This window comes from Lithobates pipiens, unplaced genomic scaffold (assembly GCF_037356315.1).
Source record: "Lithobates pipiens isolate NorthernLeopardFrog02 unplaced genomic scaffold, aLitPip1_a1.2 Scaffold_3, whole genome shotgun sequence".
Taxonomy (NCBI): Eukaryota; Metazoa; Chordata; class Amphibia; order Anura; family Ranidae; genus Lithobates; species Lithobates pipiens.
The window spans coordinates 196,458,698-196,530,786 of NW_027507790.1; positions in this window are offsets into that span (position 1 = coordinate 196,458,698).

Sequence of the window (72,089 nt, forward strand, 5' to 3'; positions counted from 1 at the left end):
AAGTGATTGTAAAGTCTCATGGTTTTTCACCTTAATGCATTTTATGCATTAATGTTGTTGTAAACCCTTATAGACCACTTTTACCTACAGGTAAGCCTAGATTAAGGCTTACCTGTAGGTGCAAGAAATATCTCCTAAACCTACACGGTTTAGGAGATATTTGCAAAAGACAGGCATCACAATGCGACAGTGACACGCAGGTGCACTGAGCGCGCCGCTGCTAATGGCGATGATACCATTAGTGGCGGCACCCGCACGCATGTGTGGGAGTGACGTCATCGCTGCTCCAGCCAATCACACTGGACGCTTCGTGGAAGAGGTGACAGCGGTGACATCTCTGGCTCCTGTGTCAGCTAAGTGATACATAATGGGCTACTATGTGATGCATAGTAGCCCATTATGCTTTACCTTTGCACAGAAACAAAGAGGAAGTAAAACCCATCGGAAATTTACTTCCTCTTTAAGGTGAAAAGCTTTCTTTGCTACAGCTGCCCCAAGAGCCCCCCTTTTTCTTACCTGTACCCATCCGTTCCAGCTATGTGCACAACCCCGGCAACTCCAGCCGCTGTCTCTGTCCTCATTGGATAGATTGATGGCAGCAGAAGCCATTGTCTTCTGCTGCTGTCAATCAAATCCAGTGACACTAGAGCAGGGGGTGGGGCCAAGTCCAGCTGTCTGTGTTAATAGACACAGCAGTGGGACTTTGGAGAGTGCCCGCACGGGTGCCCTTATGGAAAGCGACTCTCCATGGGGGCACCCAATGAAGAGGAGGAGCCAGGAGTGCCAAGGGGCACCCCAGAAGAGAGGATCAGGGCCACTCTGTGCAAAACCCTTGCACAGAGCAGGTAAGTATAACATGTTTGTTATTTAATTTTTTTTAAATGCGAACCTTTACAACCATTTTAAGAGAGCTTTATTCCTTTTTTTTTTTCGACACTACATTGTGACGCACACAAGGAAAAAAACGGATTGTGTAAATTGTTAATGTAACATTGATATAAGATTAAGTCGAAATGACAAGTACACAAATTAGCACAATGGTCACTCTTTGGTCTGCGATTGCAAAAAAAATTGAATGATATTTTGTTCAGTAGAAAACATGTATTTAGCTATAGGCTTAGTGGTTGGCACTTCTACCTAGCAGCACTAGGATCATTAATTCAAATCCCAACCATGACACTACCTGCCTGGAGTTTGCACATTCTCCCTGTGCCTGCCTGGGTTTCCTCTAGGTACTCCAGTTTCTTCTCACATTCCAAAGGTATGCTGCTAGGTTAGTTGGCTCAAAATTGGCCCTAGTATGGATATGAGTTGGGGACCTTATATTGTAAGCTCCTTGAGGGCAGGGACTGATGAGAAAGTACAATATATATGTAAAGCACTGCATAAATTGATGGTGCCATGTAAGTACCTGTAATAAATAAATCTTTAGGATATATAATATGAGGTCTATTTATAAAAAAAAAAAAAAAAAGAATGTGCTGTGTAAACGCCTCAAGCTTTCACACAGCCCAAGTGTCACAAATATTCATCAATTATTTCCTATGATCATCAGCTCCATCTATTGGTCATAATGCAGTATGTTCCTGCAATGCCTCAAACAGGAAAATACCACATTATAACCACTTGCTGATGATCATGGAAAATAAATATATTATACACAATACAGTGATTAATTGTGATGGCTTTGCAAATGCTTGAGGCATTCTAACAGCATTTTAATAGATCCTTATGTAATTTTTTTATTTATTTTTTCATATTTTTACCCTTTTATCATTTTGTGTTTTTCACTTTATTCAGTTGTGGGATCTGGATGTGGGCAGTGGAGACCATTTCCAGATCCCCCATTCAGTTATATATCAACGGGTTTCTTCTAATAGTGGGCTATAGCTGGATGTAGTAAGATAGCTGTAGATCACTATAGCAGTGATCTGTTACTGCAGTGAGATGCTGGACGGAGCTGAGACAGATTGTTCTGAGCTTCTGTACTCAGAGGAAGTGATGTGACCTCACTAAGACCTCACATCGTTTCCAATGTAAATACAATACGGAAGCATTGTTTGAACGGGAGCTGTGGATCATGTGACTATATTGGACTAGATTAAAAATAGGTAGGTATGCAGATAATTTTTATGCTGGGCATTTAGAATAGTTAGGGTTAGCCTTTTTCCCAGTTTAAGCAAATTACTTTAGGCAGGGCTTGCACCACTCAGTCCACGCAAAAGCTGTGTGTTATTAGCCCACAACAAGACTTAAAGTGATGGCGATCAGAGATGGTGACAGCAGAGTTCCTCCTTAATGAAGGCAACAAGCTGGGAATTTACAAGTGAACTTGTGGCATGTGGTGGTGTGGTATGTGTTAAGAATCCTCTCACCCGGTCCTTCATTGTAGCAATGCAAAGCAATTGCCTTGCTGCTGGGGTGGGCCCTTTCTAGCTGTCCTCCCATGGATGTAGTGTTGCTGATGGCAATAACCTGGTCTGTCTGCCTGCAGAATCTACTATTCTGCCTCTCAGTATGATTAACGATCTGAAAATCCCCTTCTCCCTGTCCGGCCTAATCCGTTCCAGCCTGTGGTCTCCTGGATAAACACTCAGCTTTCCACATGTCCTGCCTTTCTCCCTCTCAGTATTCTTCCCCCCCAAGTGTTCCCAAGCTTTTCTTTTTATTATCTCCCGCCCCTTTGCTCGCTCACTTGGGATCTGTAGTTCTATTCCAGCTAAGCTGAATGATGAAGTCCTGCTTTCAGCCTACAAGTCCCAATATTCTTAGCATTGCTTAACTGATTCCTATGCCAACAAACTGCAGCGCAATGCCTTGTGCCCATTTAACAACCTTCAATCGGTGACAATGCAGTGTGTTACATCTAAAAGCAGAGGTTGAGTATTCCCCCATGGCGGCCTCAGTCTTGTCTTAGGACATTGATGGAGATGGGGGGTAGGGGAATTCTTTTTGGGGCTCTCACTCGATCCTTCCATAGAGATAGCAGGATTAGGTCTCGCTGGGTACACTGGACGCATCAGAAAGAGAGGAAATTAATCAACTCTTAGTAATTAATGTAGTTACCTATAATGTCAGGGGTTTAAATACAAAAAAGAAAAGATACAGTATTAATGGTGAACTACAACATATGGAAGCAAATATAGTATGCCTCCAGGAGACACAGATAACATATACTTCAGGTATTAGATTAAACTCAGCGGATTTCCCTGTGTGGATACATGGGGATTCCCCTTCCTCTTATTCTAGAGGAGTGGCGATTGGCTTCGGTAAAGCAATGAGATTTGAATTAGAAGAGCGTCTAGTGGACCCAGAGGGGAGGTATCTGTGTGTAAAAGGGATATTATTAAATATGAAATGTACAATTGTAAATGTTTATGCTCCGAATAAGAATGCTGATAAATTCCTAATGAATGTGTTAAAAAAGATAGAAGATTTTAAGGAAGGGAAATTGATACTAGCAGGAGATTTCAATTGGAATATGGATGCTAAAAAAGAAAATGTCAGGGAGGGAGGAAGTAGACCCCCTAATGATAAACAGAGAACGTTTCTAAAAGCCTTAGCTATTTTTCAGCTACAAGACACTTGGAGGGCACTCCATCCAAGGGACAGGGACTATACCTGCTTTTCCCCGGTTCACGGCTCTTTCTCCAGAATTGATTATATTTTTTTAGAGCACTAGTTTTTTTCGGCATTGAGGACAGCCGAAATAAAATCAATAACGGTCTCAGACCATGCGCCAGTAAAAATCCAGCTGGAGATGAGGGGAGTCTGTAGACCGGGGACAAGCTGGAGGCTCAATGAATCATTACTACAAGATAAGGAATCAATAAGTAAGATCGAACAGGAGATGGAACAATTCTTTAGACTGAATGATACCCCAGGAATCCCCATCCCAATACTGTGGGAATCACATAAAGTAGTAATGAGAGGTATATTAATTGGGATTGGAGCTGGGAAAAAGAAGGAGAGGGAAAAAAGGAAGTCGCTATTGTATGGGGAAATACAGAAAGGGGAACAGAGTAGGAGATTAAAGGGGATCCCGGAGAGTCAGGAGCTAATAAGGAAGAAGAGAGAGTTGGAGGAGTGTTTAGAGCAAGAGAGGAAGGCTGCTTACTATATCCTAGATAATGAAAGATATCTATGGGGAAATAAATCAGGTAAATGGTTGGCCAGGAGGGTGAAGGAAAAAAAGAATAGAACTTTCATCCCAAAGGTGAGAGATAAAAAAGGGGAAGTACAAAATCTGCCGGAAAAGATAGTGGATATGTTTTTTGCATATTATAGTGCCCTCTATAATATAGGACACAGTGGGGAGAGCGCGACCCGAGAGGAAATAAGGGAATATCTGAGGGGGTTAGACCTACATAGGCTTACGCAAGAGGAAATAGACTCACTGGAAACCCCAATTTCGATCGAGGAAGTGGAAAGAGCAATCAAAAGTACAGCAGTGGGAGGATGCCCTGGCCCCAATGGGTTTCCGATTCTATATTATAAGAAATTCCAAAAACAACTTGCTCCAAAATTGTGTGAGTACTTTAATGAGGTGGGGAGGGGGGGGGGGGGGGGTAAATTTAGAGAAGAAACAATGCTGGCACATGTAGCATTAATCTTGAAGGAGGCAAAGGATCCTATGGAAGTTGAAAGCTATAGACCAATCTCCCTTTTGAATTCAGATATAAAATTGTTTTCAAAAATTATTGCGGAACGATTGAGGCCCTATGTGCCAGATTGGATACAGAAGGATCAGGTAGGTTTTATGCAAGGGAGAGAGGGGAGAGATAATGTTTTAAAAACCATTATGTTAATGCAGGAAGCAATCAGACAGGGAGCCCCCACTGTACTCGTGTCGATAGATGCTGAAAAAGCATTCGACAGGGTCAGTTGGGGGTTCCTTTTTGAAGCATTAATACACTATGGAATGGGAGAAAGAATGAGAGGATGGATAGAAGCTCTTTACGATCACCCCAAAGCCAGAATAAGAATTAATGGGTCCCTGTCTCGCCCCCTTGAGCTGTTCAATGGGACGAGACAGGGATGCCCACTCTCCCCGCTTTTGTTTATAATGGTATTAGAACCCCTCCTGGCAGCCATTAGGAAAAACCAAGACATCCAGGGAATAAAGGTGTTGGGCAAGGAGTATAAGACTGCAGCTTTTGCAGACGACCTCCTACTATACATGTCTAATCCGAGGATCTCTATCCCGGGAGTAATGAAGGAACTTTTAAAATTTGGGAAGTTCTCGAATTTTAAAGTGAACATGGCAAAGTCTGAGATATTAAATTTGAATCTGCCGGCAATTGAACAGAATGCACTGCAGGTTAAGTTGCCGTTCAGATGGTGCCCGAAAGAACTAGGGTATTTGGGAATAAAACTGACAGTAAAAATGGGAGGTCTGTTTGAGGCTAACTATATCCCTCTCCTGAACAAAATTAAGCAGCATCTTGGTAAGATCCAATATAGAGCCCTTTCATGGATGGGGAGAATAAACGTAATAAAGATGTTTATCTTACCGATATTTACGTATACATGCCAAATGGTCCCTATTTTATTACCCCAAGTGTATCTAAACAAACTTAAAACTATGATCAGAAGATTTATATGGAGGGGAAAATTAGCGAGGGTAGCGTTTAATACTCTGACTAGACGTAAAGAGAGAGGAGGTTTGGCACTACCCGATTTTAAAAAGTATTACGAGGCTATCATGATATCATGAGTCACGGATTGGATTTATAATGAAGAAGGCAAGGACTGGGCGGAATTAGAAATTAACTTAAGCACAAAGAATGTAGGAGAAATAATATGGATACCAGCAAAATATAGAGAATTAGCGGTTAACACAAGTATATTGACGAAAAATGCACTTCGGATTTGGGACACAATAAATAAGAGGTATGATTGGGCACATAATTCACCACTAATCCCGCTGTTGGATAATTTGTTTTTCAGACTGGGACATGAGGAATATATATATTTTAGTAGGTGGGCTAAGAAACATAGTATCAGATTACACAAGGTTATGGTAGGTGATAGATTATGCACATATGAAGAAATTATTGGGAAATGGGGACATAAGCCATTAGATAAATGGAGACACTCACAACTATACTATTTCACCCAGTCCTTGCCACAGCCACTGAGGGGAAAGGATCAGCTTAGACCTCTAGAAAAATTATTAGCGAACCGGCAAAGCCTTGAAAAAAGGATAGCAAAAATATATAAAATTCTAATAGAGGCAGTAGAATATAAATACCCTGAGTATTTAGGGAAGTGGGAAAGAGAAATAGGCTTTTTAAGTAATGATGAACAGAGAAATAAGATATTGAGACGTACTTATTCGGTAGCGATGGACTCACAAACAAGAGAGATGTCATACAAACTCTTGACTAGGTGGCACATAACCCCACAGCAAGGCAATAAGATTAGCAAAGAGAACCCCTTAAAGTGCTGGAGAGGATGCTCGGTGGTGGAATCTTTTGCACACCTGTGGTTGGAGTGCCCTAAAATACAAGTATACTGGGGGAAAATAATAGAAGCAAGCTTCAACATAACAGGTGAAAGGATCAGGAGTAATCCATGGGTGTGCTTATTCCATAACACAGAAGAGGGAGAGAGAGAGTATGGACAGTCCCTGATCCCTTGTTTATTGAACTCTGCTAAAGCTTTGATCCCGCGGAGATGGAAAACCCAGGATCCCCCCACAATGAAGGAATGGGTAGTAAGACTGGAAAAGATAAGAAGTATTGAAGATACGATCTCCAAGCCAGAGTATTTAGAGGAGAGACACCAGAATAAGTGGAGGCAATGGCTACAATTTAGAAAATCTGAAAATTACCTGAAGTTGCTTGAATGTTAGTGAGTCCCAATAATGGAAGGATCGAGTGAGAGAGGGATGGGAGGAGGAAGGGAGAGGGTGGGGTAAAGAGGATATTTATTGGAGATTATGTTAAGTAGATGGAATTTTGTAAAGAAGAGAGAATGTTTGATAAATTTGAAAATAAAGAATAAAAAAAACAAAAACACTCAGCTTTCCACATGTCCTGCCTTTCTCCCTCTCAGTCTCCCCCCCCCCCCCCAAGTGTTCCCAAGCTTTTCTTTTTATTAGCTCCCGCCCCTTTGCTCGCTCACTTGGGATCTGTAGTTCTATTCCAGCTAAGCTGAATGATGAAGTCCTGCTTTCAGCCTACAAGTCCCAATATTCTTAGCATTGCTTAACTGATTCCTATGCCAACAAACTGCAGCGCAATGCCTTGTGGCCATTTAACAACCTTCAATCGGTGTCAATGCAGTGTGTTACATCTAAAAGCAGAGGTTGAGTATTCCCCCATGGCGGCCTCTGTCTTGTCTTAGGACATTGATGGAGATGGCACAGAGCAAAAGTATTTTATGTGTATGGTATATGGCAGTGATCCTGTTCAAGTCCTATCATAGTCCAGAAGAACCCACCTCGGGGGTTAGTCCTCTCATGTAACCCAGACCTGGCACGAACAAGTTAATGGATAAAACTCTGAGAAAAGGTCAATTTTTACCCCTACCCCATCTACATGCATGTCTACTGAAACATACTGCTTCCCTTAGAAGGGACAACCTGATTAATTAGATAGGGCTAGTGTGTCATGAATGATAGCTTCCGCCTCATAATTATTATACAAACTGCAGACATTAAAGCGTATCTATATTCAAAAAAATATATTTTACATTTTGGATAGAGTAAGCAATGGAATAAACTTATATCATCTTTTTTTGTTGCCTGTAAAAAAAAAAAAAAACACAGAGAAGAAATCCTCTTGGACAGTTGTCACTGGAACAGGTGCCAAACTAAGGCCCCTTTCACACATGCGGACGATATGTCCGTATTTCATCCATCCGTTTGCGGATGAAATACGGGCATACATTCATCCCTATGGGATAGCGGGTGTCTGCGGATGAACATCCGCAGACACCCGATTTCGTCCGCCTCCGCTACTGTCCGATTCTGCAGACGGAGGAAAATCCTATTTTTCTATCCGTCTGCAGAGCGGATCGGATGAACACGGACACACGGTCCGTGCGCATCCGATCCCCATAGAGGAGAGCGGAGAGCTGACAGGGCGGTCCCCGCACAGTGTGCGGAGACCGCCCTGTCCGCAGCCAGCTCAGCGGGGACAACGGAGCTATCCCCGCTGAGCGAGGGGATCATCACGGGGCGGATCATTACTGATCCGTCCCGTGTGAAAGGGGCCTAAAAGATTTCCCCTCCACTCCTGTTCTGGTAACAACTGTAGAATTTTGGATTTCCAAATACTTTCAGCCCCGTGACAAATAGCCAATTTGGATCTCTCCACTCTACTTTAAAAATAATGTTTCGGCTATGGATGCGCAATAGTAAAGCAAGCTGAGCAAGGACAACCATGTTCTGTGTTAGACGTGCCATTGTGTTATGTAGCACCCTCCAGTTAGGCAGGTGCTAGAAGACAACTGGTGGCAGCCTGGAGGGCTAGTGAGTGAAGCACAGTCAGGGGGAATAGGGAGGCACGCCTGAGAGAAGTGGGAGTTTGCAGTTTGAGATGGGTGCAGAACCAGAGGAGTGGACTGTGGGGAGGGCAGTGGGGACAGGTCATTATAGCAAAGACGGCTGGCAGGGCTGAAGAAAGCTATCTGGAATCAGTAGCTGGGAAGAGGACAGCTAGCACCAAGGACTTTCTATTTGCTACACTTTAGGGGCCCACGACCCCTGCCTGCAAAAAGCAATTTGCTGAGGCCTGGCTGAGTTAGTGTCAGGCCTAACCACGTGGTGCTAGCTAGTCTGGAGGAGTAACGGTCTGTAGCAAGTGAAGTGCTGGAGGAGTAATGGTCTGCAACAACTGAAGTGCTGGAGGAGTAAGGGAAAGAGGTCTTAAAGCGGGAGTCCGCCGGGACTCCGCGTTTTTTTTTTTTTTTTTTTAAAGCCAGCAGCTACAAATACTGCAGCTGCTGACTTTTAAAATAGTGACACTTACCTGTCCAGCGTGCCCGCGATGTCGGCACCCGAAGCCGATCTCTAGATCGTCTCTTGGGTGCTGCCGCCGCCATCTTGGGTATGGGAATCAGGAAATGGAGCCTTTCGGCTTCATTTCCCGGTTCCCTACTGCGCATGCGCGAGTCGCGCTGCGCAATAAGGACGGTCCCCGCTGCCTTTGGGATCTGTGTGTTTCCCAGCAGGCAGCGGGGCACTTGCGGAAAGGGGCGGGCACTTGCGGAAAGGGGCGTAATCTACGCCCCTTTCCGCAGAGAGCTATCCCGGAAGTGGGTGCAGATACCTGTACTGTACAGGTATCTGCACCCCCCTCCCCCCTGAAAGGTGCCAATTGTGGCGCTGGAGGGGGGGAGGGTTCCGATGAGCGGAAGGTCCACTTTAGGGTGCACCTCCGCTTTAAGCAAGAGTTGTGCTGGAAAGAAGACTGGAGTGTATATACAGGAGTGTATATAGAAGTCCCAAGCAAGTTGTATTGAATCTTTCTGGACATCCCATAATTTCCTATTCCCATCCAAATTCCCCCCCCCCGTGTCTCTGAGTGCATGAGAGATGTATGCAGGCCTGAGCAGGGTGACAGGTGAACCACAACATTCAGCAACCCCTACGGGGGTATGGCTACAGTTGCATAAAACCCTTTAGTAGCCTACACATGGCAGGTGCATGCACTTGGAGCTGAACTCCAGCCTTACCTTTACCTTTACCTTTGCACAGTTGTACGGGCTCTATTACTGTACGGAAATTGTTTACTTTGATTTCACTGCACACTGTAAGCTTCTTACAGTGTGCATTAGAAGCAAATCTGATACAACCCACCTAATTTCCTGTCTGGTGGACATTCAGCATCATCTATTCATTGAATTTCAATTCTTTCAATCATGAAGGGTCAACATTTATTTTAGCATTACTTAGAGCAGTCTGCATGATTAGACAGTCTTATTAGGAATGCCCCCCCTCCCCCACACTGGCATACACCCATCAAGTAATTTTGATATTTGGATAACTTCCCCATAAGCCAGTTCGCTGATTGAATTGGGCCTGGGAGAAGTAGGAGGCGGGGTGCTGTCATGTTTTAAGGAAGCTATGTATAGCACCCTACTGGCCCCTCTCACCAGCCATTATCTGCCTGCATTGCAAAGAGAAGCACATGTAGCACTATCCCCATAGGAGTTGCTGCTGTCAGGGTTCCCCACTGCTGCACAGCCAGTTACACAGCATTTCCTTCTTACATCAGACACAGAAATCAGTCCTTTGGCTTGTTATTGTTATTATATTAGGGGATGATAACTTGGATAGGGTAGGGCAGTGATGGCGAACCTTGGCACCCCAGATGTTTTAGAACTACATTCCCCATGATGTTCAACTACACTGCATTGGGAGCTTCCATGGTTCTCCTGCCTCATTGCCAGGAGTGACTGTTGTTCTCCCTCATTCTCAGCACTGTAACGATCCTCACTCTGCCTCATCTCTGTCTCTTATCTGTGCAGTTATAAATCTGTCTCCTGTAGCCTGTGCCATGCCCACTGTGTGCTTCTACACTGCACACGGAGGAATGCCACCCTAGCTGAGCTCTCCTGGAGTCCTGAGCAGTGAATAGTGATTACAGAGAACCAATCTTTTAGCAGCAGCCAACAGAGACAAGAAAAGCTGAAAGATCCATTCCCTGTAATCACTACTGCACTGCCTAAGATAGGGCTCTGAAATTCTGAACACCTCTGTGCTCCCCCTTCTCCCTCCAGTTATTGGATACTAAGTCCACTGTGGGGTCCTAACCCCCAGCTCCCAGAGGAGGACAGAACTTCCCATGTTACACACTTGCTCCTCATCCAATCTCCTACTGTGAGCTACAGCCATGCTGCTTAAGGTAGAGGGCATACTAATGTAAAGGGGAAGGAGGGGGGCAAACTAATGTAAGGAGGGGGCGCTCTTATGTAAGGAGGGGGCACACTAATGTAAGAAGCAAGGCACACTAATATAAGGAGGGGGCGCTCTTATGTAAGGACGGGGCACACTAATGCAAGGAGGGGGTGCTTTTATGTAAGGAGGGGGCACACTAATGTAAGCAGGGGGCGCTCTTATGTAAGGACAGGGCACACTAATGTAAGGACAGGGCACACTAATGTAAGGAGGGGGTGCTTTAATGTAAGAAGGGGGCACACTAATGTAAGGAGGGGGCGCTCTTATGTAAGGAGGGGGTGCTCTTATGTAAGGAGGGGGAGCTCTTATGTAAGAAAGGGGCACACTAATGTAAGGAGGGGGCGCTCTTATGTAAGGAGGGGGAGCTCTTATGTAAGAAAGGGGCACACTAATGTAAGGAGGGGGCGCTCTTATGTATGGAGAGGGCGCTCTTATGTAAGGAGGGGCACTTTTATGTAAGGAGGGGGTGCTTTTATGTAAGAAAGGGGCACACTAATGTAAGAAGCGGGGCACACTAATGTAAGGAGGGGGCGCTCTTATGTAAGAAAGGGGGCACACTAATGTAAGGTGGGGGTGCTTTTATGTAAGGAGGGGGCACACTAATGTAAGAAGCGGGGCACACTAATGTGCCCCCTTACATCCTCCAGAGAGTCCCCTTACAACCCTGGAAGGGCCACTTAGTACAGTAGTACTAAGGGGGCACCCTGGAGGAGAATGTAAGGGGGGGATAGACCTGCTGTACTCCCTGCAGTAGTCCCTATGAAAAGTGATCCTAGCACCCACTTATGATCTTGCACACAGGCCCACTGATTTAATAATATGCCACTGCCCCAGCCTCCAAAATTGGCCCCAAAAAAAAGTATCAAAAATTATCTTTTTTGGGGGGGGGGGGGGTTGTCCCTGAATAGAAGTCTGGAAATGTGGTCACCCTAAGTACTAACCGGTTTTCACCAGAGCTCCAGATGGTGGAGATGGATTTAGCTGTGTGTTAGTACCAGGTCGCGGTCCTCAGGATCGCCTCACCAGGAGGTGAGCAAGCCGGGGCTCAGTAGCGGATGAGCCAGTAAGGATCAAACAGAAGCGTGGTCAGTAAGCAAGCCAAAAGGTCGGTAACAAGTTGTTGCAGGTTGGGATCAGGCAGAAGCGTAGTCGTGGAACAAGCCAAGGGTCGATAACGAACAGTAGCAAATATAAACGGCAGCAGAGAAAACAGGAGCGAGATACAGGCTAGAGTTAGCACAATATTCTGGCAAGGAGGAAGTGCAGAGACATGGCTTATATCAGGAAGTTCATGGGGGGAACAAAGAGTTCAAGGTTCTGCTGAAATCAAGTTACAAGGCAGGGTTGTCTAAAGAATCTGACAATGCAATGTCCAGCATTTCAGATAGCTCAGAGAGAAGATTCATTGCCAGACACAGCTCAGGACCCGGGTTCAAGTCCAGGTCCTGACATGGAGATTCCCCAGGACAAGGTTAGATGAAGACTTGGCACACCACAGTCTTCAAGAGAGCACAGTTACAGCTGACAGTCCCTGCTCAGTGCCTCTCCAGCATGATTCCCTCCAACTGCCTCCTGTGGTGGGATCCTTCCAGGCCAGCCTCCCGAGTTGCAGCCGGAGGTAAACCCCCCCAATAAGGGATCCCTCCAGGGCCACTGGCAGCCTCTCAGCACTGCTTCTACATCTTCCACCCGACTCCTCTGCTGGCATGGCCAATGTCTAATTAAGGGCTCCTTTAGCTCCCTACCAGACCTCCAACATGGGGATTGGCTAAATGTCCCTATATATTCAAGGCAGCTCCTCCTCACCTCTGCCCACTAGTTCCAGAACATTCTCCAACATTCTAGAAACAGGAGGAGGCACTAAAGAGCTGCCAGGAGTAATCCAGCCCTGGCCTCTAATAATCCTGACCCAATTCAGTGACTCAGGTTTATGCCTGGACCAGATATGCTTTTACCTACTCTCAAAACAAGTAGCACACACTAGAGGGTTCTACACACAGAGACCGTTATATTGTTGCTGTGTCTAAAATATGATATGCAATGAAAACAGAAAGGTTTCATTTAATAATTTCATTAGCAATTTGTTGTCAGAGCTTCTAGGACCCTTCCACAGCACAGTATCCTGTTTTATTGTGATGCGTTACCACAAACAAAATACAACACACATGACTGCAACGAAAACTGGACCTGCAGCTTTTTTTTTGTATGTAGCACTAATCCCCGAGGGAGCTGCTGGTTTGATTGGGCTCACCTTTACCTTCTTCTCCTCGATTTGTGTCTAGGGGTTTCCCATGGTAGATGGCCCATTAACTTTAGAGACTGATGACAGATCCGCAAAAAGGGATTTTTATTTACAAAAAAGTAGACAACGAACAGTCTCTTAAAATAGGATCAGAGGGTTAGGAAGGAAGTTCAGGTACTCTTAATGTCAAAGTCAGTAATGAAGAACTTGCTTACTTTGACTAAATCCAGAGAATAGCCATTCACAACTGGATGATCACTCAAGTTGGACAGTCCCTCTCTCACAAGGCTTAGCAGCCAACAGGGTGCTTTACTCAGGAACAACTCTCTGCCACAGACGTTGTTGCAGAACATACAGGAATAAGTCTCTGCCACAGACGTTGTTGTAGAACATTCAGGAAACTAAAACTTGTAGAACACTCATGTGATACCTGGATCTTTCAGCCAGCTTGGCAATACCCACGAGACTGGATTCACTTTGGTACTTCAGCCCTTCCAGGCTTGTGCTAAGAAGCCAACCCGTACGTGGCCTTCTTCTGAAGAGTCCTCCTCTGGATAGCTACGAAGTTACTGGGCCTCTCCAACTACCGAAGATGGCACTGGACCACCTCAGATTACTTCTTTAGTTTACTTTCCTTGGGCGGATCCGCACCCCAGGCCATAGCCTTCCTAGGGGTTGGTCAGGAGGACCAGGACCATGGAGTCAAAACATCCTTCTGGACCGGAACCCCCGAACCCCGTGATATCCACATCTTAAGTACCCTCCCCCAGGAAGCACAGCAAGAGTGACACTCCCACTGGGTGGGCCCTGAGAGAAGGTAACCTTAAAGCACCCAACCAGACTGTGGTACCATGCCTGCCAGAAGAGACAGTGCCCCCTGTGGCCAGGCTGAACATCCTATAGTCCAGTCAGACTGATGCTGAGGTCCAAATTTAGAACAATTGTACCCAAACCAAACTGCAGTTTAGGCATAACATTAACTTTCAAAAACATAGCGTGTGCTCTGCAGGTGCCGGCGCTACATGTAATTGCAATTTATCACAATAAACAGTATGGGTGTTATGGTGTGCTGCAGTGTAGGCCTAATGGCACCTAAATTTACGGAAACACAATGCACGGCAAAGACTAGTGGACAAAACATGTGCGTTACTGCACATTACTGCAATGCATAAGTGTAAAGTCAGCCTTTGAATCTTTTCTTATTTCTAGTGCTGTTTTCCCTTCCATCTTCATCCAAATATTGTTTTCTCCAAAACAACGGTGCATTATAACTGATATGTTGATCGCTCCAACTAGGAACTAGACTTCATTATATGTTTCATGACTCCCATCATATTTATAACACCATTCTTTATTATAATTTAGAATGTCATTAATTCTTTTTTTTACCTGAGGCAAGCACATTAAGCTGTAAGCTCTTGGGTCAGGACACATATATTTATAGTGCACTTATATTGCAACATAGGACAAAATCTTTATTTTATTGTTATAGAGATGAATGAATCTTTTGTGTACTCTGCTTTACTGCAGACATCACCGACCTGCATTACTACACAACAGGAAACTGCTTTGCGCCTTTGAATTTTTTTAATGGTAATTTTATATTTGGGTCCAAAATCAGGTATCAATAATCTGGATGGCATTTTAGATTAGATTTTTATGGGCTGTAAAAAATAAACCATTTCAGTTTTATGATTCCATTGGAATTCATAATTAGATACTGTTGGTAGCAAATGATAAAATAAATACATATCTGGAGCAGATGGCTAATGTCAGTGAAGCTTTTTTCCACTCTTTCGACAGCAAACACATTTTAAGGAGATATGTTTTAATAAAGTTTAATTTACCCAGACTTGCTATAAGCCATTTGCATACAAAGTCTATTTTACCATTTTCCAGCTATGTATTACTAAATCACGTAAAAAATAAAATAAAATAAAAAAAAGAACAAAAGAAAGAACCTTGCACTAAATAGGATGTATAAACCAGACCCATACACACACACACACACACACACACACACACACACACACACACACACACACACACACACACACACACACGTATAGACGGGGTACTTACACATGCACAGCAATAAAGGCAGAAGACAGAGGGGTATAGCAAGAGGGATATCAGAAGTGGCATCCATTACAGGTCCGTGCCTCTAGGCAGGCCAGATGATTCAGAATGGGGGGCTCTTTCTCTTATTGCACTAATAACATCAATGTGATTTGTTACAAGAGACTTTCATGCCTGGAAGTGTGAGAAATCTATGTGTATGGTAATGTAGGTATTATTAATTAGAGGGTGAAAATGTGGGGCCCTGGAGCACATTTTGCATAGAGGCAAAGAGGAATTTAGCTAGATATAAATGTCAAGCAGTCAAGTATCTGCAGTGTGGAATTATAGTACACTGATTGTACACTGACTAGTGCAAGGGTGATCTTTCTTTGTAGACGTGGAGGGCATTTAAGGGCTCATTTAAACTTGTGGTTGGAGAATGGTGTAAAAACATGCAGTTGAGCCACATTTTTACAGCCCCAATGGCTCCCCTTAAGCTGCAAAGACAGCAGACAGTGGTGTACAAATGCAACGGTGGCAGTAGTTTGCTTTGAGGCCGTGGCAAGCATGAAACCCCTCTCTTGCATTCAGCAGGCAGTGATTCCTGCTGAATACAACCTTTTTAAAGTGATTGGGGACACGTCATATCCACCTTACATGCAGTGATAGTACATCGCTGATGAGGCAACATATCACCTCCTCACCATCTGTCAAGCGCCTCTGAATAGAGCATTTGCAATAATGTGAATGTTATGTAAAATATACTTCTGAGTTTGTCCTCCTCCACCCAGGGGCGGATCCAGAGCCTAGTCTAAGGAGGGGCGCTGCTAGAAAATATGTTTTTTTGGGTGCAATTTATCAGGGAAATGGCTGGTATTGTCGCTTCAATCATCACGGCACCATGGTTGTTATGGTGTCAGGATGATTAAAGCGTATTATTTCTATTATTACATTGTAATATAAAAATAAATGGTTCAACTCACCATAATGCAGAATCAGTGGGAGCCCTGAGGGTTTAACTTTCCACGTCACTTGCCACACACTGCACATTGTCACTTGTCACCAAATGCGTATTGTCACTTGCCACGTCACCTGCCACACATTGCGGATTGTCCCTTGCCACGTCACCTGCCACACATTACGGATTGTCACTTGCCACGTCACCTGCCACACATTGCGGATTGTCACTTGCCACGTAGCCTGCCACATATTGCGGATTGTCACTTGCCACGTGGCCTGCCACACATTGTGGAATGTCACTTGCCACGTAGCCTGCCTGTCAGGTCACCTTGAGGCGAGGTGACAGATGCACACTGTAGGGGTCAAGAGTGCACCGAAAGGTTGTGGACCCTAAGGCTGACTGCTGCGGACGGAGACAGATCCCACCGAGGTTAGAGCGTAAGATTCCCTGGGGCGCGGAGTCTAAGAGCCAGCAGGTGTTCACCAGAGCCTCTAGTGGTGAGGATGGACTTGGCTGCAACTGGCTCCAGGTCGTGACCCCCAGCGTCCCCCAGCTCGCACCCACAGTAGGCAACAGGAGGATAGGGATAGTGAGGGATAAAGCCAAGGTCGGGGCCACAAGCAGACAGGAATAGTCAGGGACATGCCAATAGCTCAAGATCACAGGCAAACAGGGATAGTCAAGGACACGCCAAAGTCGGTAACGGAACAACAGAATCGCACACGGCAGGTAACGGGACGCTAAACACACAAAGGAATACACAATGGTTGATCAGCAGGGTTGGCCTGCAGTGCACAGGTTAATATAGGGTTCTCTGATAGGAGCTAGGGTGGAGTCATGCCAGAGGATGGATTACAAAAGCAGTCAGGTGAGGGTCGGCTGGTCTCTAGAGATGAACACATGGAAACAGGTAAGCAGACAAACTCTATTGCATAACCATGACACTGCCACACATTGCGGATTGTCACTTGCCACATAGCCTGCCACACATTGCGGATTGTCACTTGCCACTAAGCCTGCCACACATTGCAGATTGTCACTTGCCATGTCGCCTGCCACACGCTGCGGATTGTCACTTGCCATGATGCCTGCCACACATTGCGGATTGCCACTTGCCATCATAATCCTTACTTCGCAAGATTGCCACCATCTCCACCATCTCTTGAAATGCCATATTTGAGGCCTTAAATCTCCTCTTTCCGGATCGGGACGTTTGTGGCTCCGGGGATTCGTGACTACTGGAGTCGTTAAGATCAACCACCTGTTGTGTTTCCGCCATGTTTCTCCTACTGCGCACCGTAGAGAAAAGGGGGCGGGAAATATTCTTGGAAAAGAACGTCATGGGCGGGCAAAGCAGGCGTAGTTCTACACGTACGCACTGGATCTTACGCCAAAATGCACATGTCGTACGTACGTTAAGTGCGCAGAAAGGGCGGGAAAACATGAACTTGACTAAAAGAACGTCAGGGGCGGGCAACGCAGGCGTAGTTCTACGCGTACGCACTGGATCTTACGCCAAAATGCACATGTCGTACGTACGTTAAGTGCGCAGAAAGGGCGGGAAAACATGAACTTGACTAAAAGAACGTCAGGGGCGGGCAACGCAGGCGTAGTTCTACGCGTACGCACTGGATCTTACGCCAAAATGCACATGTCGTACGTACGTTAAGTGCGCAGAAAGGGCGGGAAAACATGAACTTGACTAAAAGAACGTCAGGGGCGGGCAACGCAGGCGTAGTTCTACGCGTACGCACTGTATATAACGACAAAAATCAAAAAGGGCAAAAAAAAATTCGCTAGCACAGGAGGAATCCCTGCGCCTAATTCGAGAGGCTACTAATGTCTTAAACAGCCCCCCTGACGCTGAAGAGGCCTATGGCTGCTACATCGCCAGCCGTCTCCACCAATTAGAGATGGGCCAACGTCTGCAGTGTGAAAGGCTAATTTTCTTGGCGTTACAGAAGGGGCTGAGTGGCGAATTATCTGCCAACAGCAATATTGTGGAGCAAGTTCCTCCTGTTCCTCTTCCTCCTCCTCCTCCTCCTCCTGCCACGAGTACACCACCGGAGACACAGCCTCCCAGGAAGGCTACAGGGAAGTCTGCAGGGAAGGGTGCAGTGAAGGGTGGAGCGAAGAGAAGAAGGTGCTGACCTGGCTTCACTCTGGTCCGACCAAAAAGACGCAGCCTGTTGTACCACAGCCTGGGGACATATATACCATCTGATGCTGCTCTTGATGTCTGGGATTCTGGGACCATATTGGATTTCGTAATATTTGAATTTTCTTTTCCACAGAGTTTCACGTTTGCCCTGGGGCCAAAAGGCTACACAAATGTCACAAGTTTCTCCAGTGTTGCCTTCATTTTTTTGTTTGTTGAACCAGAATAAATGGATATTTTTGTTTGAAAATATAATTGCCTATGTGTTTTTTGGTCAAATACATTTCTATAAAAGACAATGTGAAATTAACAAGGGACACTAACCTCCTTGAGGTTACAAACAAAATAAAAATGTTATTGTGGTCACCAGAAAAAAAATAAAAAGGTTATTGTGGTAATGAAAAAATAAAAAATAAAAAAAAAGTTTTTGGTGTTAACTTGACGGAATAATTAAATATGGAGATCACAATAAAAAAAATGGTAAAGAATTCTACCAAAAATATGGAGGAAAAAAATTAGTCAACAACATTTTTATTTTTTTTATTTTTTTTGGAGTAATTTTTTCATCCATATTTTTTTGGAATTCTTGAACATTTTTTTTCTTGTGATCTCCATATTTAATTATTCTGTCAAGTTAACAACTTTATTTTTTTTTTATTTTTTTTTTACTTGACAGAATAATTAAATATGGAGATCACAAGAAAAACATAGTAAAGAATTCTACCAAAAATATGGAGGAAAAAAATTAGTCAACAACATTTTTATTTTTTTTATTTTTTTGGAGTAATTTTTTCATCCATATTTTTTTTGGAATTCTTGAACATTTTTTTTCTTGTGATCTCCATATTTAATTATTCTGTCAAGTTAACAACTTTTTTTTTTTTTTTTTTTTTTTTTTACTTGACAGAATAATTAAATATGGAGATCACAAGAAAAACATAGTAAAGAATTCTACCAAAAATATGGAGGAAAAAAATTACTCCAAAAAAAAATAAAAATATATTGAGATGGGGCTTTAAAATAAAAACAAGATCATTCATGAGATGAGGAGAAATAAGACAGAAATGTGTTTGGTGAGAACTCTGTGAGTGAATATGAGCAGCAAAGCAACTTCGTTCTTCTAGCATTATAAATAAAGACTTCGTTCTTCTAGCATTATAAAGAAGATGCGCTATACATTTAAACGAGCACAGAATTTGCAGCATGACGAATGTGCTACTTCCAATACGAACTGGAGTTTTACAAGACCGAGCACTTCCGTCCCGTACTTGCTTCAGAGCATGCGTCGTTTTAGGACTGTCGGAACAGCATACAGACGAGCGGACTTCTACATCGGAACTGGGTCCGGTGGAGTTCCGTCGGGAAAATTTGAAGCATGCTTCATTTCTAAAGTCCGTCAGACTTTGGCGAATCAAAAGTCCGTTGCAGCCCACACACGATCGGATAGTCTGGCGGACTCGGTCCTTCGGACTTTGGATTTTGAAAAGTCCGCTCGTGTGTACGGGGCATAAGAGTACCTGAACTTCCTTTCCAACCCTCTGATCCCAATTTAAGAGACTGTTCATTGTCTACGTTTTGCAAATAAAATCCATTCAATGGATCTGTTGTCAGTCTCTCGAGTTACTGGGCCATTTACCACGGGACACCCCTAGACTTGAAACGAGGAGAACAGAAGGTAACGGTAAGCCCAAATCTAACCAGAAGCTCCTTCGGGGGTAGTGCTACATATATATATATATATATATATATATATCTATATACGCACACGCACATGCACAGTCACATATTTCAACGGGAAAACATTACACCTTCATTCAAACAGTGCCCACTAATAAAGAGGATACACTTAAACAGTTGGCACTTAGAGAATGAATACATCATGTCAATTTTAAGTAAGTGGAAATTAAGATCTGCCATGTGGAAAAATAAAGTACACCTCTAAATTTACCACCACTTCAAATCCTCCATATTAGAATTAGATGATTCATATTAGACTTCAGCCTCTGTGGGACTGGCCAAGCATGTTTCCAGACCTAAACCCTATTGAGCATCTGTGGGGCATCTTCAAATGGAAGGTGGAGAAGTGCAAGGTCTCTAACTTCCACCAGCTCCCTGACCACAATGTCGTGTGGGCTGATGAGACCAAGATAAACTTATTTGGCTAAAGAAGCTGAGGGTAAAGATGATGGACTGGCCAAGCATATCTCCAGACCTAAACCCTATTGAGTATCTGTGGGACATCCTCAAACGGAAGATGGAGAAGCGCAAGGTCTCTAACATCTACCAGCTCCGTGATGTCGTCATGGAGGAGTGGAAGAGAACTCCAGTGGCAACCTGTGAAGCTCTGGAGAACTCCAAGTCAGTGCTGGAAAATAATTGTGGCCACAAAAAATATTGACACTTTGGGCCCAATTTGGACATTTTCACTTAGGGGTGTACTCACTTTTGTTGCCAGCGGTTTAGATATTAATGGCTGAGTGTTGAGTTACTTTGAGGAGACAGCAAATTGACACCATTATACAAGCTGTACATTCACTACTTTACATTGTAGCAAAGTGTAATTTCTTCAGTGTTGTCACAGGAAAACGTATAATAAAATATTTACAAAAATGTGAGGGGTGTACTTACTTTTTTGAGATACTATCTATATTACATTACCAGCTCAATCATTTTGTTAATACCCTGATGTTTCTGTTCCTAAACAACATTAGTTATAATTTAGTGAATGGAATATGCTGAAAAACTGTAGCATGGAAAATTCAATTCACTGCGGAAATCATGGCTAACTACTGGGACTGGAGGGGGGAATGTGCCAGTAACCAATGACTAATTTACTTGTGAATGCCGGACAGATTCTTTAAATGCCACAGCTCACAACTCTGTTATTGATTACAAGATGTGGACGCTTTATCAAACGGAGGGGAAACATTTTCCACTGTGATTATTTGTACACCATGAAGCAGCTCCCCAACAGATATAGCTGAGTATTAGCTCCTTTTCCCTTTACATAAACATAAATGATGCTTCCTAAATTACAGCGTATACCATGTTCATTTCAAGCCACACTCAAAGATTAAAACTAGCATTAACATACAGATGTTTCTGAATAAAGACAGGTATAAGTAAAGCAAGACATACATTGAATTACACATTTCTTTGTTTGCCATTCCATAGTTATTCAAAAACCATGAACATTTCTTGTTGCTCCATCTCTGTGGCACATTGAAGCACAGCATGGGATTCGGTTGCCTCCTGTTCTCTTGGTCACAAACCAGCTCATGAACTGGCACAGACATTGCCATGCTAAGAACTTTCTTGTGGTTAGATGATTCCCAACAGACAGAGCCATCTTTGTTCAGGCATTATCCAACGTCAGTGTCTATTTCTTAGACTGAGATGCTGGCACAGCAATAGCACAGTCTTGTACATCCTGGTGCCTGTGCAGTTCCTGGGTGTTTTTAAAATTGTATTTGTTTATTACAATTACTTATATAGCGCCATCAATTTAAACGGTGCTTTACATATACTGTATATTGTACATTCACATCAGTCCCTGCCTTCAAGGAGCTTGCAGTCTAAGGTCCCTAACTCACATTCAAACATACACATGCTAGGGCCAATTGTTCTGAAAATTTTATGGATAGGCAACTCCTGCAAATGTACTTTTATGGTAACAAGGGGCGTAACATAGGCAGGCTAATTCTAATCAGAACGCAAAAGAATGCAAACATGTAATGAAAACATTATTAGTGCTGTGTGCCCAATCAGTGCAGTGTGCAATACATAGACAAACATATAATATAGAATACAATTATATACAGATTTTACAATTTCCTTAACACATTTAACCTACCAGCATGTCTGTGTCGGAGCAAACCAACGCAGGCACAGGGAGAACATGCAAACTCCAGGCAGGTAGTGTCATATTCACAAATTTTTAAAACTGCTCTGCCACTGCTGCAGCTTCTCATCTTGTGATTTTTTAGAAAGTTATGATATTGCAGGCTGACCAATAGGGGAAAAGAGACTAATGCCATGTACACATGACCGGACTTTTCGACAGCAAAGGTCCGACAGAGCGAATCCGTCAGACAATTAGATCGTGTGTGGGCTCCATCGGACCTTTGCTGTCCAAAAATCTGACTGACTTTAGAAATAGAACATGTTTCAAATTTTTTCGCCGGAACTCCGCCGGACCCAGTTCCTATCGAGAAATCTGCTCGTGTGTATGCTAGTCCGACGGATGAAAACCGACACGAGGGCAGCTATTGGCTTCTGGCTATGAACTTCCTAATTCTAGTCAGGTTGTACGTCATCAAGTTCAAATCCGTCGGACTTTGGTGTGATTGTGTGTGGCCAAGTCCGTTCATTCGGAAAGTCCGTTGGAACACAGCCGAAAGTCAGTTGGAAAGACCGTCTAACCTAGTCTGTCGAAAAGTCCGCTCCTGTGTACGCGGCATAAGACCAACCAAACAGAGCAATTTTGTCACATCATACACCGGTCAGCCATAACATTATGACCACCCACCTAATACTGAGTATGGCCCCCTTTTGCTAAAACAGCCCTGACCCATTGAGGCATGGACACCAAAGAAACATCCACAGGAATGACAGGACCCAAGGTTTCCTAGAAGAACATTGCCCAAAGCATCACACTGCCTCTGCTGTCTTGCCTTCTTATACCGTATCCTGGTGCCATCTCTTCCCCAGGTATGTGACACAGACACACCCGCCATCCACATGATGTAAAAGAAAATGTAATTCATCAGACTAGGCCACCTTTTTCAATTGCTCCATAGTTCAGTTCTGATTTCCATGTGACCATTGTAGAAGCTTTTGGCTGTGGACACGGGTCACCATGGGCTTCACAGCCCCATACACAACAAACTGAGTTGCCCTTTTTTTTCTACTTTCACCACATCAACTTCATGGGCAACATGTTCACATGCTGCCTAATATATCCCACCGATTTTCAGATGCAATTATAACAAGATATTCCCTTTACCTGTCAGTGGCCATAATGTTATGGCTGATCGGTGTATGTCTGAACAGAAGCTAGCTGTGGATAAACTTGATTTCAGACAACTTAAATTCTGCTGCTGGTGAAAATCTTTCCAAAAGTCCTTAGAATACAAGGAAAAAAAATGCATACCTTCATTACTATGTATGTGCTTGCAAAGCATGGTGTTTAACAGGACAGCATACACTCCTGTAGAAAAATAAATGGGGGGGGGGGGGGGGGGGTTTGCTTAGAAAATTTACTTAGTAAAGTGAATATTAGGAAATAAGGTGCTATGTGGTAACATTACATACCCAATCATGTATAAAGGAGATCAAATAAAATAGGGCATTGTTAGGATTGGTTGTTTGAACACAGCTACACTTAACCTGATGGGTTTACTTCCTCTTTGCCTCCCTGCAAAAGTAAAGCATAATGGGCTACTATGCATCAGACCGCTAGACAGCGGTGTCTGTCTTTTTGCAAATATCTCCTAAACTGTGTTTCATGGACCTACAGGTAAGCCTTAATCTAGGCTTACCTGTAGGTCAAAGTGGTCTGTAAAGCCCCCCACACAGTCTTTTTCCTTCAGATTTACCAAAACCATATAATATGAGGTCAAACCTTAGGAGTTTCCAGTTGTATGTAATCAGGCAGGCCCTTGTACTACATTGTTTTGGTAAATCTGATGGAAAAACTCAGCAGAAAAACTGATAGTGTGTATGGGGCATTAGGGTTTACAACCTCTTTAACCACTTGCTTACTGGGCACTTAAACCCCCCTCAGTACCAGACCAATTCTCAGCTTTCAGCGCTGATGCACTTTGAATGACAATTGCGCGGGCATACAACACTGTACCCAAATGAAATTTCTATCATTTTTTTCCCACAAATAGAGCTTTCTTTTGGTGGTATTTAGTTACAGCTCGGAGTTTTATTTTTTGCTACACAAACAAAAAAAGATGCAAAAAAAAAAAAAAAAAATCATGTTTTAATAGTTTGTTATAAAATTTTGCAAACGGGTCATTTTTCTCCTTCATTGAAGTGCGCTGATAAGGCGGCACTGATAGGCTGCATTGGTGGGCACTGATGGGCTGCATTGGTGGGCACTGATAGGCTGCATTGGTGGGCACTGATAGGCTGCACTTGTGGGCACTGATAGGCATAGTTAAGGCGGCACTAATAGGCACAGATAAGGCGGCACCGATGGGCACAGATAAGGCGGCACTGATGGGCAAAGATGGGCACAGATAAGATGGCACGGATGGGTGGCACGGATAAGTGGCACGGATGGGTGGCACGGATGGGCACTGATAGGTACCACAGATAGATGGGACTGATGGGCACTGATAGGTGGCACTGATAGGTGGCTCTGATAGGTGGCACTGCTGGGCACTGATGGGTGGCACTGCTGGGCACTGATGGGCGGCACTGCTGGGCACTGATGGGCGGCACTGGGGTGCAGCACCTTTGAGGCAGATTGGGTGGCACTGTGGGTGGCACTGTGGGGTGGCACTGTGGGGTGGCACTGTGGGTGGCACTGTGGGGTGGCACTGTGGGCATTATGGGCACAGACGGGGGACACTTACTTTTACTTTGTTATATTTCAGGATGGCACTGCGGGAGGCAGGTGGGCACTGGCAGGTGGCATGTGGTGCCTTTCATTGCTGGCCGTGATCGGGACTGATGTCCCGATCACGGCCGCCGGTGATCGGCTTTTTTTTTTTCTCCTCGCGCTGTCAGCGCGAGGAGGAATAATAGCCGATTACCGGCTCCGTTCTATCACATGATCAGCTGTCATTGGCTGACAGCTGATCACGTGATAAGGGGTCGGGATCGACCCCTTACACGGATCGGTGATCAGGCGAGTCTCACGGACTCGCCGATCACAGAGCGCGCCGCGCGCGCCCCTCAGGGGGCGCGCAGGCCGCTCGTAACCAGGACGACGTCAATAGACGTAGTCCTGGAAATCTAGGTCCGCGCTAATGCCGTCATTCGGCAATAGCGCGGTACCCAAGTGGTTAATTAACTAAGTTCAATGATCAGTAACTGCTAATGGCCTGGTCACACTGAAGAGACAGCTGCTGCAGATTAGGAGCCCTTTCACACTGAGCCGCGAGCAGCTTTAGCTGTAAAGTGCTGCTAGTTTCAGTGGCGTTTTACCGCTGCTTTAGCGGTGCTATTCGCCCACTAGCGGGAAGCGGCCAAAGAAAGAGTTAAATGTGTCCATATAGTGCTGCTACGGCAGCGGTGCCCATTCATTTTAAAGGGCAGGGGAGGTGGAGGAGCAGTGCCCCAAAGATGCAGCTTGCAGGACTTTTTTTTAATGTTCTGCCAGCGCATCGCCCCAGTGTGAAAGCACTCAGGCTTTCACATTGGGGTGGCAGGGGAGGCATTTTTGCAGGCATTCTACAGGCGCTATTTTTAGCCCTTTAGCACCTGGAAAATGCCTCGTTGTGGTGCACAAATTCAGCGCATAACAAGCTCCCTTTTTCTAACCCTAAACGTTATTTGAAGTATACAAAAGTACACTTCATTCCTCTCACTGTACAGCAGATGAACAGTTACATGCGATTCTGTACAGCAGTAAAATGCAGCTTGTCTCCAGACTGTGTTGCAATGTGAATAGGACACACAGAAAACAATTGTTTTACAATGCAGTAAAATGTTGGTCACTGCACATAGTGTGAATCAGCCCTAAGTGAAGCAATTCATTGCCTGCCCCCCAGTCAGTGAAGTATTTACCAAGTTTAGTTCAATGAGCAAACAAAAGGATGTTAACCTCCTGCCGACCAGCCGCCACAGTTATACTTCGGTTCAGCTGCGCAAATCACTGTACCGGTACGGCGGTCCCTTTAAAGCCAATAGCAGGTGTGCACGTGGCCGGAGCCAATGCACGTGGCTGGCGGCTGCGATGTCCGTTGGCCACCCGCGGTCGTTCCACAGAGAGCCAGAACGGGGATCTGTCAGTGTAAACAAACAGATCCCTGTTTGCACAGGGAAGTAGCGAGAGATCTGCTGTTCCTAGTGATCTACTTCCAGTCAGTACACTCCCCCCACAGTTAGAAAAACCCCACAGGGAACAAATTAAGCACCTTAATCACCCCCTAGAGTTAACCCCTTCCCTTCCAGTGACATTTATACAGTAATCAGTGGCTATTTTTAGCTCTAATCACTGTATAAAAATGTCAATGGTTCCAAAAAAGTGTCAAAAGTGAACAATCTGTCTGCCGCAATGTCGCAGTCCCGCTAAAAATTGAAGATCACCAACATTATTAGTAAAAAATAAATAAATAATAAAAATGCCATAAATCTGTTCCCTATTTTGTAGACGCTATAACTTTTGCACAAAGCAATCAATATACCAAAAATATGTACAAGAATACATATTGGCCTAAACTGATGAAGAAATTCGTTTTTTACTTTTTTGGGGGATATTTATTATAGCAAAAAGTAAAAAATATTGTTTTTTTTTTCAAAATTTTATTTTTTTGCTTATAGCGCTAAAAAAAACCCGCAGAGGTGAACAAATACCACCAAAAGAAAGCACTATTTGTGGGAAAAAGGGACCTATATTTTGTTTGGGTACAGCTTTGCACGTGCAATTGTCAGTTAAAGCGACGCAGTGCCGTATCGCAAAAAATGGCCTGGTCATTAAGGGGGTAAAACCTTACAGGGCTGAAGTGGTTAAAGTAGAACTAAAGGCAAAATTTTTTTAAATTAATTTCAGATAGAGTAAGGGAGGGTCGCCATCTGTTTCCCATTGGGAAGATTTCTTTTGACTTTCCATTTCTGCAACAAGTGAGAAGAAACCCCTCCAAATTGAGGGAAACCCTTGGAAGTCACCAGGGTCAGCTGAACTAGTGTCCACATTGGAAGATTTTCCTCCTATTTCTGTTTGGCTGACCACATAAATTTGGGATTTTCTTTCACTTTCCATGATAACGGTTACCGAGATAAACAAAGAAAATGAACCTCCCTGATGGGGGCACAGACAGCATTGAAAACCAGAGAGGCGTTCTCATCCCTGTATGCCAGGGGTTGGCAATTAACTTTCCCAAGGGGCCACATAAGAAACTAGGACTGTTGTGGAGGGCCGAACTTAATTCTGCTCAATTTATTTGGACCTGGGAGGGTCCCTAAGTATGTACCGTATTTTTCGCTCCATAAGACGCACCTGACCATAAGACGCACCTAGGTTTTAGAGGTTGAAAACAATAAAAAAAAATATTCTGAACCAAATGGTGTACTAAAATATTTTCCAGTGCCCATGAAATGCAGAGTGACCGTTACCATAGAAAATGCAGAGTGACCATTACCATAGAAAATGCAGAGTGACCATTACCATAGAAAATATTGGCAGAGTATTGGCAGGGTATCGCAGAGTATTGGCAGGGTATTGGCAGGGTATGGTAGAGTATTGGCAGGGTATGGCAGAATATTGGCAGGGAATTGCAGAGTATTGGCAGGGAATTGCAGAGTATTGGCAGAGTATCGCAGAGTATTGGCAGGGTATGGCAGAGTATTGGCAGGGTATGACAGAGTATTGGCAGGGTATGGCAGAATATTGGCAGGGAATTGCAGAGTATTGGCAGGGAATTGCACAGTATTGGAAGGGTATGGCAGAGTATTGGCAGGAAATTGCAGAGTATTGGCAGGGAATTGCAGAGTATTGGTAGGGTATGGAGGGATGGCTGTGACTGCACTTGTCACAGAGCAGCACTGTGGGCACTACAGAAGCAGCCCACAGTGCTGCTGCCATCCGATCTCTCCCCTCCACTGTACAGATCTGTACACAGAGGGGAGAGAGGAACCAGCATCATCATGACGCCGTTTTCTTTACAAGTGATCGCTCCATCATTTGACGGAGTGATCACATTGTAAACTGTCGGTGGGTGCACCAAGATGGCTGACACTCTAGATGGTCCGAAGCCGCAGTCTTTTCTAATGCCGAGGCTGCGGGGCGCTCCAGATCACGGCAAGGGCGGTGACAATTGTATATTCGCACCATAAGATGCAGGCACATTTTCCCCCATATTTCTGGGGGAAAACAGTGCGTCTTATAGTCCAAAAAATATGGTAAACATATAGAAAACAAACACTTGGCACTAGGAATAATATGTACACCCGCTCATAAAATTGGTCTCTTTCAGATGGGCAGTCAGGGGGAAACCCCCCAGCCTCCCACCTGAACTATAAAATAAAAGCTGGTTGGGGCTGTTTACATGCTGTGGCCACAATGCTTTGCTTTGCAGCCACAGGAATTTTAACTGGGAGTGTAGTGTATGACAAGCAACACTGCATGTCAAACTAGCCCATTAAGTTCAACAGGGCTGTGCCGCAACTGCATACAATGCACACAATTGGGGGCGCAGTAGGGGGGCATTATAGGGCTACATCAGGTGGTGAAGAGACAATATAACATCTCCTCACCGCATGTCAAATGTCCTCTGAAAAAAGAGCCTGAGATCAGTACAGGAAGGATTTCTGCAGATCCTGACCTGGAGTTAAGAATGGGTGCAAAGCTCCTGGGATGTACAGGGTTCAGGCGTTAACACAGGAAGAGCTTGGCTGGGAAGCAGAGTGGCGGGAGAGCATTGGGATGTTTCCTAGGCAACACTCTACCACCAGAACCGAGCCTCCCCAACTGTACCGATCAGCTCCTCAGGCTCTCTCCTTCTAGTTCTTGCAGTACTCCACACAAATATTTGTCAATGTACCTCTCTGAGTGAGGAAGTCAACAGGCTAAGAGAAGCTTACAGTGGAGGCACTGAGGGCCAGATAGGGACAGCCAAAGGGCCAGATGTGGGGGTTCTGCTCTATGCTCTTCTAAAATGGGGGAAAAAAAGTTTTGCCTTTAGTTATACCTAAAGCTTTTTTCCAGCAGTCATGTGGCACAGCTGTTGATCTATTCTTACCACTTCTCTATGTACAAAGTACACCTATCTCAGGTACTAATGTTCCATTTGCTCAGCTGTCAATGCTGAGAAGTATTCTACCTGAATCTACACAGATTCTCTGACCTAAATTACCTGACAAAGCTCAGAAAACATTATTGAAGCTACTGCAGAGGCAAAGAAAAAATACAACTGTCATGCCAAATAATCATCAATTTTCCATTTACGAGACAAACAGAGAATGAAAACGACGAATGGATGGCAACCAGTGCTAGCTGTAATCGCAGTGTTTTTATTCCAGAAAATGCATGTTTCAGGAGAAGTAGACAATGTTTGAGACATGTCACAACTGCTGCCGCTAATGACGAGGAGGAAAAAATATAGAACAGAAGCTATGTATTCAGTTTTAATCTGGAGGACTTTCATAGGAGAGCACTCAGGAGACCTTTCCAAACGTCGGTCAGGCCCACCAGATGAACAGCTTCAATATAAACATTGCACCTATACACTACAGTATACTATGGGTGTCTCCTAGCTTTTTACAGGGGTCACATATGTTTTACAAATATTCACAGTGAGAAAAAAAATCTATGAATAAATATAAATATATGAATAAGTTTTACTTAAATATTTTTTGGAATCAGCATGATATGATTCAGAACAAAAGAGAAAGAACATTAAAACAAAGCAAAATCTCCACTTACATTAGAACCCTCTTCAGAGTCCCCCTTTACATTAAGGTCGCCATTAGAACCTCCTCTTTGTTTAAGGTGCCCATCAGAGCCCTCTTACATTAGAGACCCCATCATAGCCTTCCATACATCAGGGTCCCCATCAGAGCCCCCTTACATCAGAGTCCTCATCAGAGCCCCCCCTACATCAGGGTCCCTATCAGAGCCCCCTTTACATCAGGGTTCCAGACAATGTTAATTTAGTTAAAGAAAAACATTTTTTGTCAGCTGCATTTTTGCAGTGATGAAAACAAAACGAAATTGACACCACATTTTCGTCCACTGACGATATCTATGAACAAAAACAAAATAAAAATGTGAGGCAAGGACGTTTACCCTTGTGAACTAACTTCTGGTTTCCACAGTGCTCCGCCTGCTTCCGCTCCCAGCAAGCAAGCGCCTGTGTGCATTACAGGCCCCCCAAGTCCTCCTGACGAGGGTCCCACTCCCAAGTCCCGACTTACGAGTCACGACAACGATCAACATCCAGAGCAGAGAGCACCCACTGTGAGTGTGACTGTGTATGTTGCAATTACAGGCCTGAGGCCTCCCTTAAGACCACTGTCTGTCGAGAGCAGTGAGCACTGTGTGTGCATTACAGGCCTCCTCTGATAACTGGTATGCAGGGCACTGTGCATTACAGGCCATCCTCAGATCACCATCCAGAGCACTGTGCAGCATTACAGGCCTCCTCAGACCACCGTCCAGAGCACTGTGCAGCATTACAGGCCTCCTCAGACCACTGTCCAGAGCACTGTCCAGCATTACAGGCCTTCCCAGACCACCATCCAGATCACTCTGCAGTATTACAGACCTCCTCTGGACCACCGTCCAGAGCACTTTGCAACTTTACAGGCATCCTCAGACCACCATCCATAGCACTCTGCAGCTTTACAGACCTCCTCAGACCACCATCCAGAGCACCGTGCAGCATTACAGGCATCCTCACTGTCCTCAGAATGTCCAGAGCTGTGATGTTAAGGGCAACACGATTCCTAGCAAACCATGTGGAGCGAAACTCGCTGGTAAAAATACAGCAAACTTGTCATTTGCAGACATTCCGGACAACTCATCCTGAAATCCATACAAAGGTAAGCACAGTACACTTAACTACACTTGTTGAGAACAGTCTTATCTATGTACTCTGCAGGGATTTTTTTCTAACAAACCTTGTTACACACAGATTGCATACCTTTTTTTATTCTTAAATTCACACTGGTTCCAGATCAGAACCCCCTTACATCAGGGTTCCCAGAACCCCCTTACATCAAGGTCATCAATAGTACCCCCCCCTCCTTCCATCAGAGTCTGGCTTAGGGATACCCTTTACATCAAAGACCCCATCAGTGCCCTCTTTCATCAGAGTCCCTTCTTTCATAAGGGTTGCCACAAGAGCCCTCTTTGCATCAGCGTCCCATCGGAGCCATCCTTACATCAGGTTTCTACCAGTAGTCCACCCTTACTTTGCTTACGGTCCAGCCTTACTTTACTTAATAATTGCATGTACACTCTATATTACACCTTTAAGCTAAACTCCAGGTGAACAGCTACAGTAAATACAGCATTTACATTAATATATGGGAGCTGTTGTACCTGCCAAACTATTTGTATTTCTGTCCATCCATCAAGATTTACACAGTCATATCAGACAGAGCAGTCAGCTTGGTGGCGTAACTTTTCTTGACTGCACAGGTAAGTCACCTACCCTCTCCCAGTCTGTGATTGTACAGGTAAAGAGCAGAAACAGCCTGATAAGGTCATCTCTCTATTCTCCTCTCCTGTCAGCATGTTCTTTGTTGGTACATGTGCATGTAGGACACCTGATTGGTCCTGGATGCTGCACCTTCCTCAATCATTTTGAACTCTGCTATACATGGGATTATAGGAGGCTGTAAAACCCATTCACTTCAGGTATTTATACTTGTTACATTTAAAATACATGACAGTTTTTACAGCACATACCTGCAATCATAGGTGATTTTATGTCTGCCTGGAGTTTAGCTTTAAGTAAAATAACAAGAATAAGTTACTTGAAAATGCCATTTAATTATGAACAGACATGCACACTGCCCTGATTCACCAACATCAAGAAGATTCTGATAACATAGGAGCATTGCAGTTCTTGTTGTCAAATTTTGCTATAGTAGTTTCACACCAGGACAGTCACAGAATATAGATATACAGATATAGGAATAAACCAGATCTGCAATGTGGGCATAATGTACATTACCTGAAACTCCCATGTGATTAAAGCCAGCATTCCAAGCATTACAGTCATTTATAGATGACAGATTAATAGTTTGCTAGTGAGTTACTGGGCAAACGAGAAGTGCATTGTCAGCTGTAGTCAAAATAGAATTCAATCATGAAGAGGCAGTCTACCCATTGCAGTTTTTATTTTGGGTAGATGCTGATAAGTTTATCCAAATAATGGTTACTTAGATTGTACTTAGATTGTAAGCTCCGATGAGCAGAGCCCTCCTATCTCTATATTGAATTGTATTATAATTGTATTGTCTCCCTTATTTTTTTAAAGTGCTTCACAAATTGTTGGTGCAATATAAAACCTGTATAATAACAATAATAATAATACCTTTGGGGACTCCAGTGCCAGGATGGCCATACTTGTTTTCAGGCCTACATGCGTGCTAGGGCCACAGATGGAGGCTATACACTTTGTTAGCTTTTAAAGGAGAAGTGCAGACGAAGCCTGTTTGGCTGTACTTCTTCTGTGGATCACAGGAGTGTCGTTTGTTCTGCCCACTTGTGACCCGTTTTCAGCAACCTGTCAGCTGACAGCACAGAGCAACAAAGAGATCCACCCACATGCCTGGACCAACATTCAGCTAAGCCTCTCAGCGAGCTGCTGAGAGCCTGAGGCCAGGGCCAGATTAAGAACATCGTAGGCCTGGTGCTGAGGATTTTGGTGGGGACTTTTATAAACAATAAATAAAAAAATGCTAACTATTTTTTGTTATAACAAATTAAATTAAAGAGAGAGAAGGAGGATGAGAGAGAGAGAGAGAAATGGATGAAAGAGGTGTGAGGGGTAAGGGAGGGAGGATGACAGAGAAAGGGGGGGATGAGAGAGAGAGGATGCACATGAGCATGTGTGGGAATGACATCAACGCAGCCTGGCCAAGGCAAATGACGGAAGGCACAGAACCCAGAAGGAAGACCGGGTGAAGGTGGAAGTGCCCGGGCCCCGCCGGATTGATCACAGCACAGCACTGGAGGGCTCAGTCTGACAATTTAAGTGTGCCCTAATGTGCTAATATGCTGGGCATACTTGTACATTATGGCATAACCTACCCAAGGGCCTCTAAAAAGTAGTACTGTTAGAAAAGTTTACTACCGCTTTACTATCACCGGAGCCTCTCATGGGTCCCTTCCGGACCCTGTGGCCCTTGGGCAGTGCCTAAGTACATGGTTGTCAACATTTCAAAAATATTTTCAGGGACGCTTTTTTTACAAGTGCTATATTTAGAGTAGCTGACATCTCCCTATGTTCCTCTATACATCACAATAGTAATTACAAAATAAAATAAGTACTAATAATGGGGCATAACAAATATGAGGACTGTGAGATTTCCTTTAGTTGAACTGACAAAAGTGCCCATTCTAGAGCTGGTAACATTGAGGAACATATAATTTTAACATATAATTTTAAAGAACAATTTTTGTAGGTAAGAGGCATAGGGGAGGAGTATGGATGGTATAAAAGTGGGAAGTATGTGCAGGTGAGGGAGAGGAATGTGGAGGGTCTAACAGTGGGCACTATGTACATAAGAGGAGTGCAGAGGGTATGGCAGAAGGCACTATGTACAGGAGAGGAGTGTGAAGGGTAAGACAGTGGGCAGTATGCACAGCAGAGGAGTGTAGAGGGTATGACATTGGGCACTATATATAAGAGAAGAGTGTGGAGGGTATGACAGTGGGCACTATGTACAGGAGAGTAGGACAGTAAGCAGTAATTACAGGAGAGGAGTGTGGAGGGAGGGTATGACGGTGGGCACTATGTATAGGAGAGGAGTATGGAGGGTATGACAGTTAGTAGTATGTACAGGAGTGGAGGGTATGACAGTGGGCACTATGTATAGGAGAGAAGTGTTGGAGGTATGACAGTGGGCACTATGTATATGAGAGGAGTATGGAGGGTATGATAGTGAGTAGTATGTACAGGAGAGGAGTGTGGAGGGTATGACAGTGGGCACTATGTATAGGAGAGAAGTGTTGAAGGTATGGCAGTGGGCACTATGTATAGGAGAGGAGTGTGGAGGGTATGACAGTGAGTAGTATGTACAGGAGAGGAGTATGGAGGGTATAGCGGTGGGCACTATGTATAGGAGAGGAGTATGGAGGGTATGGAGGTGGGCACTATGTATAGGAGAGGAGTATGGAGGGTATGGCGGTGGGCACTGTATAGGTGAGGAGTGTGAAGGGTACGACAGTGGACACTATGTACAGGAGAGAAGTGTATGACAGCGGGCACTATGTACAGATGAGGAGTGTGTAGGATATGACAGCGGGCGTTATGTATAGGAGAGAAGTGTGGAGGGTATGACAGTGAGCAGTATGTACAGGAGAGAAGTGTGGAGAGTATGACAGTGGGCACTATGTATAGGAGAGAAGTGTGGAGAGTATGACAGTGGGCACTATGTATAGGAGAGAAGTGTGGAGAGTATGAGAGTGGGCACTATGTATAGGAGAGAAGTGTGGAGAGTATGACAGTGGGCACTATGTATAGGAGAGAAGTGTGGAGAGTATGACAGTGGGCACTATGTATAGGAGAGGAGGATGAAGTAATCTGGAAAGGAAAAATGTAAAGGTTTGTGGAAGGATGATTAGGGACTGCGTAGTGGTTAAGCGGGCCAGACATGGATTGAAATTACACCAAATAAGCAGAGACCAGCCATAGTCGATCTATGTATGGGCTAGCTGGTTTTACACAAGTCAACCTATTAACCGACTTGAGTACAACCAGCCTGTCAGGTTTTCCCCAAAACAATCAGTGCTGCCAGCTATAGTTAGCAACACTAATCATTGTATTCACTGACAGAACACAATAACACTGCGGGAGTGATTGCCCCATTCACAGTTCAGAAGGTGAGAGGGTGTGTGAGGACAGGCTGGGGAGAGATACTAGTCAGTCCCTGGGTAGGCACTGGTTAGTATCAGAGCCAGATACACACAGGTTACATACGCCATGATCATTAGAGCGAGAGCAATAATTCTAGCACTAGACCTCCTCTGTAACTCTAAACATGTAACCTGTAAAAAAATGTAAAGCATGGCTTAATACACAACAAAAAATCGTGCCAACTTTAGTGTTTTTTTTTATGAATGAAACAGTTTCTTTCCAACATAAAAAGTTGCAAATACCACCATTTTATTCCATAGGGTGTCGGCTAAAACAATATATAATGTTGGAGGGTTCTAAGTAAATTTCTAGCATAAAAAAAAAAGATGATTTTTACATGTAGGAGAGAAGTCTCAGAATGGGCCTGGGTGACAAGGGGTTAATTATCATAAGTAATATACAAATAATTATTATGAGCACTGTGAGTTCATCCTCTCAGTCTGCAGCAGAGTGTTCCAGCTTGTATTTATACTGCCGCTCTGTATGTAGCTTCTGACAGGCTGTGCAAGGAGCCCCGTATCTCTGGAACCATAGATGATAGCAGCCCCATATTTTAACCAGTGCTGGAGTGGGTCTTTAGCTACCTACCCCCCAAATATGTCTCTGTGACTCCTGATCGCCGAGCTACAATCCTCGAAGTCGATCTTTTTTTTTTTTTTTTTTTTTTTTTTTGGGCAAATGGCCCTATCTTGAGAAAGGGGCCTGGAGCTGCAGCTCCAATAGCCCCTATGTTAATCCGGCCCTGCCTGAGGCAGCTGCTCCTGCCCCCTTCACAGCCCAGCATGGGGGGGGGTCAGAGCAGACAGTAGTGACTCACTAGCTCTCTGCTCAGGGAGTTCTGAGAACCGAGTGATCAGTGGTGTTTGATCACTCGGATCTTAGTGTTAGAGCTGGCGGGGGACAGATACAGCATCGGACCGATGCTGCATCCAGTTAGGTAAGTACGATTCTACAAAAACCCTGAATTAATGAAGAACGATTATTTATTTGCAAAATTAGTTTTTTTAATTTTAGTTTTTTTTCATTTATTTAGCAAAAAATTAAAAACCCAGCGGTGATTAAATACCACCAAAAGAAAGCTCTATTTGTGTTAAAATGAAAGATAACTATTTCATATGGGTAGAGTTTTGTATAACTGGGTAATTGTCATGCAACAGCGCTGAAAGCTAAAAATTGGCCTGGGCAGGAACAGGGTAAAAATGCCTGGTATTGAAGCAGTGAAAAGAAAAAAAAGAAAACACACCATTGGAAAATGTTACTCTTAATTCAGTTAAACAATTCCACATGATATCCAGAAGGTCCAATGCCATTTCTATTTATCGCCCACAATGATCCTTATGCAGGCCATACATAGTCGAATTTCAAACGAATTTTTTTTTCAAAATCAGAAAATTCGTTTTTTTTGTGATCCAATGATGCCACCATTGATTTTCGAAATTTGGCTGACCAAGCCTTCAATTTCACCTCATGTTGTTACAGAAAAGAATTTTCTTGGCCGGGAATCTTCTTTTCTCTCCGTAAATTTTCTTTTATCTCCGTAAATGTTCTTTTCTTATTACAATTTTTTCCGCACAAAAAAACGGCTGTTGCTGCAGCCCACTAATGGTGCGAAATTCATACGAAAATTCTTAGATACGATTTTCGAAAGAAAATTCTTTAGAAATTTGAAGCGTGTATGGCCGGCATTAGTTACAGAATTCAGAAGACTACCTACCCCTCTGTTCTGCCATGCTGCTTTGTTGGGAAAAATTCCAATTATGCTCACCTGGAGCTATATCTACATGATCCATCTCTGTAAATCGGTGTATTTTACTACATGTATTATACGTATTTGACCAGTATTTGAATACATGTCCCCTTAAACGTTGTGCTTAACAGCATGCTTGCACAGGAGGGGTGGAGCACTTGAAACCACTTATATCTCCAAATTTATGTATGTAAAGGATCAAAGGGAAAGCAGAGAACGCATGATTTGCGCTGAGACATGTGACATGATCATGTGATCACTCAGAACTATGCAATGATTCATTCGTCTGGATTATATCTGCAATATTATATATTGTACAAGCTGCAGGAGGGCCTACAGTAAGGTGACCAAATGTAAAAAATTTAATCAGGGTACTTTCTTTTTATTGACAAATGGTAAACTATTTTATAAGTATATTTTCCTCAAATGACATATGCAGTGCATGTGGTATCTGTTTATGGAATGATTGTATCATATATACGTTATTTCTAACATTCCGTCCATAAGTAAAAATGAAAAAAAAAAAAATACTGCTTAGAATTTTTTTAGATATGACTGCCAAATGTTATCAAAATAAGACAGAGAAAAAACAGAGTGCAGAGTTCAGGAGTGTGTTACATAAAGTATGCAGGGCTCAGCTGTGCCCATTTATGCAGCATGACCAGTGCCCAGGAATTCAGCCTAACCAGTGCCCAGGACTGCAGCCTGACCAGTGCCCAGGAATGCAGCCTCACCAGTGCCCATCTATGTAGCCCCACCAGTGCCCAGGGAAAGCAGCCCTACCAGTGACCAGCAATTCAGCTTCGCCAGTGCCTAGGAATGCAACTTCACCTGTGCCCAGGAATGCAGCCTCACCAGTGCCCAGAAATGCACCATCACCTGTGCCCAGGAATGCAGCCTCATCTGTGCCCAGGAATGAAGTCTCATGTGTGCAGGGGATCAGAGAGGAGAAAAGAGCCAGTGTTCTGCCAAAAAAGGCCAGATCATCACACAGATCCTGGGCGGTGCTGAGGCAGATGGGGGGGGGGGGCGGTCTCCCGCAGGCGCCACACACTGGGGGGAAGGTCAGGCTGGCGTCTCCCGATGTGGCAACTTTAATTTGATTTGCTGGACCATCAAACAAGTCCCGCCTCCCAGACAGACGGATGGGGAATGGATCTCCCATCTGTCTGTTTTTAGTGGACTGGATTGGATGGTGGCGGGTGTCAGCAGACACAGGTCTGCTGACAACTACCGCTCCATAGAGGGCAATGGATGGTCTGATCGGGTCTGCCTAAAAAAACAGACAGGGGGTCCTGATCAGTCCGTCAGTGTGAAAGAGGCTAACACATCTCTGCTGTGTACCCACTCTACTTCCAGCCCCCAGCACATCTCTGTACCCCCCTCTACTCCACAATTTCACCCCATGGTCACTCACCAATCAATGTTGAGGAAAGCCTGTGGTCAGCATCTCCCCCTGCAGCCCAGATCACTTCTGTTGCAGTTCACTATGCAGTGGTGGGAGGTGGGAGGCAGCAAGGTCTTGGGCCCCCCGCTGCCCCTCCAATCCAGGGACAGGCGGTCTCTGGGGGAAAGTGGGCTCAATCCGGGGACTGTCCCTGGAAATCGGGGACATCTGGTCAGCCTAGCCTACAAGTAAGGGAATTTATTGGTGATGTAGCCTTCCCAGGATGCAGTTGTGAGACATGGCTATGTCACCAGTGCCCAATCAAAGCCAGGAAGGGAGATTCATTAAACTAAGTAACATAATAAATGCTTGATTTCACATGAATTTCATGAATGCAACAGGAATTTTTAGTGATGTGGGATAAAGGACTGCCTCAAAGTGGTATGAAACTTTCATGTTTTAAACACTTTCAGCAGATAATTTAAACAATCGGGGGCCCGGGCTCATTTACACAAGCATTGACCCTCCGATGAGAAATCCGTGATGGATCACTATTCAGAGGGTGTTTAACAAGCAAAGAAGAGGCGTTATGCCAACTCCTTGCTGCCTGTTTTAAGCCCTAAAAACCATCGCATCACAACCCAGTGGTTGCGGGGCAGAAGAGACACGGATCAGGTGAACAGGTTGTACTGAAAAGCGCATCAGCAGGTAATATTTTTGTGAAGATGTCACCCCTGACCTCTGTGTTTGTAGCTTAAAAGGGAGTGGCTCAGCCATGTGTTTTTATAGCTTCCACCCAATCACAAGTGTAATGGAGTCCTTACTGAGTATGTTTCTTCTTTATCTTTAAGTCCTTGCTTATGTTCCAGCTGGTGCCTTGGCCCCTGCCCTAATTTTCCTGTTTCAGGGTGGCTCCTTTTTCTTACAGCATCTTATGGAGTTGTCTCCCTACACTGTGTGCATCAATAGAAAACACATAGCCCCATACCCTAGAATGGCAAGGCCCTCCCTTCTCCCTCCTCCTCCCCACCCTTCTCTAAGCTAACAGACTGACTGGAGATTGCACTGTTCACAGTTAACGCTTTCCTGTGAAGGCCGGAAATTCAAGAAAGCAGAACTGAGAGAGCATGTGCCAGCTTTGTTGAAAGTTGTGAACTACAAATGCTAGGATAAGAATTTTACCAAATAGTTTACTGAGGAAAATTTATTTTTTGGTCCCTGTAAGCTAAAATAAAAACACTAAAAAAACTAAGGTATAAATCATGTGCATGCAAAAACTCGGTTTTTATTTATTTTATTTTCTTTGCTTGTGATTGGGTGTTTATTGTAAAGTAAAGCTTTGTCTCATTTACTAAACTCTGGCGCATCTGCACTTGCAAATTGTACATTTGTATTTTCCCCTTTAGTAAATCAACCCCTCTGGGTTTAATGCTACTTTCATTAGTTTTGAACCTCTGCCTGTTACTACTTTATTAAAAAAATAATAATACATTGACTGTACACTTAGAAAAAACACAAGTATGAAACATAGTATTCAGCTAGCATAACAAAATGTTATCCTGCATTTGCCAAATAATGATTAAACGGCTGTGCGATAATTCAGAGACAGAGAGGCATGCATGTTACAATTTACTTACTTTAATTATGAACTAGTTTATTAACAACTACAAATAATTTAAAGGCCCATTCTTGTAAAAAAAAATACTGTACTGTCATATCTGTATATGAAGCACTTTTCATTTTATATGCCTATACTTATAATTTTATAAAGTAGCATTACAAGAACTGGGATGTTCTATAACACTACCAGCGATATTTACAACATTCACCCTTTATCCACATAGAGGGTTATTTACTAAAGGAAAATCTACCTTGCACTGAAAGTGCACTTGGAAGTAAAGTCGCTGTAGATCCAAGGGGGACATGCAAGGAAAATAAAAAACAGCATTTTAGCTTTCACATGACTGGATGATAAAATCAGCAGAGCTTCCACTCATTTCAGACCTACCCCTTAGATTTAGAGCAACTACACTTCCAAGTGCACTTGCAGTGCAAAGTGGATTTGCCTTTCGTAAATAACTCCTATACTGTAGGTAAAACCATATCTAAAGGCAATTTTCTTTTTTGGAAATGTAGATGTTCAAACTCCTTGTCAGGTTTTTATGTAAGTGTATGTGTCCCATTGGGAGGTCTAGAAAACAATAAAAAACAAAACAAAAAAGAGGTTCTAACTCATCATGACTCCAAAAAAAAGTTTTGGCTTTGGATACACTTCAGGCCCTGTTCATACTGGAATGTTTTGTAGCTCGAAGCTACAAAATGATCAACAAGCCAAAACCCATGCTTTTAAATAATGCCTGTTCACATGGATCAGTCATAATTTTGTGACCACCCACCTGATATTGATTAGGTCCCCCGTTTGCCACTAAGCAACCCTAACCCATCGAGGCATGGACTCCACTAGACCTCTAAAGCAGGGGTTGACAAATTTGCTTGGAATCTAGGAGCCAGCTAAAAAAGTTAGGAGCCAGGTCCGTGACGGCGATCTGGACCTGTCCCTGGCCTGACATGGAGACGAGTGAGGGGAAAATAGCCCCCAGCCCCTCACCTGTCTCCAAGTCATTGCCCATAGCTCTTAGAGGGACATTTTATTTATTTTTTTCAAATGACAAATTTTTTTTAAATTGCATTTTAGTGTAAACATGAGATGTGAGGTCTCTCTGACCCCAGATCTCATATACAAGAGGACCTGTCATGCTTTTTTCTATTACAAGGGATTTTTACATTCCTTGTAATAGGAATAAAAGTGACACACTTTTTTTTTATTTATTTTTTTTTTTTTAAAGAACAGTGAAAAAAATTAAAATAAAAGTTAAAATAAAAAAAAAATATTTTAAACGCGCCCTGTCCCGCCAAGCTTGCGTGCAGAAGCGAACGCATATATGAAAGCGGTGTTCAAATCACACATGTGAGGTATCGCTGCGATCGGTAGAGTGAGAGCAATAATTCTAGCCCCAGAGCTCCTCTGTAACTTAAAAAGTGCAACCTGTAGAATTTTTTTAAATGTCACCTATGGAGATATTAAAGGGTAAAAGTTTGTCGCCATTCCATGAGCGGGCGCAATTTTGAAGCATGACATGTTTGGTATCGATTTACTCGACGCAACATTATCTTTCACAATATTAAAAAAAATTGGGCTAACTTTACTGTTGTCTTATTTTTATTTTTTTATTAAATACATTTTCCCCAAAAAAGTGCGCTTGTAAGTCCGCTGTGCAAATACAGTGTGACAGACAGTATTGCAACGACCACCATTTTATTCTTTAGGGTGTTAGAATAAAATATATATATAATTTTTAGGGGTTCTGAGTAAAGGGAAGGAAGATAGGCTGGCAGGCAGGGAAAATTAGCATTGCATCCATTAGCATTGCTGGTTGTAATTCCAACGGCCACCACAAGAGGGCGCCAGATTCCAGAAGGAACCATAGGATCGTAGAAGGCCTCAAAGCCGGGGGCTAAATTACCGGCCGCCGGCGGCGCGGCCCGACGCGATCGCGCCAGGGGGGTCCGCGGAGATAGCATACCCCCAGCTGTGCTGCCCCAGGCGCCAGTTCGCTAATTCTAGTCGCAAATGCGATCTGGCGCCCGGGTTTTGTCGAGCCCTGCTCTAAAGGTATGCTAAGGTATCTGACACCAAGCCGACAATAGTAGATCCTTTAAATCCTGTAAGTTGTGAAGTGGGGCCTCCATGGGTCAGACTTGTTTTTCCAGAACACCCCACAGATGGCCGGAGAATTTAGAGGCCAAGTCATCAACTTGTTGCTGTGTTCCACAAACAATTCTTGAACCATTTTTGCAGTGTGGTAGGGCACATTATCCTGCTAAAAGAGGCCACTGCCACTAGGGAATACTGTTTCCATGAAGGGTTGTACTTGGTAAGCAACAATGTTTAGGTAGGTGGTACATGACACGGTAACACCCACATGAATGGCAGGAACAAAGTTTCACCGCAACACATTACCCAAAGCATCACAATGCCTGTGCTGACTTGCCTTCTTCCCATACTGCATCCTGGTGCCATCTCTTCCCCAGGTGAGCGATACACATGCACCCCTCCATTGATATGATGTAAAAGAAAACAGATTCATCAGACCAGAGCACCTTCTTTGATTGCTCAGTGGTCCAGTTCTGATGCTTACACGCTCTTTGTAGGTGCTTTTGGTTGTGGACATGTCAGCATGGGCCCCCTGACCAGTATGCAGCTTTTCAGACTCATATGCAACATACTGCAATGCTCTGTGCACTGTATGTTCTGACAACTTTCGAAAGCAGCATTAACATTTTCAACAATTTAAGCTACAGTAACTCTTCTATTGAATCTGAATACAGGGACCAGTCTTTGCTCCCCCCATGCATCAATAAACACTGGTCACCCATGACCATGTCAAATGTTTGCCCGTTTTCCTTCATTAGACCACTTTTGGTAGGTCCTGACCACTACATACCAGTTGCATCCAACAAGAGCTGCAGTTTTGGAGTTACTCTGATTCAGTAGTTTAGACATAATATTTGGCCTTTGTCAAAGTTCCTCAATCCTTATGCTTACCCATTTTTTCTGCTTTCAACATATCAGCTTCAGGGACAACATGTTAGGATGCTGCCTAATCCCACTCACTTTCAGAGATCAATGTTATTCACTTTACCTGTCAGTAGTCATGATGTTATGGCTGATAGGTATATGAGCACTTAAAGAGGAAGTAAACCCTGATGAGTTTACTTCCTCTTTCATTCCCTGCAAAGGCAAAGCATAATGGACTATTATGCATCACATAGTAGCCCATTATGTGTCACTTACCTGACACAGGAGCCAGCGAAGTTGCCGCTGTCCCCTGTAGTCCGCCGCATCCATCTTGTTGGTGGGGTCTCGCAGCTGCGCCGCTGTCGTTCGGCGAAGCCGCGATGACATCACTCCCGCGCATGCGCACGGGAGCCGACACGCGCGGCAGCTCTGTCGCTGAGAATGCCGCGCTCAGTGCGCCTGCGCGCCGCTGTCTACGGCGCATGCGCCGTAGACAGCGGTGCCCGTTTTCGGGCAAATATCTCCTAAACCATATAGGTTTAGGAGATATTGCTTGGACCTACAGGTAAGCCTTAATCTAGGCTTACCTGTAGGTCAAAGTGGTTTGTAAGGGTTTACAACCACTTTAAGCACCTGTAGTTGAACTTCTGAAGCCCAAAAAGGTACATGAGCTACTTTTGAAGCAGAAGGGGGATTCTGGTCCCATTGACTTCAATAGGAGTGCATGAAAAAGCATGTTACGTGCATTTTTCAGGTGTTTCCATAATAAAAATTTTATGGGCCAGAATTGTAAGATCCTTCTCCAAAAAAAAAGCTCTTCCTACAATACTTCACGCCAAAAAACTTGCAGAACAAAAACAGGCAGAAACACACAAAAAGTTTCAAAAACGACATTCATACGCTATGCTCAAGTGTGAATGGGGGCTTGAAACTTAACAGAAAAACAATACTGTTGTTTCTCTATTTTCCATAGTTCTACCTAGCGCTGTCACTGTCAATCTTCCTGGACAGCTTGCACAAAAGCACAAAAGATAGAAAAAGCTATATATAAAAGCATGTGAAATAAAAAGAAATGTACATATGGAATACTAGCAATACAGATATTAACTTCATGCAGCAGAGATATGCACTGTGCACTATAATTTTTACATTTTCTATGCACTTCACCCCTTACATATCATGGTTTCTATATAATCTTATACCAACTGCCAGTTACATCACCATGGCAACCTAATACATATATATATATATATATATATATATATATATATATATATATATATATATATATATATATATACATACACTCACAAAAGTGAGTACACCCCTCACATTTTTGTAAATAATTTATTATATCTTTTCATGTGACAACACTGAAGAAATTATACTTTGCTAAAATGTAAAGTAGCGTGAGTGTACAACTTGTATAACAGTGTAAATTCGCTGTCCCTCAAAATAACTCAACACATAGCCATTAATGTCTAAACCACTGGTCCAAATTGGGCCCAATTAGCCATTTTCCCTCCTCAGTGTCATATGACTGGTTACAAGGTATCAGGTGTGAATGGGGAGAAGGTGTGTTAAATTTGGTGTTATCACTCTCAGTCTCTCTGGAAGTTCAGCATGGCTCCTCATGGCAAAGAACTCTCTGAGGATCAGAAAAAAAAATGGTTGCTCTACATAAAGATGGCCTAGGTTGTAAGAAGATTGCCAAGACCCTGAAACTGAGCTGCAGCATGGTGACCAATACCATACAGCGGTTTAACAGAACAGGTTCCACTTGCCATGATCGACCAAAGAAGTTGAGTGCACGTGCTTAGCATCATATCCAGAGGTTGTCTTTGGGAAATAGACATCTGAGTGCTACAGCATTGCTGCAGAGGTTGAAGGGGTGGGGGGAGGGTCAGCCTTTCAGTGCTCAGACCATACGTCACGCACTGCATCAAATTGGTCTGCATGGCTGTCATCCCAAAAGGAAACCTCTTCTGAAGATGATGCACAAAAAAGCCAGAAAACTGTTTGCTGAAGACAAGCAGACTAAGGACATGGATTACTGGAACCATGTCCTGTGGTCTGATGAGATCAAGATAAACTTATTTGGTTCAGATGGTGTCAAGCATGTGTGGCAGCAACCAGGTGAAGAGTACAAAGACAAGTGTGTCTTGCCTACAGTCAAGAATGGTGGTGGGAGTGTCATGGTCTGGGGCGGCATGAGTGCTACCGAGACTGGGGAGCTACGGTTCATTGAGGGAACAATGAAAGCCAACATGTACTGTGACATACTGAAGCAGAGCATGATCCCATGATGGGCCACAAGGCAGTATTCCAACATAATAACGGCCCCAAACACACCCCACTCGAAGACGACCATTGCCTGGCTAAAGAAGGTGAGGGTAAAGGTGATGGACTGGCCAAGCATGTCTCCAGACCTGAACCCTATTGAGCATCTGTGGGGCATCCTCAAACAGTATATGGAGGAGCACAAGGTCTCTCACATCCACCCGCTTCGTGATGTCATCATGGAGGAGTGGAAGAGGACTCCAGTGGCAACCTGTGAAGCTCTGGTGAACTCCATGCCCAAGAGGGTAAAGGCAGTACTAGAAAATAATGGTGGCCACACAAAATATTGACACTTTGGGCCTCTTTAGACATTTTTCACTTAGGGGTGTACTCACTTTTGTTGCCAGCGGTTTAGACATTAATATGGCTGTCTGTTGAGTTATTTTGAGGGGGCAGCAAATTTACACTGTTATACAAGCTGTACACTCACTACTTTACATTGTAGCAAAGTGTAATTTCTTCAGTGTTGTCACATGAAAACATATAATAAAATATTTATGAAAATGTGAGGGGTTTACTATTTTTTGTGAGATACTGTGTATATATATATATATATATATATATATATATATATATATATAAGCTTTTTTTTTTTTTTTTTTGCGCGTATCATCCACCCCCCCAAGCTAGGCATCACAGCTGCAGTTAATGCCTAGAAACCTGAGCTTCCCCACACATAAGCCTCATTCAGTGAAGAGTAACACTGCATAGTGCCAGACGTCTGTGCCTGTGGCTTTGTGGGTGACTATCGTAGAATGCACAAACCACAGCTATGGTTCAGCGTTACTTTGCCTCTGATGCATATCCATGTACATTTGATACAATCTCACCCATGCCGGAATGTAGTTGAGTTTCTGAATACATAGTTGTACTGCAGTCACACCTATGTGCATGCTATATCTGACCTATATCTAGATAGGTACAAAGCCACCTCACACCCTCAGATAACTGGCTGGATCCTGCATACAATGACTTCCTTCTGATATCATTTGTTTCCTGTACTCATTGACTGGTCATACACAGCCTTACAAACACACGGTATATAGCACTGGTTTTAAAAATGAGGTCCTGTAAAAAGCCCATTCACACTGATACATTGAGGTAATGTGATGTGATGAAATGGCACCCCAACACACAATACAGTAGATGCTGCCAGAGTACTGCAGCGCACCACAATGCACATACCATGCTTTGTGCTATGTTGCATTAAAGGATATGTAAAGGCTCATTTTAAAAACAAAACAAAAAAACAAACAAGTCATACTTACCTCCTCTGTTCAGTGGGTTTTTGCACAGAGTGGCCCCGATCCTCCTCTTCTGAGGTCCTTCAGTGGCGCTCCTGGCTCCTCCTCTTCTCGAATGCCCCGTTTGAGAAGCGCTCTCCCTCTTGGCACTCGTGCGAGCGCGCTCCCATGCAGGGCCGGACTGGGAATAAAATACAGCCCTGGAAATAAAGTCATACCAGCCCCATAGCTTTATTATACCAGCCCAAAATAATAACCATCATAACGTCATTATTTTCTTGTTCATAAAAAGGGAAAACCATGCATTTTAAAGCACATCAGACATCCTTTAATAATAAACCCTTGATAATCGTTAATATCTATGCCCCTAATACACATCAAAAATACTTCTACAAAACTGTCATGCTAAAATTCAACTCTATCCCAGAGACCAACTCATTATCTGCAGTGATTTTAATGAAGTAATTGACCACTCACTAGACTCTTCCACCCAAAAGAGGAGAAGATCCACTGCCCTTTCTTCTCTCGTACTTTTAGAAAATTTCTATGATCCCTGGAGATGTCAACATGGCATGGAGAAGGATTTTATTTTCTACTCTAATTCCTAGAGGACCTATTTCAGAATGAAACTGTTCCTGACCTCCAAAACATTACTACAGTCCATATCTGTTTCCTCCACTGGGGTAATTTTGTGGTCTGACCACGCCCCCACATCTATCACCCTCATCTTATCTCCCTCCAGCACATCACATAAATTGAGGCGCTTGAACTCCTCCCTACTCAGCACCAAAGATAGTGGGGAACAGGTCGCCTCTGCGATCGGGGACTTCTTTACTCTTAACGCTGGATCCATCTCTAACCCCACCACTCTGTGGAATATCCACAAGTCTGTCATCTGAGGGACACTATTGAAATTGGGAGCTCAGGAGAGGAAAAAACGCAACGCGACCCTGAACACATTTCTAGATGATATAAGGACTCTCGAAATGCATAACAAGCGACATCCCACAGAGGCCACTCATGTTAAATTACATAAGCTCAGGTCTGATCTAAGCTCCTACCTACAGAACAACTATGACTTCTACTTGAGAAAACTCAGATTTACCTGGTATTCCCAAAGTAATAAAGCAGGGAAATTGTTAGTGCAGCAATAAAAACTCAGAGCAGCCCAGTCCAAAATCCCTTTCCTCTTAGATTCCCAGGGTCAAAGACTACTCAACTCAAAGATATAGCCAACGGCTTTGGCTCCTTCTATTCTAAACTATATATTCTCTGCATCTCCCCTACTGAACCCAAACCGGACCACACATTGATCTAGAACTTTCTCTCCTCCATGAATCTCCCCTCTCTGACCCCTGAACAAGTAGTGGCACTTGCACAGCATTCGTCAACACGTCCAGACTACCATTAATGCTCTTCCTCTACAAAAGGCCCCAGGACCAGATGGCTTTAGTAATAATTACTACAAAACCTATTGTGAGTAACTAGTTCCCCATCTCTGTAACTCCCTCAAAAGATTCTTAGCCACTGGAGATCCCATCTGAATCCTTAGAAGCTGTCATAACCAATATTCACAAACCCGGTAAATCCCGTCATGATCTGGCCAATTACCTACCCATCTCCCTCCTTAACACGGACCTTAAACTGTATGCCAAACTACTAGCTACCCACCTTGCCCAATACATGCCTCACCTCATACACCCTGGTCAGGTGGGATTTATCCCCAAGCGCCCGGCCTCAGATGGAATTCGCTGCTTTGTGGACCTGATCAACTGGGCAGAGCACCACCAAATGCCTTCTCTGCTGATCTCCCTTGACGCAGAGAAGGCGTTTGATAGGGTCCATTGGGGATACTTACAGGCTGTCCTGAGGAAGTTTGGCATATAAGGTACATTTCTAGAGGTTATACTTGGTCCATATTCTACCCCAACGCTAAAGTATGGATATCAGGCATTCTCTCTGACGTCTTTCTGATCACCAGTGTTACCCAAGAGGGATGTCCCCTCTCACCCCTGATTTTTGCTTTCGCTAGCCCAAGCAATTCAAGCTAACCCTCTCTTTTCTGGATTTTTAGTTGGGGATACCACCTATAAAATAGGTCTCTACACAGATGAGATCATCATCGCACTTACTGATCCGCTTCATTCACTACTCCCTTTATGCCAGATACTTGCTTTCATGCGGTCTCTATGTACAAACTAAACCACTCTAATTCATCCATTATTGGCATCTCACTTTCACCCTCAATTAAAATGGACATTTCCAAGATCTTACCTTTTTCCTGTGCTCCCACCTCTACTATGACATACTTGGGCACGGTATCATGCTCTTCGGCTTCCTGCTACTTTCTCCAAAAATGTATCCCACTGGAAAACTCTCATGAAAACTTTACACAAATGGTACTACACACCGGACTGACTAGCATGCATATTCCCATCCCCCTTTCCGAAATGATGGAGGAAATATGATGCTTTTGTAGACATCCTTCATATCTGGTGGAACTGCCCTCTTCTAGACCCTTTTTGGAAGACAGTTTCTGCCTTAATCGCTGATATGACTCACATTACCAGATAACTGACCCCGTAGATGGCTCTATTTGGCCTAGACACTCTCCCCTGGCCCACAGACTACATGCCAATCATACAGCATGTCTTAATTGCAGCACGCATAGTCATAGCCCATGCTTGGAAAAATACACTTCCACCAACTACTAACTCTCTCATCTCTACGTTAAATGAGCACTGTCACATGGAATATCTCTTCTCCAAATCTCACCTAATGGGAGAGAAGTTCCACAGACAGTGGGCTTCATGGCTGGTCCATCCCAGAAGTATCAAGCTCACTTAACTAGAGTAACACTCTCTCTGACTACCTATAACTACTGTAAATAATCCTCACTACTGTTTGGACCATAGAAAACCTGCTTTGATCACCTACCCCCCCCCCCCCCGTAACTTTGTATCCGTATTTACGCATCACTATTCAATTCCTAAGTATCCAAGTTGGCTATAAGACATCTTCTATATTCACCACTCTCCTTCTACTTACCTTAGAACCCCCTACTCCCTCTGCTCCTATCCAATCTTTGATGCCTCCCCCATTGAGTATAATCATGGAGACCCTAACACTATCTTATAGTCTATATATACTAATGTGTCTAACACCCACGATGTATGTCTACCAAGATGTTAATCCACTGTTATCTGTTTGCTACTCCATATATGGTATGATAGCTGTCTCTATATCTGATATAGGCTTTATACCCGGTATCTTCTCTTATATCTGAACTAATAAAACTCAATTTAAATTTAAAGAAAATAATTTCAAAACCACAACAAACTCTTGGTAAATGAACGAACCATACTTAACTCCTTCGCTATAGCCGAATGATGGCTACAGCGTGGATCTACTTTGCTGGGAGTACGTCTATTGACATCCTTCCCTTTGCAGCCTCGCTACGCTCCCCCCCCGAGGGGGGCGTCAGCGCACGCTGTGATCACCCGACGAGTCATTGAGACTCAGGTGAGCACAAATCCAAGTAAAGGGCTGATCCCGGCCCTTTACCATGTGATCAGCTGTCAACCAATGACAGCTGATCATGTGATGTAAACCGTGGTTCGGTAATCGTTATTTTATCTTCTCACGCTGTCAGCGCAAGGAGAAAAAAAGCCAATCACTGTATTCAGTTTGCAGGGAAATAGGCCCAAAGAAGAACAACATATTATGTGCCCACCAGTAACTCCTGCCAATGCCACAAATCAGTGCCAAAAATCAGTGCCCACAATGCCCACCAATCAGTGCCCATGTTACTTAAGTGCCAGCAATCAGTGCCACCTATCCATGCCAACCAGTGGTGCCAATCAGTGCCTCATCAGTGCCACCTAGCAGTGCTGCCTATCAGTGTCACCTACCAGCACCGATCAGTGCCCATCACTACCACCTATCAGTGCCCAGCAGTGCTACCCATCAGTGTCACCTATTAGTGCCCTTCAGTGCCACCTATCAATGCTCATAAGTGCCACCCATCAGTGACACCTCTCAGTGCCCACCAATGCCACCTATCAGTGCCGCCTATTAGTGCCCATCAGTGTCGTCTTATCAGTGCCTATCAATGCAGCCTATCGATGCACTGCCCATCAGCGCAGCCTATTTGTGCCCATCAGAGCAGCTTATGAGTGCCCATCAGTGTAGCCACAGAGAAAAAATAATTGTTTGCAAAATTTATTAACAAAATATACAATGTTTTTTTTTTACAAAATTTGGTCTTTTAAAATTTTTTTAAACAAAAAATAAAACACCCAGAGGTGATCAAATACCACCAAAAGAAAGCTCTATTTGTGGGAAAAAATTATAAAAATTTAATTTGGGTACAGTGTTGTATGACTGTACCAAATTGGTCTGGACGGGAAGGGAGTTTATGTGCCCAGTATGCAAGTGGTTAACTACGTTTATTGACTATGCCCTCACCCGGACACAGTCTGCTCCCAAAGGGGTGTCTGGCTATTTTGACGACACAACCAATACCTTCAGTTTGTTGTGGACCCACTTATAACCACCGTAAATACAGTTTTACTATACTTTTTTTTGCTCTGTCCGCATTGAATATATTGTGTTATACATGCATGTACCCAACCTTCCCATGACAAAAATGGACAATGTCCTATCGCCTTATTTGAATATTTGTAATTTCTATTAACTGAAAACTTTCAATAAAATTGTTTAAAAAAAAGGGGAGGGGGCTTTATTTATGGCAATTTTTACTATTCTTTTTTTTTTTTTTACTAGTAGTGGCGGCGATCTGCGACTTTTAGCAGGACTGCGTCATTGCGGTGGACAGATCGGACACTTTTGACACATTTTTGGGACCACTGACATTTAATCAGCGATCAGTGCTATAAAAATGCACTGATTACTGTGTAAATGTCATTGGCAGGGAAGGGGTTAACACTAGGGGGCGATCAAGGGGTTAACTGTGTACCCTCCTGTGTGTTTCTAACTGTGGGGGGATGTGACTGAACAGAGGAGGAGCTAGATCATTGTTCCTAGCTAGTAGGAACAGACAATCTTTCACTCCTCTTCTGAAAGAATGGGAATTTGTGTGTTTACACACACATCCCCATTCTGGCTCTCGTTCCTGCAATCACGCTTGGCAGGCGGACAAGGCGCCCGCTGGCCATGTGCATCTGGTCCCCCACTACGCACTGGGTGCACGCGCCTGCTATAGCTGTTTAAAGGGCCGACGTACAGCTACGGCGATTTGTGCAGGAGAGCTGACCTGCCGCTGTAGAATGACGGCGGCTGGCCAGCTAGTGGTTAAAAAGGTATTAGATCCAAAAACACACATTTTAAATATGTCAGCTTACCAATTGTTATATGTAACGGCTGCATTGGTTTTCTTTTTTTAAATTTCATTTCTTAAACTTCACCTGGTGATCCAGCCAGTAGCACACTTAGAAAATGAGCAGAGGTTCCGCTGACTTCTATCATTCAATGCATGCAAGCAAAAATGCTGTTATTAAAATTTTCCTTGCATGTGATTGGGTATTTTTTCTAAGGTGAAACTTTACCTCATTTATTAAGCCCATTTACTAAGCCAAACGGCTGGCTTTTGTCAGACTGACTGCAGTACACATGGCATAGCTCATAACTGTCCCTGGTTCCTCTGTTCCTCTTTCCTCCTCATCTGTCCCTCATTTTGGTCTGATCTACTGTATATAGTTGTATATAAAATCTTTCCTCTGGGGTAGAGGAACTTGACAGGCCTGCACAGAGTCCTGACCTCAATCCGATAGAATACCTAGAATACCTGGGATGAATTAGAGAAGGGACTTCGAGCCAGACCATCTTGTCCAACATCAGTGCCTGACCTCACAAATGCGCTCCTGGAAGAATGGTCAAACATTCCCATAGACACATTCCTAAACCTTGTGGACAGCCTTCCCAGAAGTGCTGAAACTGTTATAGCTGCAAAGGGTGGGCCAACTCAATATTGAACTCTACAGACTAATGCCCCGTACACATGATCGGAATTTCCACCAGCAAAAGTCTGATGAGAGCTTTTGGTCGGAAAATGTATGCTTCATCGGACTTTTGCTGGCAGAATTTCAGGCAGCAAGAGACTGAGAGCATGTTCTCAATTTTTCGGTCTGAAAAAGTTCCGATCGGAAATCACGATCATCTGTACAAATTCTGATGCGCAAAATTCCTACGCATGCTCGGAAACAATTCGTCGAATGCTCGGAAACATTGAACTTCATTTTGTCGGCTCGTCATAGTGTTGTATGTCACTGCGTTCTTGACAGTTGAAAGTTCAGAGGACTTTTGTGTGACCATGTGTATGCAAGCCAAGCTTGAGCATAATTCCATTGGAAAAACCATCCAAGTTTTTTCCACCGGAAAATCCGCTCGTGTGTACGGGGCATGAGACTGGGATGCCATTAAACTTCATGTGCGTGTAAAGGCAAATGTCCCAATACATTTGGTGACATAGGGTATATAACATTTAAAAAATACTCTTTTATACCTGTTTTTTTATAAGTGATCACAAACCCTCTGTTCCCAGCTGCATAAGGAGCTCAGAGAGTTGGGGGAGGAGAAACAGCAGAACACAGAACACAGGGTGTAGAGGGGGCATGTCAGCACAAGTCTGATCATTGGAGGAGAGCAGGCTGAGTTCTAGAGAATTCACCACGCTGTGCTCTCATGCTTAGTGTCATCAGTTTTTAAAGCAGAAGTAACCCCATCCATACAACAGTTACATTTCCAGCACATGACGGAAATGTGACACTCCCATTGGTTGTGCTCTCAACCAAACTGTCAAACCATCCAACGGCTGATGTCTTAACTGACCACATGCGCAGCATCATGGCAGTTGTAGATTAAACAGAGGCCAAGATGGCAGCTTCCTTGGCTGAAAACGACAGGTGGGTTTACTTCCACTTTAATAGGAAAGCGGAGGGACTGGCAGGAACACCAAGGATTTCACACAAAGGAAGCAATGCAAAAAGAACAGAATACTTTTTCATACATGGTACAGCAGGCACATATCAGCAATATGAAATGTTGGGTTTACATATTTTTTAACTGTCTGAAATTGGCACTCATGGTGAACTGACAAAGTCTAAGTGAATCCTTATGCCGTGTACACACAGTCGGACTTTCCGGCAGAAAAAGTCAGACGGAATCATTTCATCGGATATTCCGCTCATGTGTGGGCTTCAGCGGACTTTTTTTTTTTTTTAAATTATGACGGACCTAGAAATAGAACATGTTTTAAATCTTTCTGACGGAATCAAGGGCAGCTATTGTCTACTGGCTATTGAACTTCCTTTTTCAAGTCCCGTCGTACGTGTTGTACGTCACCGCATTCTAAACGATTGGACTTTGGTGTGATTGTGTGTAGGCAAGTCCGTTTCAGCGGAACTCCGACGGAAAAAACGCTTATTCTGACGGAAAAAATTGACGCGTGTATGCGGCATAAGACGTTTTTGTTGGTATTGATGCGCAGACGGATTTGCTATTGCTTTTTTTTACAGCTGTAGTGTCATCATAGACACAGTTTCAAGGCACTCCTGTCGAATTGAGATTTTGAAAATTAGGTCTTCTTAAATGTATCTTAAGTCTGAAACAGAATTTCTTCTTATAGAAACCCTATGTGTGTCGATCGCTTAAGCACCTACCAAATTATATTTCCCTTAAAAGGATAACGCTGTCTCACCATGAAGCGCACTACCTCTGCATTTTATGGCATTTTGACAACTGAATAAGCGTCTCCCGGGAAAATGTTCTGACGGGTAGTCTCACACAGGAGAATCGTGTTGGGGGGAAAAAAATGGTATATCGAGGCTGCTTAATTCAGCGTGATACATTTGCATACAATTACCCAGAATCCTCCACAGGATTTAATCACCCTATGACATGTGCCAATTGGGTAAAGTATAATTGAAATGATCACGTACATAAAGATGTTTTAAAATAAAAAATCATAGGAAAATAACATATGCTACGGAGAGGTAATTGCATTATTTTGTTACTTTTGGTAGCTTGGAATCTCAGGTGAACCCTTTTTTTTGTGTCTGTGGGTTATAGCTTTGTGTTAGTTTGTGTGCTGATAAGATGCAAACCTACTCTGATTAAACTGTCACATGTTACTGGAGGGATGGCTGACACTATCAGCATTATGCTGTGAGGGAGCTTGTAGCAATTTCAGAAATACAAATTTACTAGGAGATTTGCCTTGCACATTTCAGACTCCTTGTATATTGATTCCATCTGCAACGGATTGAAAAACAGAACAAGTAAAAAAAATAAAAAATAAAATGCTGTGTACAAATCAGAAAGAATACGGCCCGGAAATATTCATTGCAGGGCGAATGGGTGATTGCAAAGCTGGTCAGAGCTTTCCTGAAGATTTACTTTTCCTGCTATATGCAGAAATAAAAGGAATTGTTAGAGAACGGTGGCAAATAATGCATTTTTTTGTTTTGTTTCATTTACGCCTGCCTTGTACGCTTTCTAGTATTCATTTATTCCGGCTTCCACCGCAAAATGTACAATCTACATAGAAGCTAAATCATTTTTATCTGAGAATGCTGAAAAAGTGGAAATATTATGAGTACATGGCGGAGTCGATGCTCTGTCGGTGGGGGGGGGGGTGATTTGATATAGGATCTCTCAGTAATCGCAGTTATGGTTAATATAGAATGTGGAGACTGAGAAGCCGTATCAGTAGTCTGTAAATTTGCATACGGTCTAACATGGGAGATGGATTCTGCAAGCCTTGCAGCCTGTTGGTGTAATGACTGCACAGATCTCTGTGGGGCTGGGGAATGGCTGAGTCACCGCAGAGACTCCAGCTGCTAATGTTTGTATTCTACGCACTGGGCCATGCTGCTGATCTCTGACCCCACCGCTGTCCACTCAGCTGTTTATGCTCTTCACTACAGTTATGTAATTATGTAATGGATTACACCTGGTATAAAATTGAGCACTCATAGTGTGGTGCAGCTGTGCATTGCAGCCAATCAGCTTCTAACTTTAGCTTGTTCAGTTTTAACAATAAAACCTGGAAGCTGATTGACTTCTATGCAGTGCTACACCAGATTTTGCACTCTCCAGTTTTATCAATTCCCTCCCACAATGTTGTTTTACTTATTTATTACAGGTATTTACATACCACCAACAATTTACACAGCGCTTTACATATAGAACATTTGCAGCAGTCCCTGCCCCAAGCTTACAATCAAATCTATGCATGTATATGCAGCACCCTCTAGTGTGCTAGAGTAGGATTTTTTGTATAGTGTAGGTAAATTGTTAGGCTTGGCTGGCAGCCAAGTCTGTGTTTTTTATCTGGGTTAGGTGAGTGACTCAGGAAAGGCTGGATGACTCACAGGCAGCATCTCTGAGACCTTACACTACTTCTGGAACTTGCTGGAAACATCCTGAAGAATGGGAGTGGAGGTGAGGAGGAACTGTCTGGAGTATTCTGTGGCCCCTGACCAATCCCCAACAGATGGATTGGCAGGGGACAGGCCCCCTCAAATACTCTGGGTTAGCCCAGCTGAGGCAGTGGCGTTCGGGTAGAAGCTGGCGATGGATTAATTAGGCTGTCGGTGGCCCTTCAGGGTAACCCCCTAGTCTGGGGGGGGGTGACCTTAGGCCTGGGCTCAGGTGCAGAAGGGACCTCTTCACAACACACAGGGGTGTCCTGACCGGAGGCACCGGAGCTGGGGGACAGCATGACAACACTGCCGGGCAAATCTCCAGGGAGGAAGACAGCCAGGTGGGCTGGTGAGTGTTACAGTCAGGAGAGGACTGAGAGGCATGCCTGAGAGGACTGGGTGAGAGCAGTCTGAGATGGATGCAGAGTCAATCTGGGAGGACTGTGGCGGTTTAGCCAGGAGGGATGGAAAGAGGGGCAGCAGCAGTCAGGTGGTCTGGCAGTGCCTGAAGAGGTGGCGCTGGGACAGGGGTGGACTGACAACTCATGGGGTACCTGGGCAATAGAAGATCATGGGGTCCCCTGTGTCCCCGCCCACATGACCAGGCATGGGACACACAGTAGGATACATCAGGGGGTACACAGTAAAGCACGGGGCACATCACAAGGCACATCAGGGAGTACGCAGCAGAGCACAGAGCACATCACAGGGCACAGGGCACAAAGTAGGTCACATCACAGGGCACACAGTAGGAAACATCATGGGTCACAGGGCACATTAGATGCTACACAGCAGGGCACATCTCAGGGCATCGGACACACAGTAGGGCACACCAGGGAGTACACAGAACATCACAGGGCATGGGGCATACAGTAGATAACATCACAGGGCACACACTAGGTCACATCAGGGAGTACACAGCAGGGCACATCACAGGCCATGGGGCATGCAGTAGGGAAAATAGCAGGACACAAACCAAAACACAGGGCACACAGCAGAGCAATGGGATCCTTCAAACTCAACACAGTGTTTCTCAGGCAGTCATCAGGGGGGGGGCGACACTGTGGGGGGTGGAGGACACAGGAGGACACCATGGGGGGTGGAGGACACAGGGGGACACTGTGGGGGATGGAAGACACAGGGGGACACAGTGGAGGACACAGGGGGACACCATGGGGGGTGGAGGACACAGGGGGACACTGTGGGGGATGGTAGACACAGGGGTACACAGTGGAGGACACAGGGGGACACTGTGGGGGGTGGAGGGCACAGGGGGACACCGTAGGGGGAGATCACACAGCGGGACACCGTGGGGGGAGAAGATACAGGGGACACCATGGGGGTAGAAGACACAGGGGGACACCATGGAGGGAGAAGACACAGGGGGACACAGTAAAGGGGGGATGGAGGGCACAGGGGAACATTGTGCGTGGGTGGAGGGCTCCCCGCCGGCCCCTCCTCTCTTCTTGTCCATCCCAGCTGATGTCATGTACAAGCACCTGTGTTGGACAGGAGAGAAGGAGGAGTCGGCAAGGAGCAGCACGCTGTGAGAGGTATTATTACAGCAGCTTCCTGTGTGTATTGCGGGTGCAGAGCCTCACATGGGCCCCTTAATGGCCCGGGCCCTTGGGTAGTGCCTGAGTGCCCGATGGGTCAGTCCACCTCTGTGCTGGGATCAGTAAACACAAAAGGACAGCTGGCCAGCTAGGACTTTGCTACACAAACAAGGGGCCCACGATCCCTACCTATCTGACTGAGCCTTTTTGTCAGATTATCCAACAGTGCCAGCTGATCCTGAGATTCCTTTTTTGCTGAAAAGTCAAGTGGGCATCCCATAACACCCCAATTCCTATCCAAATGTATTCCCTTCAATAAAACATAAAACAAAGAACTCACTGTTCTTTGACTTGTGTGCTGTGAAGATGCGGCGTGCCTGGCTGTGCAGGGTGGGGGGGTCCCTTTACACTTGCGGCTCCTTAGAGGGTGGGCTGCTCATACATACTAGGGTCAAACGTAGACAGCAGCCAATTAACCTACCAGATCACCTTTGGAGTGTGAGAGGAAACTTATGCAATCACATCCTGGACAGGATTCAGCCGTGGACCCCAGTGTTGCAAGGTAGAAGCCCCTAACAATACAAGTACCATAAGATTTAGTACCAATGTGACGGCCATAGACACACAGAGCACAGCTCCATCCCACCCCCCTGCTCTCTGCTCACAGGCTGTTATTGACAGCAGCAGGAGCCAATGGCCCCTGCTGCTGCCTAATTGTCCAGTGAGCAGAGAGAGAGCAAGAGTGGAGAGAGAGATGTTGCTCTGGGGCACATCACTGGATCGAGATTGGGCTCAGGTAAGTGTAAGGGGGCTGGGGGGGAGCTGAACATAGAAGGTTATTTACCTTAAAGTGGTAGTAAACCCAAGCATTAAACAAATCTGCTAACAGACAGGGTCTTTAAAACAGAAGAGACCCTTTAGGTCTCTTCTATCATAAATGTCCACTGTGCCTGTCAGCGGCAATACGATCTAAGTCGTACATGCGCAGGTTAGACTGCATTTACTGCACGCACCCCGTGCCACCCCGTGCCACGGCAAAGTGACGTCACCACAGCCCGGCCATTCAAGTGGGAGTCTCTTACCCTTCATTTCTTTAGTTAATTTAAAGTGGATGTAAACCCGAAATTTTTATGTCATAATGTAGGGTATAGAGTATATGATTTCCTATCATTTGAGCCCAGTCTTGCCACAAAGAGTTAATCCAGCTCTGAGTGCCTCTTTTATTGTTCAGTGAGATAAATCTTGACAAACAGAGAAAAACTTTGTCACATCCTCCCCCTTGCTGTGAGTGACAGGTGATTTACATATCTCGTGCACTAGCCTAAGAGACATGCATTATTTTTTAATTCCCTCCCACTCCATTCTTCTGCTGCTCTGCAAGGATTGGCTGTTCCACACCTCAGCATGATTTGGCATGCTGAAGTCATGTGGGGACTTTTCTGGGTTTTGACTGGATGTTAGTGATCATAGCAGAAGTTCAGTGTAAGAAATACACAGAAGTAAATGCATGTTGTTAAGGGGCGTGTATAGGTGGGCGGGGAGTCTACTGACATCACGACTCCACCCACTGAGCCCTGGAAAACAGACACACCCACAAAATCTGCAGTTTTTCGGGTCTCATAGCAGACAGAGGGGAGACATTTGACAGATAAGTATACATTCAGGAGGCATGTATATTCTTCTAGATAACCAATATTGCAGTAGTTTAGAAAGGATAAGAGTGGGTTTACATCCACTTTAATGCTCATAATGGCTGGCCAGTCTTCTCTCTTCTCTACTTGTGCTTATATACCCACTTGCCTCTAAACTGCTATTACAGCATATGTGTGCTTCATATAACTCAAATGTAAGCAAAAGGCTTACCTCAGCCAGCTGATTATCATAAATTCCTGGATCGTCTTAAGCGCCTCGTTTTGGATTCCTAGGGTCACCTGTAAATCCCCTCCTAGGCAAAGCTAACCAACTGTTCTGGAAATTTGACACAATTAAAGCCTTTTATACACATGATGAGATAGGTATCACGTTAATATCACAATTGTACTTTAAGGGCCGGTTCACACAGCGGGCGAGGCGACACGACTCGCCTCGCTCTCGCAAGTCGCCCCCGTTCTGTACAATGGAACCGTTCTGAGAGGAGCGACTCGAGTCGCTCCGACTCAGAAAAAAGGTTCCTGTACTACTTTTGGGCGACCTCGGGGCGACTTGCATTGACTTCTATACAGAAGTCATTTGCAAGTCGCCGCCGAGGCCGCTGCAGGTCGCGGCGAGGCAAGTCGGAGTCGCCTCGCCTCGCCCTTAGGGTAACAATGGTCATAACATAGGCAAGCTAATTCTAATGAGGACTTGAAAGAATGTAAACATGTAATGAGAACATTATTGCCATGTGCACAATGAGTGCAGTGTGCAATACATAGGTAAAGCATTCAAAATAGAATACAATTTTAAACAAACAAATTTCCTTTAGATCCCTTTCACACTGAGGCAGTTTTCAGGAACTTTAGTGCTAGAAATAGCCTCTGAAAGTGCCTGAAAACTGCCTCCCATTAATTGCAATGTGTGCTTTCATACTCAGGCGGTGCGCTTGCAGAACATTAGAAAGAGTCTTGGAAGCATTATCTTACTTTATAGTGCTCCCAAAACGTCTCTGCCCATTGAAATTAATGTGCCTTAATTGAATTTGCCTTAAAAGCGATTTGAAAGAGCTCCAAAACTGGTCTTTTTTTTTAAGGCCACTTTGTCACGTGACCTTAAAAAAAAAATGCCCTGCTAGTATCTGAAAAGCGCTGCTAAAATGCCGCTAAAGCACAGCGATAACGACCAGCACTGTAGCGCTGTTTTAGCGGCGATTCAGAGCAGGATTATTATTGCATTCATTCGAGTCCTGATTTGGATTAGCCTGCCTGTGTTACGCCCCCTTGTTACCATAAAATTGTAATATTAATGTGATACCTACATAATTATGTGTATAAAAAAGTTAAATTGGATAAAACTTCCAGAACACAAGCTTTGAATTGTTACTGTAATTTCAAGTAATGTAATTTTCAATATTTAAAAATCTGTAGCTTTTATTAAAATAATACCTTGTGGTCCTGCCATGAAAGTCAGGACTTTTCTGTTACAGAGTGACAGCACTCTGTGCCCATCTCCCAATTGTCCTGGGTTGTCATCATGTCACACGAGTTTTTTATGTTGGCTACAATTGGTCATTACAAAAAAACAATTTGCATGGTTCAGTGCGGTCATCATCAGGACACCTGCCTTAAAAATGTCATGCAGCTATGGAGTACATGTAGACAGGAGGTGGATACGAAACAGCTGCAGGAGATCAACAGCACTGAGATGTATCAAGGGATGAAATAAAGTAAAAACAGTATTTTATTGTTAAAAAAGGCAATTGTTTATAACACTGCTTTAACAAGCTAAATATCATTGGTTTGAGGTTTACATCTGTTTTAATGCTCTTCAACAAATATACTATCGTATAGTTTTAATAAAATATTTGTAATTATATTGTATACTTTTATAATTGTATTTTTTTTTATCACAATTTAGTTTAACCATACTGCAAGTCTAATCTCAAAGTATTTACTTGGCACCTGCTTTGTTCCACAGGATGTCCACTTTTCTTTAATGTGCATTTTGAATTGTATTTGTCTAAATAATTTTCTTCTTATATTGTGTCAATGGCTGCTATACAGAGGAAAGGATGCTCAATGGCTGAATCCCGAGGTTTGAAAGACCCCAGGAAGAGTATTCAGCAAGCTGTTTACACTGCATCCTCTAGCACATTGTAAGTCCAGCGCTCAGCTGTGCAAAGCTCTGTATTTGTGGCAGATACTAAGGTAAGCAGGACAACTACTTCTCTATGTGGAAACCTTGCAAAAACATCTGAACAAATTAATGGGGTGGACAACTACATGGTAAATGAGGTTTAATGTAGAAAAATGTAATATAATGCATTTGGGTGGCAAAAATATGAATGCAATCTATACACCGGGGGGGGGGGGGGACCTCTGGGGGAATCTAGGATGGAAAAGGACCTGGGGGTCCTAGTAGATGATAGGCTCAGCAATGGCATGCAATTCCAAGCTGCTGCTAACAAAGCAAACAGAATATTGGCATGCATTAAAAAGGGCATCAACTCCAGAGACAAATCTATAATTCTCCCGCTCTACAAGACTCTGGTCCGGCTGGACCTAGAGTATGCTGTCCAGTTCTGGGCTGTAATCCTCAGGAAGGATGTACTGGAAATGGAGCAAGTACAAAGAAGGGCAACAAAGCTAATAAAGGATCTGGAGGATATTAGTTATGAGGAAAGGTTGCGAGCACTAAACTGATTCTCTCTGGAGAAGAGACGCTTGAGAGGGGATATGATTTCAATTTATAAATACTGTACTGGTAACCCCACAATAGGGATAAAACTTTAAAATTAGAAGAAAAGAGGTTTAACCTTAAACTATGTAGAGGGTTCTTTACTATAAGAGTGGCAAAGATGTGGAATTCCCTTCCACAGGCAGTGGTCTAAGCAGGAAGCATCAATAGTTTCAAAAAACTATTAGATAAGCACCAGAACGACCGCAGCATACACGGATATACAATGTAATACTGACACATAATCACACACATAGGTTGGACTTGATGGACTTGTGTATTTTTTCAACCTCTCCTACTATGTAACTGTGTAACTAAAGCAAGATCAAGTGCTGTAAATTGATATTATTTTTTAAACATTTTTATTCAGTTACACCATTCTATTTTTCTTAACCTTTTATTGTATTGCACTGATGTTGCGTCTTTGATGCTACATATGTTTTTACTGTAATTTTTATCTATTTATATTTTAATTGACTCTTAGAAGGGTCTGTTTAGCCTTGGGCTCCTGTTTCTGCTAAGCCAAGCCTAGGTATTAACATACACTCTAAAGAACATTTCCCCTTTAATTTGCAATTTTATGTGTTCAGGCAGCAATATATTGTTTTTTGTAATAATGTTTCTATGTTTCTATGGTGTATTTCTTCCGCCTTTCTTACTCAGTTCTTTTACAGCCCAGGATAAAGCAATATATGTGATTAGCCGCTGATCTCTATAGTAGAAGAGAAGCTTGAATCCTTCATAATTATTTTTCTTCTAATGAAGTAGTTTGACGTGAAGCAGGGATACATGCAGGAGTAGTTAGTTAGCCTAAGAGCATAATCCTGGTTTCAGGCTGAGGTCTGGGGTGTGTATGGTGCTGATGCTGTGTTCATGTTTGTGCCCCGCGGGCAAATGACATATTGCCTAGCTCCCCCTGCTGTGATTAACTTCTTATGCGGCCGCCCTCCATGTTCATCGGGGACGTGAGCATGTGACATCCACTCATAAGAGCATAAGTAATCCCCCTGTGGTAAATTCCAATCCAATTATCTCTAACCTCTAAACCCTAAACATACTCTCTGGGAATTAGTTATAGATCTCCACACCTATTGCTAAGCCGAGTCACATGGCTAAGCCTGACTCTTACCGTATATCTCTATCTCAGTCTAATCATGTCTAACACTTTGCATCTATAAGGAAAGCAAGGACCAAACAATCCCTATGGCAGCTAGCAAAAAATTATGCAGTTCAAAAAAAATATGTGCATGTGCAATGCAAATGCTATTGAATTTATTCAGTAAGACTTTATCCAACAAGTGCAAACAATGGAACCCTGAAAAGTGCAATAACTCACAGCTACCAATGAGATTTCAACTTCTGTTTATTTAGGCTAGCCACAGCAATAAAACTGATTTTTTTTATTGGATGCTTTAGGATACTGCACATTGTAAGCTTGCCATATTAAAGGGGACCTATACTTACAAATTCGATTTAGCTACATTAATTGAATTAAGATGGTCACTTCAACTAGAAAAAAATGAAATAAATAGATGTAAACAAGCCATTTTGAAGAAACCAGTGCTGCTTTGAATCAGCTAAAGATGTGGGGAAAAAAAAGAAAACACTTGTGAACCATATGCATTTTAAACATATAGTAAAGGGCCATAACTGCTTTGCAGCTGCCATATACGAAAAGGGTGAAGCCTAACAGTAATTTGCAAAGCTCAGTTAATATGGGAGAAGACCCAGTGAAATAAACGTAATTAGGTAAAACAAAGTCAAAGTACCTGTCTATCTTTCCTATCTATTTTATATATAGTATATTCATTTTTGCAAGGTCATTGATCAATCCAGTCTGGATCACACCACTTCCTCAAACTCAATCTATCCAAAACTGAGCTCATAATATTTCTTCCCCCACATGACTCTTCTCATAACTTCTCAGTCAATAGCAATGGCACAACCATCAATCCACACCTGCATACCATGCTGAGAGGTGTTTTCCTTGACTCCGAACTCTCCTTTCGGCCCCACATCAAATCACTTTCCAAAGCTTGCCGCCTCAACATCTGCAAAATCTCCAAAATAGGTCCCTACTCCCTTCCTAACCATTGACACCACAAAGCTCCTGATTCACTCCCTGGTTATCTCTCGTCTTGACTTCTGCAACTCCCTCCTCATTGGCCTACCTTTAAATAGATTACCCCCCCCCTTCAGTCCATCGTGAATGCTGCTGCTAGACTCATCCACCTTACCAACCGCTGAGCTTCTATCCCTCTCTGCCAATCCCTCTATTGGCTGACACTCACCTAACAAATTCTTCCAGTCATAATCTTAATTATGAAACAGCGTTTTAACAATAGAGGATATTCTGAACCTGTTTTAGATCTGGCAATCAATATTGCCAACGACCCTACAAGGGATGTTTAGTAAGGATGAATTTACCATTAGGAAGTATCTTCCCATTCTATTTAATGACCCAGTGTATGCAAAAATTCTATCTAGGGGCAATAAAACGGTTTCCCGTAGGGCCCCTGCTTTGGGTAGAACTCTGTCCCCAAGTTAATATACTAATAAAACACAACATCAACACTGGTTACAGTTTAAGGGCTCTTTTCGCTGTGGAGGTGGAGGATGTCTGTGCTGTCCGCATGTTAAGAGGGGACACGATCCACTCTATGGTCACTAACAAAGATCACAAAATGTTGTCATTTATAAATTGTAACACCAAGTATTTGGTCTACACTATTACTCGTGATTCGTGTTCCATCCAGTATGTGGATGGAACCATAGACGATCCATAGACTGAGAGATCGTTTACATGACCATCTCTGTAGTGAGATCAGAGAATGGAAGCCCTGCCCACATACCTCTAAATGTATGTAGTGAGTTTGGCTGCCCAGGTATGTCCTTACATCCATAAAATGCCTGACTGCTTAAACCCTGGGCTGTGTTATTCAACTGTCAAGCTGTGCGTTGCTGAAAGTTCTCTGACCATCACCTGTAGCATGTCCGCAGTCTCTGATTGATTGTCTCCTGCAGTATGTCCGCAGTCTTTGATTGTCTCCTGTAGTATGTCCGCAGTCTCTGATTGTCTCCTGCAGTATGTCCACAGTCTTTGATTGTCTCCTGTAGTATGTCCGCAGTCTCTGATTGTCTCCTGCAGTATGTACGCAGTCTTTGATTGTCTCCTGTAGTATGTCCGCAGTCTCTGATTGTCTCCTGCAGTATGTCCGCAGTCTCTGAATGTCTCCTGCAGTATGTCCACAGTCTCTGATTGTCTCCTGCAGTATGTCCGCAGTCTCTGATTGTCTCCTGCAGTATGTCCGCAGTCTCTGATTGTCTCCTGCAGTATGTCCGCAGTCTCTGATTGTCTCCTGCAGTATATCCGCAGTCTTTAATTGTCTCCTGCAGTATGTCCGCAGTCTCTGATCGTTTCCTGCAGTATGTCCGCAGTCTCTGATTGTCTCCTGAAGTATGTCCGCAGTCTCTGATTGTCTCCTGCAGTATGTCCGCAGTCTCTGATTGTCTCCTGCAGTATGTCTGCAGTCTCTGAACCTCTCCTGTAGTATGTCTGCACTCTCTGACACTCTCCTGTAGTATGTGTATTAATGTGCCCCTTTACTTGGTCAATTATTTAGGATTGCTCCACGTCTCAGTGAGAGGTAATGATGTGCATTAACCTGTAGCAACCAATCAGCGAACAGTAGTGATCTGCTTTAATCTCTAGCAGCCAATCAGTAAGTGGTAATGATGTGCATTAACCTCTAGCAACCAATCAGCAAGCAGAAATTATGTGTTGTAACCTCTAGCAACCAGGCAGCGAGCAGTAAGGATAGGCTGTAACCTCTGGCAAACAATTGCAATCACTGCATGATCTGCTGCAGTAAACTGATTTTGAGTCTACCTGCTAATTTTTGTATGTCTCAGAATGGAGGGGGGGCCCCAAGAAAATGTTTGCCCAGGGTCCAATCAAAATTAAAGACGGCCCTGCCTGCTGCACACCCATACTGACCCTGGCTTGCCACGCGGCCCCCCCACCCCAAAGCACCTTGTCCCCATATTGATGAGGACAAGGGCCTCTTCCCGACAACCCTGGCCGTTGGTTGTCGGGGTCTGCGGGCGGGGGGCTTATCGGAATCCGGGAGCCCCCTTTAATAAGGGGGCCCCCGGATACCGGCCCGCCACCCTATGTGAATGAGTATGGGGTACAATGTACCCCTACCCATTCACCTGTAAAATAAAGTACAAAAAAAACACAACACACAAGATAAAATAGTTTATTGCACAGCTCCCGGGGTCTTCCGTCTTCGGGGGTCTTCTCGCCGGACTCCTCCGCTATCTTATTCTAGCTCTTTTGCTAGTGGAGGAGCCCGGCTTTCTTCCTTTGCCGCGGCCTCTTCTTCCTACTTCGGGGGTCTTGTCCCCCTCTTCGGTTCTTCTGCCGGGCCACCGCGCCTTCTCATAGCTCTTTTACAAGCGGTGGCCCGGTCTTCATTGTACCCCATACTCATTCACATAGGGTGGGGGGCCCTAAGGGGGGCTCCCGGATTCCGATAAGCCCCCCGCCCGCAGACCCCGACAACCAACGGCCAGGGTTGTCGGGAAGAGGCCCTTGTCCTCATCAACATGGGGACAAGGTGCTTTGGGATGGGGGGCCGTGCGGCCCCCCCTTCCCCAAGGCACCCCCATGTTGAGGGCACATGGCCTGGTACGGCTCGGAGGGGGGGGGGGGCGCTCGCTCGTCCCCCCCTTTCCTGGCTGGCAGGGTAGCGTGCTCGGACAAGGGTCTGATGTGGACCTGGGGGGGACCCCCACGCCTATTTTTTTCGGCGTTGGGGTTCCCCTTTAAGTCCATATCAGGTGGTGGGGCCAGCGACGTCTCCTTCGTGGGCCCCGCCTACCTGGAGACGCGCTAAAAATGAGCGGACTTTTCTCCGGGCGGGAAAAGTCCGTTCATTTCAAAAGTACGGCGGACTGACATACACATTGTCCACCGAAATGCGAGTCCGGCGGGAAGATTGGAGTGCAAAACTACTTTCTAAGTCCGCCGTACTTTCGGGTCAAAAAAGTATGCCGGAGGCTACACACGGGGGGATTGTCCGGCGGACTTGAGTTTGCCAGACTTTTCAACCCGATTGTTTGATCATGTGTACGCGGCATTAGGCTGTCTGGCAGGTAATGATGTTTTATTGACAATAAACAAATTACGGTAGGTCTTAAAAAGAACAAAGTAAGTCTTTTTATAGCAGGCATGGGTGAGATTATAGGGGTCCTTGTCTCCAGATCTTTAGCAATTTTGAGAATCAGTATATTTGTCAAAGTCAAAAGTAATTAGCCATTTAAATGCATGTAAGAAGGAAAGCATAATTGCCAAGAACTTCAGTTTCATACAGATTCTGCCTCAATCTAGTGACCACACCACTACACAGATTCACCGTATTGCTCTTAATATAGTGATTTGTTATTAGTTGTTATTACAGTGGCTTATTACCGACCTGCCCACCTACTTCTCTGTGTTTTTGGAAGATCTGGAGTCATGTCTTTATGTCGATAACTTCACTTCCAAGCACCCTTATCCTTCTTCTATGCTCCACCACACTGGTCCTAGCCCTGCCTATCCTATTCATAACCCTTCATGATTTTTTTTCCCACTCACAGTTGTGCTAATGTCCCTCATCACAGTTTCTCCCTCTTGGCTTTTCCACACTCCCTTCTGTACTTGAGAAACTATGTGAAAAGACATAGTAGTACTCTGTGTCTACATTGCTCTTTAACTTTCAATTGTCATGAAAGGATATATACATTTCTTGACCTTGGAAGAGTCGATACATAAAGTCTCAGAAAACGAACATCACTTTTCTATTCAATTATAAAAAAAAAAATAGAAAATAGAAAAAAGATTTCTTTCTGCATCACAAACAAGATGTATTAACCATTTGTGCAGCATACCTGTTGTAGTGCAGCTTTCAACTCACAATTTCCCTTTTCCAGAATGTCTTGGGACTTATGGCTTGGGGATACATGTTTATGATTACATTACAAGCACATTGAGCAGCTGCAATTAGAAAAGGTTGTGTGCATTCACCCACAATGTCCTCTTGTTATACCTGTCGGGAAATATGGGAATGCACCCACACCTTACTTGGCTTCTCAGAAGCATGACCTCCATATCTGAGACTTCTGAGAATCCAGTACTGCAGGTTGTCTATGTGGAAAGGTTATATTAGTATGTTGATAAGTGACATGTTATGAATATTTTGAGTGCTACGGTATAAAAAGTCAAAAAAACTAAATTTTCCAAATTTTTGTTAGTTTCACTATTCATTTAACTATTCATTTAACTGCTTCCTGACCAGCCGCCAGCTCCCTGGGCGAGCCGTCGCAGCTGTACGCTGGCCACTTTAAAACCACTAGGGGTGGCGCGTGCACCTGCAGCGTGACGACTGAGCCGATGTGTGCGCCCAGCGGTCACGATATCTGCCGGGCACCCGAGATCGCTCAACATAGAGTCAGAATGGAGGTTGTCAATGTAAATAGACAGATCTCCGTTATGTCAGGGGTGAAGAGACTGATCAGTTGTTCCTAATGCTTAGGAACAACAATCGGTCTCCTCCCCCAGGCAGTCCCATCCCCCCACAGTTAGAAACACAAGGACTAGGACACACATTTAACCTCTTGATCGCCCCCTAGTGTTAACCCCTTTCCGGCCAATGGCATTTATACAGTAATCAGTAAACAGTAATCAGTGGCTATGTTTAGCTCTAATCGCTGTATAAATGTCAATGGTCCCAAAAAAGTGTCAAAAGTGCTGCAATGTCACAGTCCCGATAAACGCAGATCCCAGCCATTACTAGTAAAAAAAAATAATAATAATAATAGTAAAAATGCCACAAATCTATTCTCTATTTTGTAGATGCTATAACTTTTGCACAAACCAATCAATATACGCTTATTGCATTTTTTTTAACCAAAAATATGTAGAAGAATACATATTGGCCTAAACTGAGGAAGAATTTTTTTTTACATTTTTGGAGATATTTATTATAGCAAAAAGTTAAAAATATTGTTTTTTTCTTTCAAAATTCTCGCTCTTTTTTTGTTTATAGCGCAAAAAATAAAAAAAGGCTGAGGTGATAAAATACCACCAAAAGAAAGCTCTATTTGTGGGGAAAAAAAGGACATCAATTTTGTTTTTGTACAACATCACACGACTGCAATTGTCAGTTAAAAAGTCGCAGTGCCGTAGCGGAAAAAATGGCCTAGTCATTAAGGGGGCAAATCTTCTGGGGCTTAAGTGGTTAAAATAGCAAATTTTATTTTAAAAATGCTCTGGAAAAACTATGGGGTGGTAATAATTATGTTCTTTACTCAAAAACCGTTATTGCAACTTATCATTTCTTAGATATGATGGCTGCATTCATTTTCTTTCTTCTTTTTTCATCTGGTGGTCCACTTAATAAGTCTGTTATTTTTCAAATGAACAAGCTCTCCTGCAGAATGTATCAATAATAGAGAGACAAACCATTTAACACTAGCGGCGGTGCTTACAACGGCAGCTTTTATTTATTCATGTAAAACCTGTATCCCAAAAATAAAAAGCTGTTTGCTGTAACTGCTTATAAAGTGTGAGCTGGAGTTTGGCTTCAATTTGTTAGTATACAGTATTTAAATCAACTAGCACATCTAACACTCTCCTCCCCCTAGACTGAAAATTCTGCTATCCAAACGTGTCCTCTGTGCTTCTTCATCCAGATGTGTCAGCAGGGTTAAAAAAATATGGAAAAAAAGCCAAAAAAAGAAAAGAAAACTAAAGCAGCCACCACATCTAAGGATTGGCAAGCTGCAATATATTCAAGTTTTGGTTTTGAATTTAATACAGCTTTAAAGCTGTATTAGATATAGATTTTATAGCATAATTCCATTGGTCCAGCTTGGACCAAAGTAAGTGTTGCATATGTCATACCTGTGGGATCCCTGTGGAAGTAAATCACTGTAGTAGGCGCCTCTACTGTAGTAATTACCGTTGTCGTCCTGTGCTGAGTGGTTGCTCTGCTGCATAGTGAACACGGAGAAGTGGCTTACGTGGCACGGCCACTGTTCTTGTATTTTTCTTAATGAAATTGGATTTCTTATTGAAATTTGGTTGGTCAAAATAGAGACTGTGACATCACTACCCTGCCTCTCTACCACATCCAATTAAAGGCATTCTATGAATGGAGCCCATGCTGAACAGGCAACCTCTTGTGTTCACTATTCAGTAGGGACTGCTCAGCAAGGGATCCCAAAGACAGCAGTAATCACTGTAATAGCAGCACCTACTTTAGTCATTTCCAGCCTCCTTGGGGATCCCACAAGTATAGCACATGCATATATACATGAATACAAGCTGCACCAATGTAACTATGCTATAAAATCTGTAACTGGACTTTAGCTTTAAAGCCAATCTCAGAGCAAGGCTTCCCAAAATAACAGAATAGTAGAGACTGTTAAATCCACATGGAGGGATGGGGCAACTTCATATTAATGCCAGTGGTTTTGGAATGGGATATCCAATAAGCTTGTATAGGTGTAATGGTCTGGTGTCCAAAAACTTTGCCCATATATTGTACATTGTGCAAAGATAGCATTGTAAAAAGAAGATGGGACTTTACAAAATGTGGCCCAATGTTTCAGCAGCTCAGCTTTTGGTTGTCATAATGGAGGGGTGCTGTGTGTCCCCCTGTTTATTAAGACCCCTTTCACACCGGGGCGTTTTTCAGGCGTTTATCAGGCGCTTTAGCATTACAAAAAGCACCTGTAAAGCGCTTGAAAGAAGCCTCATCTGCAATCCCAATGTGAAAGCCCAAGTGATTTAAGAGCCCTTTCACAATGTCAGCGCCTGAAAAACACTCATAAAGCGCCACTTAAACTAGCAGCTCTTTACCAGCATTTTTCGAGCGTTATTGGGGCGCTTTTAACCCCTGCTAGTGGGCAAATAAAGCGTTAAAAGTGCCCACAAAACGCTGCTGCCAATAGCGCTTTTCATGCGCTTTTCGGGCGCTTTTCGGGCGTTTTACAGGTGCTTCCCATTGATTTCAATGGGAAGGGGCGCTTTAGGAGCGTTGTATTCACCGCTCCAAAAGCGCTGCAAAGAAGCTGCTAGCAGGACTTTTTTTGACGCCCTGCTAGCGCAGCGCCTTGGTGTGAAAGCACTCGGGCTTTTACATTGGGATTGCAGTTGCGGCTTCTTTCAGGCACTTTTTTTAACGCTAAAGCACCTGAAAAATGCTCCAGTGTGAAAGAGATCTCAGTGTGAAAGCACTCGGGCTTTTACATTGGGATTGCAGTTGTAGCTTCTTTCAAGCGCTTTACAGGCACTTTTTTTAACGCTAAAGCGCCTGAAAAACGCCCGAAAAACGCCCCAGTGTGAAAGGGCTCTAAATGTTTGAGTTGGGAATCCTGGAACATTTATGCATAAGGTCCCCCAAGCCGTGTAACTTGTTAGAAGCGTTATATGGTTCTAACATTCCCTTATTTAACTTAAAAAATGGAAAATTCCTATCAAAATACTTACCGTAATTTTCCTTTCCTGATGGACTCCATGGCAGCAACGTGTGGGGTTAAGTCCCGCCTCCACTACCCATAGGACACTACTCCCATAAATCTTTGCTCCCTGCCCCTGGCCGTGTTCGGTAACTAGCCTACTCCAGCCATTTGGGAGGGAACTCCTGCTGCCATGGAGTCCATCAGGAAAGGAAAATTACGGTAAGTATTTTGATAGGAATTTTCCATTTTCCTGACAGACTCCATGGCAGCAACGTGTGGGAAATAACTCGCCAAACACACCCGGGTGGGCAAAATGCTGAACAAAAGATTTATTTAACACTGTCGGCCGACAGGACTTTCAAACCAAAATCAACAGAGGATAAAGATGCTGGTTCAACACAATAGTGAGACATGAAAGTATGAATAGAAGACCAGGAGGCCGCTCTGCAGATTACATCAGGTGCAACGTGGCGCGAAGCCGCCCATGAGGTTGAAAGACTTCTGGTAGAGTGAGCTGTAACCGCCTCAGGCACTGGAGAGCCTGGAGATGAGAGGCAGAGAGGGCTGGACGGATTCTGTCCCTGACCACTGACAACTTCTCTTCTGGTAATGAGATGGTGCCTCTGACAGTATTGAATAGGGCCCCCAAGAACACCAGCCGCTGAGATGGGACCAGCTGGCTCTTCTCCAAGTTCAAGATCCACCCGAATTCCTGTAGGGTGGAGATGACCTGCTTTCTGTGTACCAGAAGTTGATCCTTGTCTTGAGCCAACAACAGAAGGTCGTCTAGGTAGTGATGTAGACGAATCCCTTTG